Below are 72089 nucleotides of genomic sequence, written 5' to 3'. Positions count from 1 at the left end.
AGCAGCTTGATTTTTCACACTCATGATTAATCACACACTGATCCACTTCTGCAGTGGTTTTGTCTTAGGATAATCACTTAGATTTAAAAATTATTTAACATACTATAAGTTCATGCAGTCTAATGCTACAAGACAGACTCTATACTCCTTTTTTAGAGAGCAGGGGAGTAGAGTCTGGGTCATAAGACATCCCTTCCTGAAGCTGTCTTTAACCGGTAGCGAAAAGAGTAGAGTCAGCTCCTCCCTTACAATAACAATCAGTAGAGGGTGGGGTCAGACTTGTAGCTAATAGTCCAATGGTTTCCTGTTGGGGAGCAATATTCATTATTAATTTATGACACTAATCTCTTAGTGTTAGCTGCCCTTAAACATTTTAAATATAGATAATGATGTCAGAACAAAACACATGAAGACAACCCATTCTACAAATGAAACCAAGGCAACATGTCTTCTTTCAGACACTGCTCACTATCCTGTATCCTGGTGTCAACCATTGTACAAACCATGGGATCAGTATAAATAAATTTGAAATGGTATTCGTAGATGTACCATGTCTTACTTCACTGATGCAAATAGGACATGAAAAGCAATGTCATGTCATTAGAGAAAGACTTTCTAGTGATAATGATGAAAAAATAAAGTCTTTGTTTTCTGATGATGTGTTTACGATTGCTTTTACAACTTCTTTAACTCTCTCTCATCCACTTTTCAAAGCACAGCTTGTAAATCAAATGTGTTAATGGGAGCTGTCCCTCATGTTTACAATCTTACTAGGGATAAGTGGGAAACATATCTATTGCTCCAGAATTTTCTTAAACCATATGGAATGTCAGTGGAGCAACTTAGTCTTATGCCAAAGACTTACTTGATGAGTGAATTAATGCAGTCACCAATGATGTACTACATCTGAAGGACACAAAACCAAACAGTATGTGGTTAATTAAACCAAGAAGAAACTTTGGAGGCAGCGGGATTGAAGTTATTGACAATACACTTCAATTAGAACAGAAACTAGTGTTGTCAGATAGGAAAATTGTTCAAGAATATATACATAATCCTGTTTATTGCTTGGAGGCTGTAAATTTGATATAAGAGCTTTCATTTTTATAGCAAACACACAACCATATATGTTATTCCATCATGATGGATATCTACATGTATCTTTAAAAGCATATGATCCTAAAGGTACTATTGATGCTCATCTATCAAATACACACATTCAGATAGAAAACCTTGACTTCTCTCCTGAGAAGCACTACTGGTTCTATGATAGGTTACAAGCATATTTGGATCAACATCATCCTGATAAAGTAACTTTGTCATTAACAAATTAATTCCTTTTATTAAAAAGATGCTATACTTCTCTTGCAATCAGGTAATAATTCTGTCCTTGTTTGTTTAAACCTTATTAATTTAAGACTAAGTGTTATGATAGGTAATGTCCTCCATACTTATAGATTTTCATTTTTTGGAGAGAGCACCTTCCTGTTTTCAGCTAATAGGTTTAGATTTTATGATATCATCTGGCTGGAAATATTTTTTAAAAAAGAATACTGTTGGATATGATATTTTTATAAGCCAGTTAATGGTATACCTCTCCTCTCATTCACCTTATATTGAAATGGATACTTAATCACACTATATATAACAGTGATGATGTAATTACTTCAAAACAAAATGAGAATTAATAAAGAACTGACATGCACAATTGTATAGAAACCTTTTCAAAATGCTAAAAAATAAAGACATAGTTATTTGTAAAAGCCTGCAAGGTTTTTACAAAAGAAATTTGTAAACTCAATGGACAATAGATACTAATATGTTACCATTTTATATATTAAAAATGCTATGACTTAATTTATGATAAGAATGAAAAGAACACCACTGTATACATAATAAATAGTACTAGACCAGAAAAGAGAGAAATATACACCTCTAATGTCATACATCCTTATATCTAATTCCCAATTTATTCTGTGACTCAAAAATGTGTTCAAGATGTCTTTTTTGTTCCTCATTAGATTTTGTAACCCAACTATAACTAAATTTAATTTTATTCATTAAGCCATTTTTATAGGTTATACGTAAACTCTGTATGATAAGACAGTGACTCTACAAATTAAAACAAGGAAACACATCTTCCCAATGTCTACAGATATCTCCATATTTCTCTATATAATATAATATTATTACTATTTTATAAAAATGAAGCACACAAACTAATTTAACTTAATACGTACATACAGCTTTTAATAACCATCAAAAAAATTCTAAGAAAAATATTCAAACTGCTTAAAATATTGAGGATCATGTAACTTGATAAAGTCTACAACATGAGAAGGTAGTTCTTGATAAAGTATACAGTACTTCACTACAGCATTAGCTGCAGTACAATAGAGAGATAAAGGAAGGTGTGGAGAACATACAGCTTTGTACAATAAAAGCTTTGATTTAACAATGTCACTTGATTTAACTATGTCACTGAACAATGTCACGCCTTTACTATTTGTTGTGTCTACATGAGCACCATATTCCAATAATATCCTTATAACTTCCTCAATTTTTTCAATTTTGTATGCATTAACTGCCTCTTGAAGAGCTACTTGAAGTAAAGTTCTTCCATCCCATCCAACATCATTATTACAGCAATCACCTCCTACTTCAGGAGAAGACGTAGTAGTGAAGGGTATAGGTAAATGAAATCACAGTTAGACAAAAGTAATTCTGATCCTTCTGGATAATAAAGAAAGCTTAAAACAAACTCTTTTTGCTAAAGAGATTAACTCAAAAGGATAAGATGAATTAGTAGATTTACAGCTCTTTATCCACATGGAAAACACTCTTAATACTTCATGTTTGTCATTATGGTTTCAACTGGTAACTGTAGGTGATATTTGGTCTTCAGAGCTGTTAGTCCAAATTGAATGTACAATGGAAAATTAGGTGGATATCCTGTTTTGAGAAGCTACGAATAAATACATGGAAGTAGTCCAGGACACTTTTTGTAACATGAAATCGAGGAAAGGAATAGGAATTGGGTGGTTTGGAACATAACTCTTCACATATATTTGTTTCTAATAGTACACCTCTTTTAATCACAGATTCACCTTCTTTAAGATATCCTTTATCAATCATTCTATCTCCTACTTTCAAAAGGTACTCAGTACATACTCTACCTAGACATCGCTCATAAATCAATGCATGTTGAAAAAGTATTTCTAAAGTATTACCCCATATTGCATCCAGCTCTTCCTTTGTTTTCACCTCCTTACGTAGGTCATATTCATCTACTGGTAACGGATATGAGAGCTGGATATTATGTTCTTTTCATGATTTCAAGACCTTTAATCCAGACATGATAAAAAAACCAATTCTCTTTTCGGTTTCATGATCACTACAATACAAGGCCTGACGTCTCATAGCTTTTAGCAAATATGTATTTACTTTACTTTTTTATTGGACAATCTCTCTTTGAAGAAAAACCTCCACTATAGCCTCTTCACCAGTATAAGCAGCAAGATACACAGGAGATGGTATGTAATCAATATCTGTAACATGAGAAGTAGTAGTAAACATAAGAGGTGCGCCACTGTTCAGTAGAAACTGAACTACTTCTTTATATAGCAAATGAAGCATGACTAGCAATGTGTAAAGCTGTGTAGCCATCTGTTGTACATTGATAAGCATATGCCCCATTTTATCAAGCAAATATCTTAAAATCTGAATTTTTGCTTCTTTTTTCAGGAGACCATTTTCTAACAACTTGTACTAATAGGCTAATGCCCTTATTACAGGCCTTATTAATATCAGCACCACACTCCAGTAAACACTTTATAGTCTCAAGGGACTGTGCATGACGTAATGGGGTAGATCCATCAGTTGATGGTTGTTAACTTTAGCCCCTTTCAAAATCAAATATTCATTATTTTAAGAGAATCTTGGCCATGGTCATCACTACGTTCTGCCTTACAAGCTGCTATTAGTGGAGTAATTGCTGTTTTCTCGTCTAAAAATGTGGTAGCTAATGTATCTACATCAATAATATTGGGGAAAGTCTCAAGGAAGTACTGGACAATCTTAAATTTGCCCCAAAAGCAAGCAATGACAAGAGGTGATTCCAACATGTACTTTAGTGGAGGGCAAAACGTGGTTGGGTCCAAACTGAGCTCTTTCATTACGTTGTACTTTTTTTATCAATGCCTTTATCTCAGTTAGTTTGCCATGTTGGGTCCAGTAACACAATTGTTGATACTTTTCTTCACTGAATCTATAGTCTGCCATGACGTTGACCACTCCTTTTAAAAGGAGGTTCGGTCATTCTCCACTCCCATTTTTGACGACTGTGCGTAAGGAGTAGAATTGGTCTTGAGAAAGCCCTTCCTGCAATGAGTAATCAATAAAGATAAAGACTCGCTGATTCTCTGGTAAAGAAATGGCCCTTAATTTTTTACATAGTTACTGCAGTATCTTTAGGTCCAGCCCTCCCATCAATGGACAATCAATACTTGCTAATACTTGCAAGGTTGTAAGCAATAACAACCTAAACTAATTAATATTACATAATGGTTTTGTCTTAGTGTTAAGTTTCCTTAACATTTTAATATAGATAATGAAGTGAGAAGAAGACTCTGAAGACAGCCATTTTACAAGTGAAACCATGGCAACTAGTCTTCGCTCAGACACTCCTCATTATCCTGTATCCTGGTATCAACCATTATACAAATCATGGGATCAGTATAGCTATTTTGAAATGGTTTTTTATAGACAAACCTCAACGTCTATCACTGATACAAATAGGATATGAGAAGCAATGGCATGTTAGAAATAAAAAAAGATTATATCAATAATGATGAAGAAATGAAATCTTTGTTTTCAGATGATGTGTTCACAGTTTGTCTTCACTGGCTCCGGAAATCTTTCTCATCCATTTCTCGAAACACAGCTTTGTAAATCAAATGTATTAATAAGTGCTATTCCTCATGTTCACAAGATCACTATCGATAAGTGGGATATGTATTCACTTCTTCAGAATTTTCATAAACATAATGGAACATCATAGAGCAACTTAAGCTTGAACCTAATACTTATTTGATGAGTGAATTAATACAGTCACTAATATCTTACAACATTTTAAAGAAAGAAAACCAAACAATATGTGGTTAATAAAACCAAGAATAGGCTCCGGAGGCACTGGGATTGAAGTAATTGACAGTACACTTCAGTTAGAGGAGAAAATAGTATCATCAGGTTAAAACATGTTCAAGAATATATACCTAATCTGTTATTGCTTGAAGGTTGTAAATTTGATATCAGAGCTTTCATTCTTATAGCGAACACACAACCATATATGTTATTTCATCATGATGGATATCTACGTGTATCTTTGAAAGCATATCATTCTAAAGGTAGTCATGATGCTCATCTAACAAACACAAATATTCAGAGTAAACAACCTGACTTCTCTCCTGATAAGCATTTACTGGTTCTATGATAGGTTAAAAGCATATTTAGATTAACATCATCCCAATAACAGTAACTTTGTCACTAACAAATTAATTCCTTATGTCAAAAAGACTGCTATACTCTTGTTTACATTCAGGTATTGTTTGACATGTACAATTACCTTACTTCTGCTTGGCTTGTTGATGTCTAAGTAAATTTTATAGTTAGTATACCAGTTTATATATTTATAGTTTTCATTTCCTGGAGAGAGCACCCTTCCTGTTTTCATCTAATAGGTTTAGACTTTATGGTATCAATTGACTGAATATTTGGTTCATTGAAGCTAATGGCTATCCTGGAAGTCAAACATTTGGATACATGAGTGATTATCATCATAAACAGAAAGTGAGTGACAGTAAGTACACAAGCTATATAAATATTATATTTCATTTAATCATATATTAACAATGTTGTACTTATTGTGCATTGAAATACATACCTCATATAATATTAATCATAATGACATTTTCTTTATTATAGAAGGGACATGCTTGATTTAGTGATGATAATGAGACAGACACCTCAAATATTTCTGGACATGCCTATAGGAGAATGGTTTCATTCTTGGCAATTAATATGAGAGAGAAAATCCTCCAGATTGTCCACTATTAGATAAGTATAATCTTTTACTTGAATTTAATGGTTTTTAGCTAGTCAGTCTAGACTCAAGACTCTTGAAGAGAATGTTTTCTTTTAGACATTATAAAATTATGAGATTTTTAAATTATAGGTTTTAAATAAGAGTACTATTAGAAATTATGTCATATATATACCAGTTAATGGGACATACTAATAATTGTGTTCATTATTATTATTACTAGTTTATTATGTTGTTAATCCTCTGTTTTATATATTACTGTTTTGTGTTTACTGTTCACACAACTTCATTAGTAATGTTTTTTACCATACATATATAAAAAAAACCTGCTAAGAATTCCAAATTTATTTTATTTGTTAAAAATATATGATTTCACTGGTGGTCACTAAAGTTATTTTATAAGAAATATCCTGTAAGAACTGTCAGCAGCTTGATTTTTTCACACTTATGATTAATCATCACACTGACCACTTCTGCAGTGGTTTTGTCTTAGGATAATCACTTAGATTTAAAAATTATTTAACATACTATAAGTTCATGCAGTCAAATGCTACAAGACAGACTCTATACTCCTTTTTTAGAGAGCAGGGGAGTAGAGTCTGGTCATAAGACATCCCTTCCTGAAGCTGTCTTTAACTTGGGGGCGGTAGAGAAAAGAGTAGAGTCAGCTCCTCCCTAATACAATAACAATCAGTAGAGGGTGGGGTCAGACTTGTAGCTAATAGTCCAATGGTTTTCCTGTGGGGAGCAATATTCATTAATTAATTTTATGACACTAATCTCTTAGTGTTAGCTGCCCTTAACATTTTAATATAGATAATGATGTCAGAACAAAACACTGAAGACAACCATTCTACAAATGAAACCAAGGCAACATGTCTTCTTTCAGACACTGCTCACTATCCTGTATCAACTGGTGTCAACCATTGTACAAAACCATGGGATCAGTATAATAAATTTGAAATGGTATTCGTAGATGTACCATGTCTTACTTCACTGATGCAAATAGGACATGAAAAGCAATGTCATGTCATAAGAGAAAGTAGACTTTCTAGTGATAATGATGAAGAAATAAAGTCTTTGTTTTCTGATGATGTGTTTACGATTGCTTTTACAGCTTCTTTAACTCTCTCTCATCCACTTTTTCAAAGCACAGCTTTGTAAATCAAATGTTTTAATGGGAGCTGTCCCTCATGTTTACAATCTTTACTAGGGATAAGTGGGAAACATATCTATTGCTCCAGAATTTTCTTAAACTCATATGGAATGTCAGTGGAGCAACTTAGTCTTATGCCAAAGACTTACTTGATGAGTGAATTAATGCAGTCACCAAGTGATGTACTACATCTGAAGGACACAAAACCAAACAGTATGTGGTTATTAAACCAAGAAGAAACTTTGGAGGCAGTGGGATTGAAGTCATTGACAATACACTTCAATTGGAACAGAAACTAGTGTTGTCAGATAGGAAAATTGTTCAAGAATATATACATAATCTGTTATTACTTGAAGGCTGTAAATTTGATATAAGAGCTTTCATTCTTATAGCAAACACCAACCATTATATGCTATTCCATCATGATGGATATCTACGTGTATCCTTAAAAGCATATGATCCTAAAGGTACTATTGATGCTCATCTATCAAATACACACATTCAGATAGAAAACCCTGACTTCTCTCCTGAGAAGCACTACTGTTCTATGATAGGTTGCAAGCATATTTAGATCAACATCATCCTGATAACAGTACTTCGTCACTAACAAATTAATTCCTTATATGTAAAAAGACTGCTATACTTCTCTTGCAATCAGGTAATAATTTTGTCAATGTTTGTATAAAACCTTATTAACTTAAGACTAAGTGTTATGATATGTTAATGTCCTCCATAACTTATAGGTTTTCATTTCCTGGAGAGAGCACCTTCCTGTTTTCAACTAATAGTTTAGATTTTATGATATCAACTGACTGGAATATTTGGTTTCATTGAAGCTAATGGCTCTCTGGAAGTAAAATTTGGTTTAGGATATATGGTTGATTTCCATCACAACAAGAAAGTAAATGATAGCATATGTACATCATTGATATACAAGATTTCTTGTATATAAAGTGCAATATCATTCATAATGATATTTTCTTTATTACAGAAGGACATGCTTGATTTAGTGTTGACAAGCGCCAGACACCTCAAATATTTCTGGACATGGCCTGTAGGAGAATGGTTCGTCGTTCTTGGCAATTAATATGGAGGAAAAATCCTCCTAATTATCTATTAGATAAGTATGATCCTCTACATGAATTTAATGATTCAAACTAGTGTTAAGTTTATTGAACTGGTTATTTTTGCTAAGAAGACATGCAAATATGGTTTAAGCATAATAAAGTCAGGAAATTTTTATTATATAGTAATATATTCATTTATGATCCTTTTTTGCTTGTTGTTTACTGTTATCATTACTTATATTATATTATATTTCATAATATTTGTCCATCAGAATATTATCTTAAAGCTTTAAGCTTGTCTAAAACTCCATAACACTATATGGTTTGTAGTGTAAATAGGTCAGAAAGGCTAATCTTTCTACAGTATGATTATTTAATCATTTGAGGGCGGGAATGAACACGTGTAATCATGTGTTTTGTGGCATCCTGAAGAGGAGTGACGTCCGACCTCCTATACTTTTATTAGGGGCATGTGGAGAAATGTTGTACATGTTGAGACTAAACACATGTGTGGTGGTTTTAGAAAAGTATGAAAATAATTTTTATAATACTTAGATACTTTATCATAGTGCGTACATAAGTTTCTTTAACAAATGCATTGCATTCTAGATATTAATGTCCCAAGATATTCAATCCGTGAGTGAAGACGGGGCAAAATGTCTTTCCCCAGACTCTTATCATTACCCTGTATCCTGGTGTCAACCATTATACAAGCCATGGGATCAGTATGGTAGGTTTGAAATGGTTTTTATAGATACACCACGCATGACTTCATTGTTACAAATATCATATGAGAAACAATGGTACCCTCAGACCAAGAGTTGATATCAAGTGACGAAGAAGAAATGAAATCTTTATTTTCTGATGATGTTTTTAACTGTTGCTTTCACTTCATCATCAAATCCTTGGACATCCACTTCTTAAACCACAGCTTTGTAAAGCAAATGTATTAATAGGAGCTGTTCCTTACGTTCATAAACTCACTGTGGATAAGTGGAATACATATTCAATGATCAAAGATTTTCTCAAGTCTTATGATATGTCAATGGAACGACTTAATCTTATGTCGCAAAGTCTTATTTAATGAGTGAAATTAATGCAGTCGGCAAATGATTTACAATATATAAAGGAGGAAAAACCTATAATATGTGGTTAATTAAACCAAGAATAGGTTGAAAGAGGCCATGGAATTGAAGTAATTGACAGTACACTTAAACTAGAGGCAGAAACTTGTGTTATCAATGATGAAAAAATTGTACATAGACTATATAGAAAACTCTATGTTTACTTGGAGGCCGTAATTTGATGTTAGAGCTTTTGTTCTTATAGCAAACACACAAGCCAGTATTTTTGTTTTATATCGTGATGGATATCTACGTGTATCTTTGAAAGCATATGATCGTAAAGCTAGTTATGAAGCACATCTAACCTAAACACATGTATTCAGAGTAAACAACCTGACTTCTCTCCTGATAAACATTACTGGTTCGATGATAAAATTTCAAACATATCTAGATGACCATCATCCTGATAGCATAATTTTGTCACTACAAAAATTAATACCACATATCAATCTAAAACTGCTCTAGCTCCTGTTTCATTCAGGTAACATTAGTCTTAGCTTGTTTTATGACAATACAATAGCTTTACTATACACCATACTTTTATGCCTTAAATTACAGAAGCCTCACATACGGACATTCCAATTCCTATTTCCAATTTTAATATTAACGGGTTATACGGAGTTTTTAATGTCCATTCTCAACTTCTCATAATATAGAACTACAATATACAACCAAAGTCAGGGACCCAACCTAACTGGAAACATCTCGCTGACGCTCCATTATAAGAGATGGCTTGTGGTACTCGCACTTCGCGTTTTATTAAGTAACAAGAAAAACCCAGAAATGTCGCACATGCCAAAAATGGAATTAGGAATGAGAAATTGGATTTATCAACTGGATGTTTATTGAATTTTTAAATACACCAGGGTTCGCGAAAGAAATAAGAAAAAGGAATTGGAATGTCCATCTGTGACTTCCGTCCTAAATAGTTATAACTATGATTGATTTAGATATTCTATTATAGGTTTTCATTTCCTGGAGAGAGCACCTTCCTGTTTTCATCTAATAGGTTTAGATTTTATGGTATCAATTGACTGGAATGTTTTGGTTTATTGAGGCTAATGGCTACCCTGGTAGTAAAATAATTGGATTTATGAATGATTTCCATCACAAAAGAAATGTGAGTGATATTATTATCTAAAGACACTGTATTATTAATAATCATACTCTAATTATCAATGTATTTTGTAATATTACTTCTTTTAAAATTCATAATTTACTTTATTACATGTACAGGAAGATATGCTTGATTTAGTGATGACAATGCGACAGACACCTCAAATATTCTTGGACATGCCTGTAGGAGAGCAGTTCCTTTCCTGGAATTAATATGGAAGGAGAACCCTCCTGATTGTCTATCAGATAAGTATAACCCTCTACATGAATTTAGTATTTCAAGCTAGTCTTAAGGTTCTGAACAGAATATTCTTGAATTCTTGTTTATTGGTTTTTTATTGTCTGGTATACTTCATGTGTTATAATTGTTTGTGTCACATGATAAGTATGTTAATTTGCTTATATTTTTCAATTGATTTATATGACAATTTAAAGAAACAAATGAAATTAAGACTACAACATTAACTATCAATATATATATATAATATAGATATACATGTATACATAAATAGGAATACAAACAACATAATAATACAAAGTGAAACAAACAAATTAGCATATACACTAGTAGCTTAATATGGATAGAAAAAATATTGTTCACATTGTATGTGTGTGTTTATATATATATATAATAGGAGTCTCAACTGAGCACCTTGCCCTATTGAAGGGGAAGATTATTTGTGTTATTGTCATTCTTTTTATGGGATGATGAACATACCCCTATAAGGCATAACAAAATTTCAATAGGAAAAAACCATTCTGCACTTTTTCTATCTCATTTAATAAAGAAAGAACTAATGTACAGCAGGTTTACTCTCTAGTGCATGACAGATATTTCAGTGGCAAGAGCCACTTCGAATGTTCGAATGAAGTGGACAAATATCAATCAATGATACTAGAAAAGGTACATGTAATTTAATATGGTGTATTGGATTAATTTAGGGTCAGAACTGTGTATATTTTGACACCACATACCAGGTGGAGTAGGTATGATGAATACAATATAGTGTGTTAAAGTGAGGAAATATGTATTTATTGTTTGCACTTTAGGATCAAAAATTGCATGTTGACATTCTATATGGTAAAGTAGGCATCATCAATAAACAGAAGTGTTATGGTGATAACCTTTTTTGCAATTAAAATTAAGAAGACCTTGTTTTTAAATCTTCATGCAAGTGGTATTTTTGTATCTAGCTTAGATAAATGTCTATTTCTTACTGCTTCAAAGGCAAGAGAAAATTTCCTACATTTGATTAAGTTTATTTTAAGTGTGTTATTTCAAAAATTTCTCTGAAGCAGTTGTCAACAAGCACACCAGTGATGTTTGTTAGTAAGATACCTTCAACCTTCACAATCTGTACACTCTTACTCAGTATACAATCTAATGATAATCAACTTTAAAGACTAGCATGATAATTTGCACAGACCTAATTCTTGGAATAGATCATTTTATAATCATAATATATCATTACATTGATGACAAGGATTTCCCAAAAAGACCCTGAAATAAACACTGATATTTGATATGTCACTGTAAAAACTAATAACAAACTAATTTGTATGAACAAATTACTTTAGAATAACAAATTCATGTAAATTATTTATTGTATAATTTGTTGTTTAGTATAGTATAATATACTAACAAATGTACAATTAGTAATTAACATGAATTCTAGATTCCATATTAATCCACTGATATGTAAGCTACAAATTGATTGTTAAATAATACATTAATATTTACAGTCTATATATAATCAGTATTGATTAGTAATCATGCATATAATATAGATTGGTTGTCTACTATTTTGAGAACAAGTAACGCTATACATTGGACATTCAGGATATTCTCTTTCATAAACATGCCTAGGTGGACTTCTAATCCAAAATCTTCGACTTGCACCTACCTTGATATTGAAGGTCCTGCTAGGCTGCTGGACTCGTGTTTTTCTCCGTTCTCGTGACCAATGTCACTATGAAGAGTCCAGGAATGGATTTGTCATAGTGATGGTTTCTGCTATTTCTATATCAAGCATAAGATTTTCCAAAGCCTTGTGTTGGCTGTTAATGAATGATCTCCCAACTGTGGTAATGGTCTCATCCTAGCATATAGGGAATCTAGTTCTCCTGGACAGTGGTTTAAGGTTTGAGCGGGGGATTGATTGTCTCCAAGTTAACAGCAGCTCCCCCCCCCCCCCCCCCCACAATACCAGTGATTTGCTTGGAAGCAGGTCAATCTGGAGATGTGTTTTATTAATAGTGAGATAACCTCCTGGTTTCAAGCTACTGCACAACAATGGGGTACTGCTACTGCAAACTAAAAATGAGCTAAAACTCTTGTTTATTGATTTTTGTAAATATATATTTTTTATGAACATATATCGTAATATGACTGGTTGGCATGGTTGCATTGCTCTTATTGTGTTCATCAGCCTATAGGTATTAGAGTAAATCATGATTGTTGCAGAAGTGCTTATTTCTTGGCAATTAATACAGGGATAGATCCATCCAGAATGTTCATTAGTATATTCTTTGCATGATTTAATTTATAGTCTTTAGACTCTAAAAAACAATTAAATGAACAAATTGTTTATACTCTGCTTAATGTGGACTCTTGTGTAAAAAACCTTGAATTATTTATGGAGATAATATTAAAAGGTAGGTTAAGTAAGAATTGATAGTTCATTAGAAAAGAAAGCTACTCTTATTAATTTTTTGTTTTCCATTGTTAAAAAACACCAACAGACCAATACTTTAATTATTGTATAATAAAATAGACGTACAATAAACAAACATATCACGTGATCTAATCAACTGTGGCCAAATGAAAACATCATAAGTAAATTATATGCAACTTATAAGTTTAAACTCAATGTAAGCATCCGGTCAATAAATGGTAAAAGTATTAACATATCCGGATTCTGTAACCGCATGACGATTAGAACAGTTGTGTTTTGAGAGTTTCGTCTTCATTGTTAATAATGTCCGATCCTGCTATGTCCATGAGACCACAGTATGACCAGTTAATAGAGTTACTAGATACTCTAGTCAATTGGCAAAAGTTTGTACTTTCTTACCAGGAATTAAGGTGAACATATCCAAGTAATAGAACGTGACATCAGAGGAACTGACCTACAAAAAGCTGCTCTATTTTCCAAATGGCTCCGTGTTCATCCTGAGGCATCATGGACGGATGTATTGTTTGCCTAGAAAAGTCACAAAAACTACACTCTAGCTTTTCAAAAATATATCAAAAAACTTAACACAACTTCAATGACAACATTGACAACTTCTCAAGGTATTAAAACATTTTTTGTTCAAATGATATTATTACTTCATGATCATGTAGGTCCTCAAAACCTTGCCAAAACAGTAATGTTAAAAAGCAAAGAAGAGGAAAAACAAGTGAAAATTACTTTAGTAAGCCTTGACAGAAATTCAGTTTGTTAATGGTAGCTGTTCGATCATCTCTTGATCATAAACTACAACATCAACAACTAGTACTAGTGGGACTTTATTAGATGGATTGAACATCGAATGAAGTGGGTGGGCACTCAGTAGCATTGGTGACTGGGATGAAATTTTTCCTAAAACTACATCATATTTTGATTTCTTAGACTGTGGTTGATTGTAGATATGAGTGAACAGTTTCTCAATGATAAATGGTTTTAATGAAGACATAGATGTTCTGTCAGTGAACTTAAAAAACATATAGCTAATGCTGGAGTCATTTCGTTTGCTCATCTACATGAAAGAACTTAAAGATACATTAAAAATATATATTCTCCTCATTTGACAGACTTATCAAACATGCCACAAATTCAAATCGGAGTTACCAATCCATGGAATGAAGCTGCTATTGAAGGACTTTATCTACTAATTCAACATTTACTTCCTCACAGGACAAAACATCAATTTTAAAGTACATTGAAATAGAGACAGGCTCAGTTCGTATTAAATACCATTGTCCATGAATCAAATGCTGATTGTTTCATAGCTTATGATCCAAGGCAAAGTTACAGTTATGCGTTCATTGGTATCTTTGGTCTAACAATTAATGGTGACTATATCTGGAAGAAGATGAGAATATGAACTTTCACTTTTGAGTCAGCTCTTCTTAAGCTGCAAAATCTGGTCGAGTAATGAAGCTGTACAATTTCTCTCAATTTAGGAGGTGTGTAGACCATTGACAATGAAGAAGGCAGCACAGCATCTTATGATAGCTAGTCAATATGGACACGAACAAGTTGTACAATCACTTTGTATCTTTGGGAAGTAATGTTAACATTCCCAAGCTAACAAGGCTGGGACTGCCTAATGATAAATAGTCACTGTAGTTATACCCAGGTCGTTGAACAAACTACTAAAAACAGCATTCAGATCTTAATATTCAGAACAATGATGGATGGACTGCCCTAATTATAGCTAGTCAATATGGTCATACCCAGGTGTCGTTTGAACAACTACTCAAAGAACACGCAGATGTAATATTAAGAGCAATAATGGATGACTGCCCTAAGGATGATAGCTGAGTCAAATGGTCACAAAATCCAAGTAGTTGAACATCTACTCAAGGAGCATGCCGATGTTAATATTAAGACTAATAATGAATGGACTGCCCTAATGCTAGCTAGTCAAACTGGTGATACCCAGGTCATTGAACAACTACTCAAGAGCATGCAAGATGTTATATTAGGACTAATACATGGCTTGGACTGCCCTAATGCTAGCTAGTCAAAATGGTTATACCCAGGTCATTGAACAACTACTCAAAGAGCATGCAGATGTTCATATTAAGACGACAATGGATTGACCTGCCCTAATGCTAGCTAGTCAAAATGGTCATACCAAGGTCGTGAAGAGCTACTCAAAGATCATGCAGAATGTTAATATATAAACCAACAATGGATGGACTGCCCTAATGCTAGCTAAGTTCAAAATGGTCATACCAAGGTCCGTTGAAGAGCTACTCAAAGAGCATGCAGTCGTCAATATTCAGAACAAAGAAGGTGTGACTGCCCTAATGAAAATCCAGTGAAAAAGGTCATATCAATGTTGTTGGACAACTTCTCAAAAGACCATGCAGACATTAACATTCAAGATAATGAAAATTGGACTGCCCTAATGCTAGCTAGTCAAATGGTCATACCCAGGTCGTTGAACAACTACCTCAAAGAGCATGCTGATGTTAACATTAAGAACGATAATGATGGATGCCCTAATTCTAGCTAGTCAAAATGGTCATACCCAGGTCATTGAACTGCTACTCAGAAAGCTGCAGATGTTAATATTAAGACCCAAAATGGATGGACTGCCTAATGATAGCTAGTCAAATGGTAATACCCAGGTTGTTGACCAACTACTCCAAAGAGCAATGCAGATGTTAAATACAGAACAACAAGGGGCAACTGTCCTAAATGTTAGCTAGTGTAATTGGTCACACACAGGTTGTTGAACTATTAGCTAAAGAACTTGTAGACATTGATGTTTTCGAAAGAAGATGGAAGTACAGCCTTAATGTTAGCTTGTTATAATGGACAGTTGAAGTAGCTGAGTGTTTACCCTACACATCATTTGCAGATCCTCATATATTAGCATATGATGGATCAACAGCATTTTTCATTAGCAGCTTATAGTGGTAACAGAGACCTTGTTAATATGGCTGTTAGATAAAGCTGAACCAACCTACTGATGAGATTTGAAAAAGCAGTACTAATGTCATGTTTATGGTGGTCACCCTACTCTTTATTATCTTCCTCTCAAACAAACTTCAACATCTCACTAATGACCAGAGAGAACTACTAGATAAGAGACTCATGTGGTTGTGGAGATTTAGGAGCTGCAGTCATATAACGAAAACATTAGATAGTCCCAGATTTAATTTCCCACTGATACTTGGTCTTACCCTTTTTAACTCCACTCATGGTAGCTTCGTCATGTGACACATGTTTATTTTATAGTGGAGCTCCTCATACAAGCTGGAGCTGATGTCAATAAAAAAGAAAATTCATAGGGTTAAAAACTCCTTTATTTTATTCTTTGCAGTAAAAGGTGGCAAATGTCAGTCTTCAAAATAATAGAGCAACCTCTTAATGTATGGTGCTCATCCTAATTTAATTGCCAACACAACAGGTACACCATTAGATTTAGCTATTGCCATTAAAGCAGAAACATTAGTGAGTACTAATCAGCTATTGAGGTCAGACAATATCACAATTACAGGGAAAGAAGAATGTGAATTATCAGAATTTCAGTCCATCATTACCAAACATTAGGTGAACAAGCTACAACCCAAATCATTATTAAAAAAAATGATAATAACATTGTATGAAGAGTCAAGTTACCTCTCAAGAGGAAGGCAAGCAAACACTTTTAGAAATACAAAGTTTCACATCTTTAACACACTTATTGTCTTTAGACTTCTAAACTCTCAGTACTCACACATTTAGAATAACCATTGGTAAAACGAGACAACAAGAAATAAGGTCAAAAAAGTTCATCTTATTTCTAAAATAATTTCATAGTAAATGCATACAATACTGTCCATGTGAACACATTGTTTTTGTTGAAATGTGTACATACGTTTAAAAAATATCAATTTCAATCTTGATCATTGATGAAGGGGGAAGGCTATACTATATACTAAAAGAACTTAAAAGAGTCAGTCTATTATTAGTTTACCTTTTAAAAAACCATAAATTGTGTGAGACATTTTTCCATCAAAACACTAGTATTGTATATGAGAGTTTAAATGTATCAACAGTACAGCATTAGTTTGTCAACAATAAGCATCAACACTTTTTTTCAATGTTAATTTCATCATAATAGTATATAGTGTTGCTGTATTAATAACTATTACCTCCATAAGTACTGACGTAGTTAGGTCAACAAATTAGTTTATACCTAACTCACTATATACTTTCAATGATGCCCTCTTAATTTGTATTGCTAGGCAGGGTATAGTATATTATATGTAAGTGGTATATACTCAACTAAAGATTATTGATAATGTACTTTGACACTAGCTAGTTATAAAGTTAGTATGGTATACATTGTGTATATATCTATAGGGAATTGGTCCCCATATTTTTCAGAAAGTACAATCAGGTGGCTAATAGTACAACTATGAAGCGAGGTTTGCTTTGTATAACAACCACCAGAGGCCTCTCATGTAATTTAAGCCACATATATGTGTTCTTTATTTTATAATTTAAAAAATAATTATAATCAAGGAGTAGCTGTAAACCTCAGGGTTCTCAGAAATGATTAATGTAATAGAATTGTTTTGATCATTTTATGTCAGCTCTATTCCTTAATGACTATACAATTGGAACTGTGAGCAATGAACTACATGGATTACATTCATCTCATTATTAAAATTTATAGAGTTGCCTATAAGAATGTTTTGAACCGGTTCCACTTGTTGTTGTGCAGCAAACCCTTTCAGGGTCTACTACTTGATTGGATAACCCCCTTGAAATAATTCCTTGAAGTTCACCACTGTAATACATTGGAGCAGAGGTTGTTAAAGACCCCACTTTTCCATGACAATAGCAAGTAATGATGATACTATGGCGAATCCAGTTACAATTTTAACAGAATATATAGAAATTAATGGACTTGTCCATAGTGATGGTTCGGGTACTACTTCTATATCAAAGATAAGATTTTCAAAGGCTTGTGTTGGCTGTGATGAATGATCTCCCTAAACTGTGGTAATGGTCCGCATCCTAACATAGGAATGTTCTTATATTAAACATCTGCCAAAACAAACAGGAGTAGATGGCAATAGTATTAATGAATGAGAAGATCTATTAAGAGAATAACAACAAACTACTTATGTACAAAAGCTTAAGTAAGTCTGTCTTTTAATATCTTGATTTCCTTGTATAGGGGTTTCATTACAATAGTCTTCATGTTGACTTGCTAATATTATAAAACAAGTCTGTAGTATAGTACACACATAGAGATACATAATATATAGTACAATACATTTGAAATTACACTTTTTCTATATAGGGCAATTTTTGGACCCTCATACAGTATTATGGTAAAATTAAATAGTATAGAACTATACATAAACCTCATTAGTTAATGTGATATGTGTTACATGTAGTAGTTTGCTGAATCATCCTGTTACTTTTTCAACATAAAGTTTAATTTAGTAGCAAAAAACAATGCATTCATAATAGACATAATATGTCCCATTACATCAAACTGTGAAAAGTTTATACAAAAGAGATCTAGAAATATTGGTCATCATCTTGTCCTGTAATGAATAAAATTAATCCTTGTGTGTATTACTTTTAGTGATTTTAGCAACAAACAGTAGTAATTAATTTGCTAAAAACTAGTTTTTTAAAAAATAGAAAAATTTGATTTAAAAATGGCTCACTTTAAAATTATAGTATTTGCCTAAATTCTGAAGAGCTAAAATTGCAGAAATTTTTTGTCCTGTATTGTTTTGTAGATTATGATTTATCACTAGCTATATTGAACAAACAGACACTTATCCATTATAATTATAAAAGTTATCATTTGTAATTAAAAGCCGACATGAGGTCATTCTTATTATAACAACGTACAGTAGTAACTAGCCATATAGGCACCACTAGCATTATTTGGCGAATCTTCTATAAGCAACAACAAAATGAAAAGTGGAAACTGGACATCTAATCTGTTTTTGTCTGTCTATCCAGACATATAGGCATGAACCAGTCATCAAATCATTTAATCGAACCCATCTCTCCATTTGTCCAGCGATTGTTTCATCAGTCCTCAACACCAATGACATTGTTATCAGTAACATCTCCATATGTTGACAATATAAGACACCTCCAATATTAAGTAAATTTTTTGTATGTTTATATTCAAATGACAATAAATTATATTTATTGTTCCCACAGTTATATAGGTTCATCACATGATATCTGTCTATAGGCTTATAAGGAAAGCACTATGACAACTATAGTTGAAGTCACCTAGTTTGCCAGCTAGAAGTTGCTGTCAAACTAGTTCCCTACAATATAAAGTTAATATGTCAGGAGATATTGCTATGTCTGTTAGACCAAAATATGATCAGTTCCATAGATTACTAGATACTCTAGTCAATTGGCAAAAGTTTGGTACTTTCTTACCTGGACTTAAGAGTGAACATATCCACGTAATAGACATGGGACATCAGAGGAACTGACCTAAAAAAGCTGCTTTATTTTCAAAATGGCTCAGTATTCATCCCTGAGGCATCATGGCAAGATGTGTTGTTTGCACTAGAAAAGTCACAAGAATATATCTAGCTTCAAGAGTATATCAACAACTTAACACAACTCAATTGACGCCATTCACTACTTTTCAAGGTATTAAAAACATTTTTGGTTAAAATGATATTACTGTCATATAGGTCCTCAAAAGATTGTAAAACAGTAAGTGTTAGAAAGCAAAGAAGAGGAAAAACCCGTGTAAATTACTTTGTAAGTCTTGACAGAAATTTTCAGTTTGTTAATGGTAGCTGTTCGATATCTCTTTGATCATAAACTACAACATCAACAACTAGTACTAGTGGACTTTTATTAGATGATTGAACATCGAATGAAATGGTTTGGGCAATTAGCAAGCTTGTTGACTTGATGAAATTTTTCTAAACACTACATCCATATTTCGATTTCTAGACTGTTAGTTTAATTGTTGATATGAGTGAATAGTTTCTCCAATGATGAATTCTTTAATAAAGATAAGAAAAGTCTTGTCAGTGAACTTAACGAACATATAGATCAGGCTGAGTCATTTCGTTTGTCACATCTACAGTGAAAGAACTTAAAGATAAATTAAAAACTGTATATTCTCCCACATTTAACAGACTTAGCAAACATGCAACAGACTCAAATTCGGTAACACAATCCATGAATGAAGCTGCTATTGAAGGACTTTATCTACTAATCAACATTTACTTCCTCACAGGGACAAAACAATCAATTTTAGTAGTAACATTGAAATTGAGACAGGCTCCAGTTTCGTATTAAATAATTTGTTCCATGAATCAAAGCTGATGTTCTCATAGCATAGGCTCAAGACAACTACAGTTACAGTATTATGCGTTCTCATTGGTATCTTTGGTTTAATATTAATGGTGAACCTATCCTGGATGAAGATGAGAATATGAACTTTTACTTTTGAGTCAGCTCTTCTTAAAGCTGCAAATATTGGTCATAATAAGCTGTACAATTTTCGTCAAATTAAGAGGTTAGACATTAGAACCATGTGATGAAGAAGGGCATAACAGCACTTATGATAGCTAGTAACCGTGGGACAGGAAAATGTAGCATCATTGTATCAGTTGCGACTAAATGGTTAACATTCAAGATAATGAAGGTTGGACTGCCCTAATGCTATGCTAGTTATTATGGCGATACCCAGGTCATTAAAGATCTACTCAAAGAGCCTTGCAGATAACTAATATTCATCAACCAAAAGGGATGGACTGCCCTAGTGATGTCAGTCAAAATGGTCATGTCCAGGTTGTTGAACAACTACTCAAAGACGACATGCAGACCATTAATATTCAGAGCAATGATGGATGACCTGCCCTAATGATGGCAGGTCAAATGGCCGTACCCAGGAGGTTGTGAACACAACTACTAAAGGCATGCTGGACATTAATATTCAGACCCAACAAAGGGTTGAGTGCTCTAATGCGTAGCTAGTCGAAATGGATGATTTTCAGGTTGGTTGAACACAACTACTCAAAGAACATGCAGATGTTAAATGCTCAGAACAATAAAGGTGTGACCATCCTAATGATAACTAGTAACACCCAGATTTTTGAGCAACTACTCAAAGAGATTGCAATGTTAATATTCAGAGCAATGATGGATGGGACTGCCTAAATGATGGCTAATTCAAAATGGCCTTACCCAGGTGTTGTTGAACAACTACCAAAAAGAGCATGCTGACATTAATATTCAGACACAAAAAGGTGTGAGTGCTCTAATGCTAGCTAGTCGAAATGGGTGATTTCTCAGGTTGTGAAACAACTACTCAAACGAACATGCAGATGTTAATGCTCATAACAATAAAGGTTGTGACTTCCCTAATGATAACTAGGACACCCAGGTTGTTGAGCAACTACGTAAAGAAGATGCAGATGTTAATATTCAGACTAAAAATGGATGGACTGCCCTAATGATAGTAGTGCATAATGGTCACACACAAATTGTTAAACTATTAACTAAAGAGCTGGTGACCATTGATGCGCAGAAAAAAAATGAAGAACATCCTTAATGTTAGCTTGTTCGTTAGGGCATGTTGAAGTAGTGTATGTTTACTACAATCATTGTGCACCGATCCTCATATAATAAGCATATAGATGGATCAACAGCATTTTCATTAGCAGCTTATGTGTAACGAGACCTTTGTTAAATATGCTCTTAGAGAAAAATAAGCTGAACCCACTACTGATAGATTGAAAAAGCAGTAGTTTTCTATCATGTTATGGTGGACACCCCTATTTCCTCATTATCTTCCTCTCAACACAACTTCCCACCCCACACTTTATGAATCAGAGAGAACTACTAGACTCATGTATTAAAGGAGATTTAGCTATAGTCATAACAAAAAACATTAGATAGACCAGATACTCCACGGTACTTGGTCTTACTCCACTCCTGTAGCTTCATCAGGTGGACATGTTGATATAGTGGATTGCTCTCATACAGCTGGTGCTGATGTCAATAAGCAAGAAAGTCCATCTGGGGTTAACCCTCCTTTGTTCTTTGCACGTAAAAAGGAGGACATCCTCTTTAATAGTAGAAACACTCTTAATATATGTGCCAGTCCTAATGTTGTTTGCTACTACTAAATAAAACTCCATTTGGATTAAGCTATCAGTGTTAGTGAGACCATTTGAAATGGATGGCATTAGTGAGCTATTAATCACAATATGGAGGTCAAACATTACAATCACAAAGAAGAAAATGACCATCAGAGTCAAAATCATTATTTGCTAGCATTTTGATGAACTAAAAAGCCATTACTAACATTACAAACAACTGATGAAATAACAGATATAAAAACCCTTCAAAAGATAAAGATGATACTATCAAGAGAAAGCCAAGCAAGAAATATCAAGTTTTCTCATCCTTTATTGATTTTTTCACTTAAACCACATTACTCATACATTTAGAGATATCATTGTAAAACAGACAACATGTTTCGAAAAGAAGACCATGTACAAGAAGTATAACTTTTATATTGTGTGTCAATACTAAACTAACTACTTCTTTATTGTTATTATCCTATTGTCCGATGTATATATGTCCTTTGTGCTAAATCAAATGTAATAATTTACCATATTTTTAGATTATAATTAGAGTTAAATCATTTATTTCAATCTTAGTCAACCAGAAAGAAGAGCAGAGCAGGGATACTGTCATTGAAGAATGACTTTTAAATATCTGAATAGAAGAATTATTTTGATCATGTACATATATTGTACCCTGTTTACTAGTCCTTTCTATATATCACTACTATAGAAACTAATGAAAGTGTCAATATCATATGTAAACTTACACAACCAATTTTATATATTTAATGCCATATCACTAATTAGTAGTATGGTTGCTACAGAAATACAATAATTGTTAATGATACTGCTGTCTTTATAAGATAGGAGTTTTCATAGACAAACCTGTGAGAAGGTCTATGTCCAAATAGTGCGTCATATCATCAAGTGTTTTGCACTGCCACTTGCTTTTACATAAACTGTTCACTGTTTATTCAGTATGCAAGTAATACAACACAAGTTTACAAAAAAAGATCTCAACAAAATTTCAGTTTCATCAAAACTATCAAACAGGACATGTTAAGTTTACAATACATACATATATAGCTGGTATGTAAACAAGTTCTATTTAGCTGTGTAACATTACATTTATAACTTACTGTCATATAATTGAATTTAAAACAAAAATTACACTCTTTTTGACATCATTCCTGATTACGACAAATAAGAGAGAGATGGAAGTAAAACATGAGGCCAATGTTGTTATTACAAAGGCATATGCATATTAAGTATACCTTTTATCCCTCTGTATTGACTCCTATTATGTTTATGAACTATTTTAAAGCAATCTGGTTTGTTCTTATTGTACAGCAGCCAACAATACCAGTGATTTGCTTGGAAGCAGGTCCATCAGGAGATGTGTTTATATTAATAGTGAGATAACCTCTGGTTCTCAAGCTACTACACAACATGTAGCAGAAGTGCGTTAATTCTTAACAATTAATCAGGAGGATCCCTTCTGAATGTTCCTTAAATTAGATAAGTATATTCTTTACCATGTTTCAATTTATAGTCTTGAGACTCTAAAAACAATGCATGGACAAATTGTTTATACTCTAGTTTTAATGTGGATCTTGTGTAAAAGACTTCTACTTATGTTTTATGGGAAGTAATATATAAAAGTATATAAAAATAGGTTAGCGAAAAAATGATAGTTCATCAGAAAAAGAGAGAGCTAGTCTTTATTAAATTTGTTGCTCTCAATTGGTTGAAACAGCACAACAGACAATAATTTAATTATTGCATAATATTTAAGAAATGGCGTACAATAAAACGTATCACACGTGATCAAAAAATCAACTATGCCAAGTGAAAACATATATACCTATACTACTATTATTTAAATAGTAAAGGTTAAATGAGTTAACATTTCCGGATTCCATAACCCTGGACGATTAGAAACAGTTGTGTTTTAAGAGTTGCCTTACCTGATCTTCTGTGTTTATAATGTCCGATTCTGCTATGTTCTGGTTACACAACCAAAGTATGACCAGTTAGTAGAGTTACTAGATACTCTAGTCATTTGGCAAAAGTTTGGTACTTTTCTTTACCTGGAATTAAGAGTGAACAATCCAAGTAACTAGAAGTGAAACTCAGAGGAACCTGACCTACAAAAAAGCTGCTCTATTTTTCAAAATGGCTCAGTGTTCTCCTGAGACAATCATGGCAAGGATGTGTTTGTTTGCACTAGAAAAGTCACAAGAATATTCTCTAGCATCAAAAGTATAATCAAAAACTTAACACCACTTCAATGACAAAGCATTGACAACTTCTCAAGGTATTAAAACAAATTTGTTATTAAAATGATAATTTTATCACCTAATTTAGGTCCTCAGAAGCTTGTAAAAACAGTAATGATAAAAGCAAAGAGGAGAAAAGAAATGAAACTTCCTTTCGTAAGCCTTGATAGAAATTTCCGTTTCCTAATGGTAGCTTGTTCGATCATCCGTTGATCATAAACTACAACAATCAACACTAGTACTATGGACTTTATAATAGATGCTTGCCATCGAAATGAAATGGGTTGGGGAACTAAAGTGACATAACTGTATTTCAAATGACCTTTTCAAGAAAATACCATCCCATGTTTTTGACTTCTTAGACTGTGAATTAATTGTGGATATGAGTGCCCATTTCTCAATGTGAATGGCTTTTAATGAAAAGAAAAGAAACATCTTGTCAGTGAACTTAAAGAAATATGTAGCTAAGGCTGAGTCATTTCGTTGCTCATCTACAGTGAAAGAACTCAAAAGATAAATTAAAAACTATATATATTCTCCACATCTAACAGACTTATCACCTATGCCACAAATACAAGTTGAGTTACACATCCATGAATGAACTGCTATTGAAGGACCTTTATCTACTAATTCCACCATTTACTTCCTCACAGGACAAAACAATCAATTTAAAGTACATTGAAATTGAGACCGCTCCAGTTCATATTACAATATTTTGTGTCCATGAATCAAATGCTGATTGTCCATAGCTTAATGCTCAAAGCAAGTTACAATTTTATTGCGTCTTATTGGTATCTTTGGCCTAGCAATTAATGGTGAATCTATCCTGGAAGAAGATGAGAATATTGAACTTTTACATTTGAATCAGCTCTTCTTGAAGCTGCAAACGGGCTGGTCATAATGAAGCTTTACAATTTTGCTCTCCTCAAAATTAAGGAGGTGATGTAGAGCATTGCAATGAAGAAGGCAGAACAGCACTTATGATAGCTAGTCAATAACATGGACATGAAGAGGTTGTACAATCACTTATATCAGTTGGAACTAATGTTAACATTCAAGATAACAAAGGCTGGACTGCCCTAATGATAACTAGTCGAAATGGCTGTATCGAGGTTGTTGAACAACTACTCAAGAGCATGCAGAAGCTAATATTCAGAACAACAGGAGTGACTGCCCCTAATGAAAAGCTAGTGAAAATGGTGCATACCCAGGTCGTTGAACAACTACTCAAAGAGCAATGCGACGTTAATATTCAAAACAGTAATGGATGGACTGCCCTAATGATAGCTAGTCAAAATGGTCATACCCCAGGTCTTTTAAACAATACTCAAAGAAGATGCGTACATTAATATTCAAACGAAACAAGGAGTGACTGCCCCTAATGAAAGCTTGTGAAAATGGTCATACCCAGGTCCATTGAACACTGCTCAAAGAGCGATGCAAGACGTTATATTCAGAACAAAAGTGGTGTAACTGCCCTAATGATAGCTAGTCAAAATATCTTATCCAAGTTGTTAACAACTACTCAACGAGGATACAGATTTTAATATCCAGAGTAATAATGGATTTTACTGCCCTAATGAATAGCTAGTCAAATGGTCATATCCAAGTTGGTTGAACAACCTACTCAATGAGGGTACAGATGTTAATATCCGAGTAAATAATGGATTTACTGCCCTAATGATAGCAGTCAAAATGGTCCCTATCCAAGTTGTTTGAACAACTACTCAAGAGATACAGATGTTAATATCCAGAGTAATAATGGATTTACTGCCCTAATGTTTAGCTAGTCAAATGGTCAGATCCAATCCAAGTTGTTGAACCAACTACTCAAGAGGATTACAGATGTTCAATATCCAGAGTAAGTAATGATTGACCTTGCCCTAATAGGGTAGATGCTAGTCTGAAATGGTCCAATGCCCAGGTTGTTGAACAACGCTGCTCAAAGAGCAGGGCAGATGTTTTAATATTCAGAACAAAAAAGAGCAACTGCCCTAATGTTAGCTAGTCAAAAAATGGTCCATATAAAGGTTGTTGGACTATTAGTTTAAGAGACTTGTAGACATTGATGTTCAGAAAAGACATGGATAATACAGCCTTAATGTTAGCTTTGTTATAATGGACATGTTAATGTAGCTGAGTGTTTTACTACAATCCACATGCAGATCCTCACATAATAGCATACACTGGAACACAGCATTTTCATTAGCAGCTTATAGTGGTAACAGAGACCTTGTTAATATGCTCTTAGATAAAGCTGAACCAACCACTGATGAGATTGAAAAAGCAGTAGTAACTATTCATGTTATGGTGGTCACCCTACTCTCATTAACCTTCCTCTCAAACAAACTTTTCACACATTAATAATGACCAGAGAGAACTACTACATTCATGTGTTAAAGGAGATTTTATGGTGCAGTTATAATGAAAACATTAAATAGTCCAGATACTCCACTGGTACTTGGCCTGACTCCACTCATGGTAGCTTCATCATGTGGACATGTTGATATAGTGGATGCTCTCATGCAAGCTGGAGCTGATGTCCATAAACAAGAAATCATTTAGGGTTAACTCCTTTGTTTCTTTGCTATAAGAGGTGGCAAAATCGTCTTCAATAACAAGACCCTCGTAATGTATGGTGCTTCTCTGTCAAATTTGCCAACAGAACAGTACCATTGGATGTAACTATCACCATTAAAGCATGAACCATTAGTGAGCTACTAATCAGCTATGGGGTCAGACAATATCACAATTACAGAGAAAAAAGAATACAAGTTATCAGAATTTCAGTCATCTTGCTAACATTAGGTGAAAGAAACCACAATCAAATCATAAATTAACAAACAGATGATATAACAATGTATAAAGAGTCAAGTTATACTCTCAAGAAGAAGGCAAGGAAAAGACTTTAGAAATACAAAGTTTTCACATCTCTAATGAGCTCATTTACTTAAACTCTCAGTACTCACACATTTAGTAATACCAGTATAACATGGAACAAAACAAGAAGGAAGTCAAAAGAAATACATCTTACTTCTAAAATTTATTTTATTGTTATTAGATATAATACTGTCATGTTAACACATCGTGTTGTTGAAATCTGTACATACATTTAAAAATTATCAATTTTAATCTGATCATTGAATGGGAAGGCTATGTTATAAACTAAAAGAACTTTAAACTCAGTCTATTATTAGCTACCTTTAAAATCATGGCTGTAAGATATTACATTTTTCAATCAAAGAAGGCACAAGTTGTGTATATAGAAGTTTAATATATCAACAGTACAGCACTAGTTGTCCAAACAAGCAATGCAAAAACATAAAGTAATGACTTAGTTTAGTCAAACAAAGTTGGTCTAATGCCTAACTCATGCACAAACATACATACATGATGGTCCTCTTAATTGTATTACAACCAAGGTATAGTGTATTTGTGTATTTTATGTAAGTGGTGTATACTCAATAAACATTAATAATATGTACTTTGTGCTAGCTAGCTATAAAATTAGTATGGGATATACATGCGTGCTATATATATATATAATATTATATATATTATATATATATTATATATATATATATTGAACTGGTGCGGGTTTATCAGGTATAATCTTCACTAGTAGTACAACTAATGATAAACAGTGCTTGCTTTGTATAAAACCACCTGCTCTCATGTAATTTAAGTCACACTGCATATACTCCTGATTTTAAAGACAACTTGAAAAAATACCTATACTCAAGGTAGAACTGCAACCTCTGCTCCTCAGAATGGCTAATGTGTTATTTTCAAAAAAAATCATTTATTATGTCAGGTTGATTCCTTAATGACAGTTGACGATGTGTTTTTGAACTGTGAGCTGGAACTACATGACACTCACCAACCTTATTGCAAATTAATAGAGTTTGGCTATGAGAATGCTTTTGGACTTCCATTTGCTTTGGCAGCAAATCCTTTAAGCTGCTGCTGATTGGAAGTATCCACTTGAAGTTTGAACTGGAATACATTAGAACAGTAGTTGACCCCTTTCCCCACTTTCCATGGATAGTAGTAAGTAATGATCTTGCTAGGGAATCCAGTTAACGTGAATTTTAAACAGAATAGAAATTTGCTTTTGGCCAAAATAAAAAGGAAATGGATGTAATATTATTAATAAATGATAACATCTATTAAGGGATAAACAACAACTAGTTAACATTACAAAAAATTTAAGTCTGTCTTTAATAATATCTTGATAATTGTCAAACTTCTTACAATAGTCTTCATGTTGACTTGATAAATAACAGTTCTTGTACTGTAGATTTTTAGTAAGTGATATACATATAGTCTTGAATATATTATCGTTCAGTGAAGTATGTGGAGATGCAGTACTGTCAGTGATGTTGTGTTTGTATTAGGTCCGCTATTATACTGGTACTAGCTGAAGTGATCTGACGATTACCTGCAATATCCAACATAACCAGTGTTTGGTTTTTCTCATGAGTATTCACAAATACATTGGATACCATTATCGGTGATGTTACGAAGGAGAGACATAGTACTTTTAAAGTGTTATTAGTGGCTAACATGTTAGACAAGTGAGGCATATCTTCATCTGCAATAGTAACATCAGACAATACTAATATCTGAAGTGTTGTATTAGTAGAGAGAACATCACTGACTTTTTGATATCGCCAGAAAGTGGAGACGACAATAGCCGTAGTGTCTTTATTGTTTTATTAGTTTTTAGTATCTCTGATAACATGGATACACATTTACTGTCCAATGGAGTGTTCTCTATGACAAGTGTCCCTCCTGTACACTTATTAAGATTATTTATAATAACTGCAGTACTTTTCCAGGAGATGATAAACCTGAGACTAATACTCCATTCTTTTCCCTGTTTGTTGTTTAATTAGTCTACTCATAACATTTTCACATTCTACAGCCTTGGTGAGCAGAGTATAATACTATTGCCATAATCTCTCCATACAACACTTCCAATGTCACCTGTTTATAAAATAGAGTTAGTATGTAGAATAGTACACATAGTAATACATACTATAACACAATACAAACCAAAGGAAGCCATTACCGTTTATACTAACAATGATTACTATGGCAACAAATATACAGGTATAAAGCAAATTTCATGAACAGAGTAATGGGTGGGGTTTGCTACTGTTTACCAGCTAAGCCTAATTGTCTATAGGCCATCTGTTGTCTCTGAATTCAGTGAATTGGTTGTTGAACTTAGCTGGTAATTTATATACCATCATCAACTAATCATGTCAGGAATTTAGGAAGAAAATAATCGACAAAATGTATAAGTATGATTTCTGCACCAAGTGGCATTTCCATTATACAAATTTGTTGTGAAACAAACACACCTTATATACTGTGACTTTAAAACCAAATGGCTGCCTTTATTAAAATTAGAACTGCAAATACATTTGCTTTCAAAATGGTATATGTTGGATAGGAAGTGCGCAGTTCTAGTGATATCCATAACTTCTGTGCTCTATATGCACATTGAGTCAACCATAGTTATAGTATATATTTAAACATGAAAGAGACAAAATTTAAATATTTATGATTTTAAAAATGTATTTTTTTCTGATTATGGTATTATGTACCATATTTCATGTCATAACATTCAAATATGCATAAATTACATGTAGTCTTAGTTCCTCCCACTATATAAGAGGTAAAATATACTAACACTATATGATCCAGCAGCTTAATGACATACAAGTATAACTTACGATTGGTTTCTGCAATCTTCTAACAGTTAGTGCAATTTTGTTTCCCTCCTTGTTTAATGATAGAGGCAGCATCAGCAGATGACATACTTTTAGCTAAAGAACCATTATTTCTAATAATTCATCACCGACCTATAATAATTTCATAAACCACAACCTCTACTTCTTATAGATAAGTCCCTTACTCTAAGTCGTCCATCTCTGTCTGCAGCTCCATCCTTTAATATACTTGTAACATGTATAGTAGTGTTAAATTTTGCTCCTCCACAAATAGTAAATCCAAATATATCATGGTCTTTAATGAAGTCTATATGATCAGATGTACTTCCTCTAGATTGGGATAGCCCCGCCCTGGTCCAGAATAAAGAGGGATTGGATATTACAATATGTTCATTATTTCAGTGGTCAGAGTAATTAAATAAATATATTGGCACACAAGGGAATTCAATTTTATAATTAATACACTTGATTGGTTTAGTATCATAATATTAGCTATAACCTAGTTAGTCTAGTAAGTAGAATATGTATAGCTTTTTTAGTTTAAATACTAATAAAAGGATATGGATAGGGAGTAGAAGTGTGTGTGCTGATTTTTATCTGCTGTTTAAAAATTACCTGTTGATGTTCTGTACTTAAATGTTATAGTGATATCACATAAATCTCTGATGTACCTGGCTTTAGAAGGGCTAAAGTTCTATGCATTATATACTGATATCATTGCATTATGACGTGTTTATGTTGTTTCCTTTTTTCCAATCCCTCTTACCTTTATATATTTTACCAATACAGTGTTTAGTTTTCTCTGCCCATTTGTGAGTGTGATGCTATGTACAGTATACCATATGAAATTCATTGTGGGTATTGGTACAAATTATGGCATATAGTTGCTTCCAACCTCAGGTATTTCAATGCATATTAATATACATAGGATTTCCACAGTATTATGTGGCATATGACACACTCTCTTATATTACTACCTGCAGTTCACTGATAAATTGCATGGACTGTTCTTGGCTGGGCTGTGTTACTGGTTTACAAGCCTTTGATATGAACTACATGATGATAGGCGAGATAATCAGTAGCAGTGCCTGTCAAAATGATGGATCACCATGACATGCAATAGCAAAAAATGTGAAATGATCAAAACCCAATCAAATCACCATTACTTTTAATTACTAATTAACTTACAGGCATTTAAAAGAAAGTTTAAGTAGAACAGAATGACAGTCCTGAATTTCTTCCTTTTTTTTCCATTTCACTCTTAAATTTGCTGACTGTAGAAATGCCTTATACTACACTTGAAAAGAATTGTAAACAAAACTTCTTTCAACAAACTAGTGGCCAGCTTTATGTCAACTAGAAACAATGCAAAAAAGATATAATGGTAATAATTATAATAGCATCATCCTTACATAACATAAAATAATCGCTTAAAAATACTGTAAACAAAGACAAAATTGTTTAATTATTAGAATTCAAACTACAACTAAAAAAGATTTATGGCAGGCCCTGTTAACAGACTTCAAGAAGAGCACTGTATATTTCATTATTTCTTGAGCATGTGTTGTCTTGTTTCAGATGGGTATCCCGAAATGTATGAGTAGGGTTTAATATGTATGGAGAGAATAATTTAAGTATTGATATAATATTTGGTAATCGTTTTCTCTTGGTTTGTTTCTTGTTAGTTTCATTCATGCTTGTCAATTCACTGCTTATTAGTGAAGATATTGCTGTGGTTGATTTAGCCATGGTCATTGCGTCACTAGATGCTAGCAACAATGGTTTCCCCACTCAGGTCTGAATATTCTTTCTTTTTCTGTACTTGTGATGCTGTTTGACCTCCATATTTTGTTAGTAGTTTAATAATGGCTTTCAGCTCAGTCTCATTAGCTACATCTAATGGAGTTTCATTGCTAACAATTACATTAGGGTTAGCACCATTTTCCAAGAGTGTCTCTACTATTAAAGCAGATTTACCTTCTCTTACAGCAAAGAACAAAGAAGTCAATCCCCAATAACTTTCTTGTTTATTGACATTAGCTCCAGTTTGTATGAGAGCATCCACTATGTCAACATGCCCACATGATGAAGCTACCATGAGTGGAGTAAGACCAAGTACCAGTGGAGCATCTGGACTATCTAATGTTTTCATTATGACTGCACCTAAATCTCCTTTTAACACACGAGTCTAGTAGTTCTCTCTGGTCGTTAGAGAGATATGGAAGTTTGTTTGAGAGCAAGGATATGAAAGTAGGGCAACCGAAATAAAAATAACGATACTAATGCTTTTTTCAATCTCATCAATACTTGGCTCAGCTTTATCTAGTAGCAAATTAACAAGATCTCTGTTACCAGTCAGAGCTGCCATAAGAAGTACTGTTACTTCAAATCCATCAGAATATACTATTATGTGGGTATCTGCATTTGTATGTAGTAAATACTCAGCTACTTTGAGGTGTTTGCAAATGACAGCTATCAATAGAGCATGATTCCATTTGTAGCCTGCACATTAACATCTGCATTCTTTTTAAGTAGTAAATCAACAACCTGGGTATGACCGTTGCTACTAGCTACCATCAGAGCAGTTGCTCCATTTACATCCTGAGTATTAACATCTGCATTCTTTTTTAGTAGTAATTTAACAACCTGAGTATGACCATTGCAGCTAGCCACCATTAGGGCAGTTGCTCCATTTGTAGCCTGTACATTAACATCAGCATTCACTTTGAGTAGTAGTTCAACAATCTGTGTGTAAACCATCACTCGCTAGCATTAGGGCAGTCCATCCATCTTCAGACCGAATATTAACATCAGGATTTTGTTTGAGTAGTAGCTCAACAACCTTTGTATGACCACTTACAATAGCTAGCATTAGGGCAGTTTGCTCCATTTCCTTTCTGAATATTAACATCTACATTCTCTTTGAGTAGTAGTTCAACAAACCAGGATGTCACATTTTTGACTAGCTATCATTAGAGCAGTGGTTCCATTTGTATCTTGTAAGTTAACATCTGCATGCCCTTGGAGTAGTACTTCAACAACCTGGGTATGACCATTTACAATAGCTAGCATTAGTGCAGTCACTCCATTAGTAGCCTGTACATTAACATCTGCATTTTCTTCAAGTAGTAGCTTAACAACCTGAGTATGGACCATTGAAACTAGCTAGCATTAAAGCATTTGCTCCACCTTCTTTTAGAATATTGACGTCTGGATTATTTTTAAGTAGTAGTTTAACAACCTGGGTGTGACCTTTCTCACTACCTAGCATTAAGGCAGTCACTCCTTTTTCTTTTTGAATATTAACATTTGCCTTATTTTTGAGTAGTAGTTCAACAACCTGACTGTCACCCTTTTGACTAGCTATCATTAGGGCCGTTGCTCCATTTATAGCCTGTACATTAACATCTTCATACCATTTAAGTAGTATTTCAACAACCTGGGTATGTCCATATTCAGTAGCTAACATTAGAGCAGTTAATCCATTTCTCTCTTGGACACTAACATAAGATTTGTCTTTTAGTAGTAGTTCAACAACCTGGAAATGACCGTTAACACTAGCTAGCATTAGAGCAGTGTAATCATCTTGATTTTGAATATTAACATTTGGATTCTCTTTAAGTAATAGTTCAACAACCTGGATATGATTGTTCATACTAGCTAGCATTAGGGCAGTTAGTCCTTTTTGTATTCTGTACATTAAGATCTGCATTCTCTTTGAGTAGTAGATTAACAACCAAAGTATGGTCCTTTAGACAAGCTAACATTAAAGCAGTAAATCCATCTACATTCTGAATATTAATGTCTGGATTCTCTTTAAGTAGTAGCTCAACAACCTGGATATGATTATACAGACTAGCTAGCATCAGGGCAGTTGCTCCATTCATATTCTGTACATTGATATCTATATTCTCTTTTAGTAGACGTTCAACAACCGTGTATGACCTCTTAGACTAGCTAGCATTAGGGCAGTTAACCCATTATCATTCTGAGCATTAAGATCTCCACTTTTTGTGAGTAGTAGTTCAACAACCTGGGTATGACCATTTGCAACAGCTAACATTAGTGCAGTCACTCCATTAGTAGTCTGTATGTTAACATCAGCATTCTCATTCAATAGTAGTTCAGCAACCTGGGCATAACCATTTAAACTAGCTAGCATTAGGGCAGTGTAATTATCTTCATTCTGTATATTAACATCTGCATTCTCTTTGAGTAGTACTTCAACAAGATTTGTATTGCCAAGCTTTGCTGCATCAATAATAGAAATGCTGGAGTGTTGTAATGTTGCTTCTCTTCCTTTTCTTTTTGAATATTTACATATAACAGCCTACAGATATCTTCTCTTCCTTCTTCTCTTACTTTATCAACAATACTCTGGTCATTAATGAAGACATTAGGTTGAGCACCAGATTTAAGCAGTTGTTCTATAACTTGAAGTGACTTGTGTCCTGTTATAGCATATACTAGTGGACTGTATCCATCATTGTCTGTATTGTGTACATTAGCTCCTGCTTGTAGTAGGACTTGTACTGTCTCTGTATGTCCACAAGATGAGGCTACCATTAGAGGAGTAATACCATTGACTAGTGTACAATTGACATCAATATTATATTTAGTATGGCTTGCATGCTGTAGAGATGTAATCCCCATCAGCACATAATACGAAAAGTTGGAATTCTTCTGGAGTAAAATAGTCAAGCAAGTAGACTAATAAACTAATAATAAGTTGAGAGAGTCCGTATCGACATGCTGTAGTAAGGGCTGTTACTACTAAACTTGATTTCTGGCTCTCTGGCTGATTATCAAGTAACATTTCCACTATTTCAATGGAATTTACATATATAGATACACTGAATGCTGTGTCACCATTTGTTGCTGAAATAAGTGGATCAGCATTAAATTGAAGTAACAACTTCACAATATTAGAGTGATTATTTTGACATGCTATTATGATAGCTGTATTTCCATCATCTCTTTGTATGTCAGGATTAGCCCCAGTCTGGAGTAGGTAATTGACTATAGTGTAGGAGTTTGTATCACATGCTAGCATCAATGCAGTGTAGCCATTATTATCTTGAATGTTAACATTAACTCCAGCTGATACTAGTGTTTGTACAACTTGTTCATGTCCACCTTTACTAGCTATCATAAGTGCTGTTCTGCCTTTTTCGTTCTTATAGTTAATTTTAATGTCTAATTTCAGTATACATTGAATTGTTTCAATATATTTATCACCACATTCTGCTACTTTTAATAATGAACACTCAAAACTGAACATTATTGCTTTCTTCTGCAGCTGCTATTATTTTTTGCCCAGCAATATAAACTTCAGAGATTCCGAGATGATGCAAAAACTTTGTTTTTGCAGCTACCATTTGCGTAAGAAAAACTGAGATTGCAATATAGGAGCCAGGAAAGTGACTACTATTGATCCCTTCCTTATTTCAATATGATTTAGAAGATTTTCTTTACCAGAAAATAAGTAGTTTAGTAGTGTTCTGAGATGATCCAAAGTCCTTTCCTTCCAATTTTTGGCTAACACGATGACAAATTCACAAGTTGTTTCTGTGATACCTTGCTTTGGTAGGAGTGCATCCTCAATGGCTGTCTTAACATGTTGTAGTTGAGCTGACTTTTCAAATTCTTCGCGTTTAATTTTGTATTCTTCTAATTGTTTATTTAGATCCTCTCCTGGTAAAAAACACATCAACAATCTCCTCTATCAATTCAACATTTAGGAAATAATAGTATGGCTGAATTTCATTAAACAGTTCGTCAATTGATGTCTGTTTAGTGAGCCCTTTTACTTGATTGGATTCTTCAATGTGAGTTGCAATATCAATTAATTGACATTTTCTGGTTTCAATTGCTATTCTAAAGCTTTTTCTGACGTTTGACATAAGTATCACATACTTTTTGTGCAACTGTTCAAGATCCATTGCAACTTGATCTTTAGAACATAGTTCTATTGTTGTCTTTCTCAACACTTGACAAGCACTAATATGCTGCTGTATTTGAAAAACTAAGTCATTTTCTTTTGCTTTCCTTAATGCACTCATTACATCATCCCATGTTGCAGCTGGGTGAACATCTAGCCATTTGGAGTACAGAGCCTGTTTTTGACGATCATTAAATTTGTGGTCTATTTCAATTGCCTCAATGTTGTATTTACTAATGCCTGGTAGATGTGAGCCAAATAGCTGCCATTTTGTTAATGGAGAGAGCAAGCTTGTCAGTTCTGAGTAGGATGGCTTTGAGGTAGGAGTCTGCAGTTCTGATGCCATTTCTTCTTGACCAGACATGCTGGCTTTAATATGCTATGCTAGCAGCACTACATAACTGGACAAAACTCTCTAAACAATGCATGTATAACCTCCTCCCTTTTATAGTCTTTGCTATATGGTTTCCATGGATACAAAATTATAAACAAATGTATCATACACTGGCACTCATACAGTGTTTTAGCTAATAACTGTGGGAACAATAAATATCATTATAATATCATGTGAGATGTGGTCAATACTATTCATAGTTCAGCTCAGTTAAAAATCAGCTCAAAACATGAATATGACATATTATAAATAATAAGTAAATAAGCACGATCAATTAGTTAGCATATCGGATGACAACAAATTCAGTCTTAAACTAAATGTTTATAATACACCAATGAAGAGTAAACTATACATTAATAGGTAACAACAGAGTTATTGTAAATAAGACCAGAGTAGAAATAATTATGACAGAATTTAGATTATCTTAATAGAGCTATCAAATAATAAGGAGCATTAAATTTACAATACCAGAAGTATTTGTATTATCACGTTAGATCAATGAAAACATCAATAACATGCAAGTGAAGATTTTGCACTCCTACTTTGATAAGATTCCATTGATACTATATCATTTGAGGTATGATCAATATATAACAACAATTTATAAAGTGAATAATTATCATGAGCTTTCGATTCCATAGTAATCCACTGATGTAAACTAAAATTAATTTATTAAAATAACTGAGTAGTCTTCACAGTGTAGTCAAATATCCTGTTCAACCATAGATATTAGAGTACTAATATCTATGGTGCAACCAAACTGTGCACATCATTGCAAAGAACACATGTACAAAATACAACTTTAACAATAAGTTGAGTAATCGAAGAGTTCAAATGGTGTCAACAAATACTTTACCCTAGAAAAGAGAGGTAGTCTTAATCAATTGGTTGTTTTTCCATCATTGAAAATAACAACAGACAATAATATAATTATTGTATAATAATTTTGAGAAAATGGATGTACAATAAATAAACATATCTCGTGGTCTAAATCAAGTGTGCCAAATGAAAACATCATAAGTAGATTATCTAGACAGTTAAAACTGAATGTAAATATCTAAAGCGTTAAATAACTAACACTTCCACATTCCATAACCATGACAATAGATAACAATTGTTGCCTTAGCTCATCTTCAGTGTTAATAATGTCTGATCCTGCTATGTCCATTAGACCACATTATGACCAGTTAATAGAATTACTAGATACTCTAGTCACAGTTGTCATAGTCACAGTCCATAAAATCATTTATCCACCCATCTGTCCATTTGTCAGCTTGTTCATTCATCCATCAACACAATGACATCTGTTATCAATAACAGTCCATATGTTAATGATACAAGATACTCCATATTTGGTCAATATTTGTATGTTATACATCACTTGACATTATGATATATAATAATGATATTTATTGTTCCCAAAATTATTATAAGGTCATCACATGATATCTGTCTATGCCTTATAAGGGCAGATGCTATGACAAACTAGCTGAAGTCACCTTGGTTGCCAGGTAGACTTGCTGTCAGTTGCCTACAATATAAAGTTAATATGTCAGGAGATCTTGCTTTGTCTGTTAGACCACAGTATGACCAGTTAATAGAATTACTAGATACTCTAGTCAATTGGCAAAAGTTTGGTACTTTCTTACCTGGAATTAAGAGTGAACATATCCAAGTAATAGAACGTGACATCAGAGGAACTGACCTACAAAAAGCTGCTCTATTTTCAAAATGGCTGAGTATTTATCCTGAGGCATCATGGCAAGATGTGTTGTTTGCACTAGAAAAGTCACAAGAATATACTCTAACTTCAAAAGTCTATCAAAAACTTAATACAACTTCATTGACAACATTAACCACTTCTCAAGGTATTAAAACATTTTTTGTTAAAATGATATTATCACTTCATGTAGGTCCTCAGAAGCTTGTAAAAAACAGTAATGTTAGAAAGCAAAGAAGAAGAAAAAACAAGTGAAAATTACTTTAGTAAGTCTTGATAGAAATTTCAGTTTGTTAATGGTAGCTGTTCGATCATCTCTTGATCATAAGCTACAACATCAACAACTAGTACTAGTGGACTTTGTTAGATGGATTGAACATCGAATGAAATGGGTTGGGCAACTGAGTGATGTGACTGATTTAAATGAACTTTTCAAGAAACTACATCCATATTTTGACTTCTTAGACTGTAGTTTGATTGTTGATATGAGTGAAGAGTTTCTCAATGATGAATACCTTAGTGAAGACAAGAAAGCTATTGTCATTGAACTAAAAGAACATGCGGAAAAGGCAGAGACTCTTCGTTGCTCATCTACAGTGAAAGAACTTAAAGATAAATTAAAAAAAACTATATACTCTCCACATCTAATAGACTTATCAAATATGCCACAAATACAACTTGAGTTACACAATCCATGGAATGAAACTGCTATTGAAGGACTTTATCTACTAATTCAACATTTACTTCCTCACAGGACAAAACAATCAATTTTAAAGTACATTGAAATTGATACAGGCTCAGTTCACATTAAATACATTGTCCATGAATCAAATGCTGATTGTCTCATAGCTTATGCTCAAGGCAAGTTACAGTTTATGCGTCTCATTGGTGTCTTTGGTCTAACAATTAATGGTGAACCTATCCTGGAAGAAGATGAAAATATGAACTTCACTTTTGGGTTAGCTCTTCTTAAAGCTACGCATGCTTGTCATAATGAAGCTGTACAATTTCTCCTCAAATTAAGAGGTGACGTAGACCATTGCAATGAAGATGGCATAACAGCACTTATGATAGCTAGTAACAGTGGACATGAACAAGTAGTACAAATGCTAGTATCAGCTGGAGCTAATGTTAACATTCAAGATAATGAAGGCTGGACTGCCCTAATGCTAGCTAGTCATAATGGTCATCCCCAGGTCATTGAACAACTACTCAAAGAGCATGCAGATATTAATATTCAGAACAATGATGGATGGACTGCCATAATGCTAGCTAGTCAAAATGGATATATCCAGGTTATTAAACAACTACTAAAAGAGCATGCAGATGTTAATATTGAGAACAATGACGGAATGACTGCCCTAATGAAATCTAGTGAAAAAGGTCATATCAAAGTTGTTGAACAACTACTCAAAGAGAATGCAGACATTAACATTCAAGATAATGAATGCTGGTCTGCCCTAATGCTAGCTAGTCAAAATGGTCATACCCAGGTCGTTGAACAACTACTCAAAGAGCGTGCAGATGTTAATATTCAGAACAAAAAAGGCGTGACTGCCCTAATGAAAGCTAGTCAAAATGGTCATACCCAGGTCGTTGAACAATTACTCAAAGAGCATGCAGACATTAACATTCAAGATAATGAATGCTGGACTGCCCTAATGATAGCTAGTCAAAATGGTCATACCCAGGTCGTTGAACAAATACTCAAAGAGCGTGCAGATGTTAATATTCAGAACAAAGAAGGCGTGACTGCCTTAATGAAAGCTAGTCAAAATGGTCATACCCAGGTTGTTGAACAACTACTCAAAGAGCATGCAGATGTTAATATTCAGAACAAAGAAGGCGTGACTGCCCTAATGAAAGCTAGTCAAAACGGTCATACCCAGGTCGTTGAACAATCACTCAAAGAGCATGCAGATGTTAATATTAAGAGCAATAATGGATGGACTGCTCTAATGATAGCTAGTCGAAATGGTCATACCCATGTCGTTGAACAACTACTCAAAGAGTGTCCAGATGTTAACATTAAGACCGATAATGGATGGACTGCCCTAATGAAAGCTAGTCAAAATGGTCATACCCAGGTCGTTGAACAACTACTCAAAGAGCGTGCAGATGTTAATATTCAGAACAAAAAAGGCGTGACTGCCCTAATGAAAGCTAGTCAAAATGGTCATACCCAGGTCGTTGAACAACTACTCAAAGAGCGTGCAGATGTTAATATTCAGAACAAAGAAGGCGTGACTGCCCTAATGAAAGCTAGTCAAAATGGTCATACCCAGGTTGTTGAACAACTACTCAAAGAGCATGCAGATGTTAATATTCAGAACAAAGAAGGCGTGACTGCCCTAATGAAAGCTAGTCAAAATGGTCATACCCAGGTTGTTGAACAACTACTCAAAGAGCATGCAGATGTTAATATTCAGAACAAAGAAGGCGTGACTGCCCTAATGAAAGCTAGTCAAAACGGTCATACCCAGGTCATTGAACAATCACTCAAAGAGCATGCAGATGTTAACATTAAGACCGATAATGGATGGACTGCTCTAATGATAGCTAGTCGAAATGGTCATACCCATGTCGTTGAACAACTACTCAAAGAGTGTCCAGATGTTAACATTAAGACCGATAATGGATGGACTGCCCTAATGAAAGCTAGTCAAAATGGTCATACCCAGGTCGTTGAACAACTACTCAAAGAGCGTGCAGATGTTAATATTCAGAACAAAAAAGGCGTGACTGCCCTAATGAAAGCTAGTCAAAATGGTCATACCCAGGTCGTTGAACAACTACTCAAAGAGCGTGCAGATGTTAATATTCAGAACAAAGAAGGCGTGACTGCCCTAATGAAAGCTAGTCAAAATGGTCATACCCAGGTTGTTGAACAACTACTCAAAGAGCATGCAGATGTTAATATTCAGAACAAAGAAGGCGTGACTGCCCTAATGAAAGCTAGTCAAAATGGTCATACCCAGGTTGTTGAACAACTACTCAAAGAGCATGCAGATGTTAATATTCAGAACAAAGAAGGCGTGACTGCCCTAATGAAAGCTAGTCAAAACGGTCATACCCAGGTCATTGAACAATCACTCAAAGAGCATGCAGATGTTAACATTAAGACCGATAATGGATGGACTGCCCTAATGAAAGCTAGTCAAAATGGTCATACACAGATTGTTGAACAACTACTCAAAGAGGATGCAGACGTTAATATTCAGAACAAAAAAAGGAGTAACTGCCCTAATGATAGCTAGTGCAAATGGTCACACACAGGTTGTTGAACTATTGACTAAAGAGCTTGTAGACATTGATGTTCAGATGGTAGATGGAAATACAGCCTTAATGTTAGCTTGTCATTATGGACATGTTGAAGTAGCTGAGTGTTTACTACAATCATTTGCAGATCCTCATATAATAGCATACACTGGAACAACAGCATTTTCATTAGCAGCTTATAGTGGTAACAGAGACCTTGTTAATATGCTCTTAGATAAGCTGAACCCACTACTGATGAGATTGAAAAAGCAGTAGTAACATCATGTTATGGTGGTCACCCTACTATTATTACCTTCCTCTCAAACAAAATTCCATACCTCACTAATGATCAGAGAGAACTAATAGACTCATGTGTTAAAGGAGATTTAGGTGCAGTTATAATGAAAACGTTAGACCATCCAGATACTCCACTGGTACTTGGTCTTACTCCACTCATGGTAGCTTCATCATGTGGACATGTTGATATAGTGGATGCTCTCATACAAGCTGGAGCTGATGTAAATAAACTAGAAAAGATTTTAGGGTTAACTCCTTTGTTCTTTGCAGTAAGAGGTGGCAAATCGTCTTCAATAACAGAGACACTCTTAATGTATGGTGCTCATCCTAATGTTGTTGCTGGTAATAGTACACCATTGGATGTAGCTATTGCCATTAAAGCAGAAACCATTAGTGAGCTACTAATCAACTGTGGAGGTCATACAATATTAGCGTTACAGGGAAAGAAAGAATACAAATTATCAGAATTTCACTCATTTTTACCAACATTTGGTGAAGAAGCCATAGCAAAATCGTTATTAACAACAGACGATATAACGATGTATGAAGAGTCAAGTTACACTCTTAAGAGGAAGACAAAGGAAAAGACTTTAGAAATACAACGGTTCACATTTCAAACAACTTCATTCACATAAAACTCAAAGTACTCACGCACCAGTGTAAAACAAGACAAAAAGAAAGAAGTCATAGAAGTACGTCTAGTACTGAAAATTAAGTTTATATTTATTTATTAGGTATAATACTGTCATGTTAACACATTTTTTAAATTAAAATAATATGCGTTTTTATAAAAGAATTTTCAATTTTAATCTGATTATTGAGAGGGAGGTTTATCCTATAAATCAAAGGAACTTTAATAACTCAGTCTATTATTAATTTGTATTGCAACCAAAGTATAGTATATTATATGTAAGCAATGATATCTTATTGAAATGGATGATTTCCAGCTAATAACAAATATACATATAATTGTATATGGTTAGTGTGAGTGTGTCATAAGTCTATATGTTACTCACTTAATGAGCTTAACAACCTGTACATATATTGTACCTGTTTACTAGTCCTTTATATATCACTACATATAGAAACTAATGAGTGTCAATATCATATAAACTTATACAATTTTTATATATTAAATGCCACATCACTATTAGTAGTATGGTTGCTACAGAAGTACAATAATTGTTAATAATACTGCTGTCTTCATAAGGTAGGAGTTGTCATAGACAAACTGTGAGAAAGTCTATGTCTAAATAGTGTTTCTTATCATCAAGTGTTAACACAGCCACTTGGTTTACATAAACTTGTTCACTGTTTATTCAGTATGCAGTAATACACACACAAAGTTTACAAAAATATCTCAACAAAATTTCAGTTTCAACAAACTATCAAAAACAGGACATGTGTAGTTTACAGTACATGCATATATAGCTAGTATGTAAACAAGTTCTATTGAAGCTGTGTAACAATACATTCATACTTAACTGTCATATAATTGAAGTTAAACAAAATTTACACTCTTTTTGACATCAGATATTACATATTTCCAATCAAAGCACTAGTAGTGTATATAGAAGTTTAATGTATCAACAATACGGCATTAGTTGTCACAACAATCATGCAAAATCTTTTCATGTTAATTACATCATGATAGTATATAGTTGCTGTTTACATAACCATATAAGGAAACTAATGAGCGTCATATACTAATATGTGACTCACACATAACAATTTTATACATTAAAATTACACATCAGTTTTAGCAATGATATACATACATACATACATACATATTATATATATATATATATATATATATATATATATATATATATATATATATATTTTCAAAAACAGCTTGGTGGTATGAACATATATTCCAAACAAAACTAGCATCAGCTGTAGGTAATAATGTTAAGATTCAAGATAATGAACTAGTATTACCCTATTCATAGCTAGTCAAAATTGTCATACATATAGTTCATTGAAAAAGTACTCAAAGAGCATGCAGATATTAAATGTTCAGAACAGGAAGGAGTGACTGCCCTAATGAGAGCTGTGGACATGGTCATAGCCAGGTTGTTGAACTACTACTCAAAGAGTGTGCAGATGTTACTATTCAGTTAAAAATGGACAAACTGCCATAATGATAGCTAGTGCAAATGGTCCAAACTTCATACCCAGGTTTGTTGTACTATTAAGTAAAGAACTAGTAGATATTGATGTTCAGAAAAAAAGTTGGAATTACAGCCTTAACATTAACTTGTGGACATGTTGACTTACATAGCTGAGTATCTACTACAATTATATGCAGATTCAACAGAGACATTGTTAATATGGTCTTAGAGTAAGACTATAGGGGTTACAGCAAGTATGAAAATATTCATTGTTTTATATTAATTTAGGGTAAAATCTGCATATTTTGACACTATACTAAAAGTGGAGTATTCATTTAAAAATTTAATACAGGTAGATGGATGGATGGCCCAAGGAAACAAAGTATTATAGATAAATTTTCAATTGCTTCAACCAAAATTAGTAATTTCAAGCATATTATTAACACTGCAATTCATATAAAGAGTTTCATGGACACATAGACACTATATTATTAAACCAAATGTACAATGTTGCGTATAGTTAATGTTTAAATGGGTAAGGATCAGTATCACGATACACCATGTAGTATGCACTTCTGTCTGACAAGTAGCTACTGCTAATATTAATTGCTTTATTGATTGAGAGTAAGTGTATGTTACCACTACTAGATAGAGTACATATTAATGATAATAATTAAGGATATATCTTATAATTGCCGACAGCCTATGTACCAACAATATGTATTATTCAGTTACTGAGTAGTCAATATGACATATAGGTGGAAATATCTATTGTTAGTACTTTATTAAGACAAGAAAAGTGTTTCGGATGTATGTTATAAAATTATGTATATAAACTTTCCTTGTAATATTAAAGTAGTGGTGAGTTTTATTCTAGCTTAGCTGCATGTGCAAGTCCTTCAAAAGTCTACATAAGTTAACTAAATAACAGCAAAACTAGCATCCTCAAATTTAATTCCTTCATAATTCTAAGTGCCTATAGGTATGGAAGGACTTCATTGTTAACTGATTCCATCACAGCCTCTAAAAGCCTTAAACAGCAACTACATGTAACAAAGTATGACTTTCTATATATATGGGCACTATACCTAATCCTAAATGGTTTAATATTTTCTACATACATATAAGACTACTTGGTATTCAATGCATGCCAGTCTATATAAACTGCATGCCGTGACTCAGATGGAATTGGCAGGCTCCATTGTCATTAAAAGTTGCATCAGACCACTTTCTGTGTTGTGTTAGTATATTAATGTGTACACTACATTGCATTGAGTCTTGCTAGAGAGCAATGATTCCATTAATTGTTATTACTTTAGTATAATATCATGATTAATTGCATGTATATTGACACTATACCAGCATTGATATCAGTGATTACAGATAAGTGTTATGTTAAGGTAACGACTATTTGTCCTTCAACAAGTCCATACTTTGTTGTGTATATTTAACTGGGTGGGGATCAGTATCACAATACACAACAAAGTATGCACTTCTGCCTGACAAATAGCTACTGCCAATATTAATTGCTTGATTTGATTGAGAGTAAGTGTATGTTGACACTATTAGGTGGAGTAGGTATTAATTGTGACAATTAAGTGTTAGAGTGAGAATATATCTTATAATTGCCGATAGTCTATGTATATATGCAGTATTTAGTTACTGAGTAGTCAATAATGACAAATAGGTGGAAATATCTATTGTTAATTCTTTATTAAGACGAGGAAATGTTGGACACTATACCAGGTGTATGAGGATTAATGATAACAAATAGGTGTTAGAGTGAAGATATATTGTGCAATATATATGATGTCATCCTAATTACCATCAGTGGTATATAAAATAAGCTACCTATCATTTTGAAAAAAACAACTAATTCTACTTGTGTACTCAATGTGTGTGGTCATTAATCACCACACCTATCTGACTACACCCATCCTTAAAGAAAAAATGGATCAGTTCCCTCTACCTAGCCTCCAGCTTTACACATCTGGTGTGCTACAGTAAGTCATTACAAGTCAGTAAATACTTGAACAGATGACTTCATGTACTATACTTATAAAAAAAGATGGTAATACACTTTTTACAACCGAGTTCTTCAAAGATTTACATTATTTATTAGTTTTGCATTGCATCTCATTTGCCTTATATCTAATGGCTTTGTTATGTATAGTTACTTAATATTAGATGTTATATACTTGGTTATGTTGCTAACACTAAACCATATACTGAAAAACTATATGTAAATGTACCGCAGTAATTTATTAGTTGATAACTCACTGTTAACTATTTAGCTATTGCATATGATATACATATTATGCTGAGTTTGTGCTAGAGATGACATCACTAAGTGTTGACTTCCTTCATCATCTTCGTATGCTAGTATGTATAATGTGTGTCCTATAATGATTCTCTCTCTCCCTCCTCCCTCCCTCCCTTCCTCTCTCTCTCTCTCTCTCTCTCTCTCTCACTTGCTCACTCACTCATAGCTCTGGGCTAATATGTTCCTTAGTGTAGCCAGTCCTATTCTACTAATGAAATTACATTTCCTCTATCAAGAAATACAAAGGAAAATGAAACGACATCATAATTATGTCATAGTCAAACACACCCTTGAAAAGAGGTAAAATATATGAACTGCAGGCATAAGGACTCTTAAATGCCTGCCCATGAAAATTAATTGGTTCAGTTAATTGTTAGAGTTAAACATTCTTTCTATTTTTAAAGGTTTGAGTTAATGGGGTCCAGAAACAACTCAATGGTGGAGAAGAGATCTGTGCTATATGTTGGCAGAAATGAACACAGCAAGACAACTACCATGTGGACATAATTTTCACTTGTAAGATAAAAAATGGACAAATGAATGGATGGAAGGATAGATAGACTTGATTGAATACATTGAATGGATAAATGATTAGATGTACTAATAGTCAGATACGTTTGAGGATGTGCATACCACATTCTAGTTGATGTTATGTATTTCTTGTTTTCTCTAGTGGTTGTCTACGTTCTTGGTTAGAACAAGATCCAGTCTGTCCAACATGTCGTCAGTCACTTAGTTCATCTTTAAGTAAGTGTATTTTGACACTATTAGGTGGAGTAGGTATTAATGGTGACAATTAAGTGTTTAGAGTGAGGATATATTTTTTAATTGCTGATAGTCTATGTACCAACAATATGCAGTATTTATAGTTACTGAGTAGTCAATCTATTTTTAATACTTTATTAAGACAAGAGGAAATGTTGACACTATACCAGGATTAATGATAACAAATAGGTGTTAGAGTGAAGATATATTGTGCAATATATATGATGTCATCCTAATTAACATTAGTGGTATATAAATGAGCTATCTATCAGTTTGAAAATATAAACTAATTCTACTTGTGTACTCAATTTGGAAGAAGTCTGTTACTCAAGTAAGACAATTTTAGTAGTAAAAAACAGGCACGCTTGAAGAGATGCATATAAACAATGTATTATCAGACATGTCATCAGATTTATTTTTTCATTCTAGTTCATATTAGCAGACAACTTATTGTAAAGTGACGTGCATGTGTATAGACTATGGCTAATACACAAGTCCTGTTTCATCGTTTTATGTCAGCTCGGTTCCTTAATGACAGTCGAGATATCCAATGGAATTGTGAACATGAGTACAAGATGACACTCATCTCCTTATTAAAAAGGACGGTGTTGACTACGAGCGAGTTTTTCGATTTCCACTTGTTCGGAAACTAGCAGCTCTAAAATATCCTCAATTGGAAGACCTTGAAGTATCACTTGAAGTTGGACTGGAATACACTGGAACACGTGTTAGAAGGGAGACCCACTTTCGTGGACGGTATCAGATAATGATCATGCTATAGGGATCCAGTTACGTGATTTAGCAGAATATAGAACCTCGGGACCCTATATAGGTGTTGAAGGAACACCTGGTCGTGTCTTGAATAACTATGGTTTAGTTGGATCATCAGAAGAAAAGGCAACCAATCAACATTGGCCACGATACTTCCGTATCACTATCAAACCTCTGGAGAAACTTGCAGTCTGCCGCACTCAATTGATGATGGCCATCTCTTTACTGTTGAGTATGACAGATATAATCCCATTATTGATATAACTCAAAGTGATTTGTGGTTAGATGTGTACCGCTTTGATGATGCTGAGAGCTACATTATCAACTATGTAGATGTGACTGTTACTATAATTACATCATAAACAGTGCAATAGTAATAACCAAAGACGTTTTGGTTACTAACTAAATTGGCCTGATTTATTTTTTCATTACAGTTGGTTTTTTTCTTAATTTTCAAGTATAATTAATAGGCAAATAATTAATGAACTTAGAAGATAGCAGCGTAGCAATGCTTAAGCCAAAGCAATGTACAAATGGCTATCTAAGAATATTTTTGTACAAATAAACAACAGTCACAAATAACAATGCTTTCAGTAAACTAGTTACTGCTACACTCTTACACTGTAGCAGCAACTATAACTGATCAGAACGTCTTGTATTAGATATTGATTTCTTAATATGAGAACTTAACGGTAAAGGACTATTGTGTCTTATTCCTTAATCTACCATTATGACTATGAGTTATATATCCTGTTATCACTATCAAGTTATTGGATTTAAGTTTGACACCTGACTGATATTTATACGAGCCTTGCAAAATAGCATGTTTTGAGACCACACCAACATAGATTGGTAATGATCTTCAATACTGAATTTCTACAAAACTGCTGCTAAACTCAAATGACCATAATATAGTGATAACAACATGTATACTGTGTAGTATATCAATACAGCACTGACATGTGTACTGTATAATATATCAATACTGTACTGACATCTATGCTGTATAATGTGTCAATACAGCACTGACATGTGTACTGTATAATATATCAATACTGTACTGACATCTATGCTGTATAATGTGTCAATACAGTACTGACATGTATACTGTATAATATATCAATACATTACTGACATTTACACATGTGGACATTAAACTGGTATAACTAAGTATAAAATTGTACAGTCAGTAGTCTCCTACTTGTCATACTTTGACAAATTGAAATATTAGTGACCACTGACAGTAAATCATACATTTACAAGGTTTCATTTAAATAATGTTTCAAGTAGGACAACTTCAACTATAGTTTACTGAACGGGCTTTTCGCTCGGGGGCGTGGCCGTCAGTTACGAGACTATGCGCTCGTAACTTAAAAAGGACGCAATGGTTAGGTAGGTGTGGTCACTAATCACCACACCTATCTGACTACACCCATCCTTAAAGAAAAATGGATCAGTTCCCTCTACCTAGCCTCCAGCTTTACACTGTCTTCAGTGGACTAGCTGTCTTTTATGCAGTTACATATGCTCTCACAGCCTCCACAGGTTTCTTTCATACGTTGTGGGATGACATCTGGTGTGCTACAGTAAGTCAATCACAAGTCAGTAAATACTTGAAACAGATGATTCATGTACTATACCTATAAAAGAAGATGGTAATACACTTTTTTTACAACCGAGTTCTTCAAAGATTTAAATCTATTTATTAGTTTGCATTGCATTCCATTTGCCTTATATCTAATAGCTTTGTTATGTATAGTTACTTAATATTAGATGTTATATACTTGGTCATGTTGCTAACACTAAACATATACTGAAAACTATATGTAAATGTACCTGCAGTAAATTTATTAGTTGATAACTCACTGTTAACTATTTAGCTATTGCATATGATATACATATTACCAAAAATACTTCTTAGCTCAACAGAGAATTGAAAGTCATGATGATCCTTACATATTATAACTAAAGACATTTAATCTGATTTTGTGTTTTTGACATAAAACTTAATTAACTGTCATCAAGACATAGCACTGTTGACCTTTTAATAATCTTTAATTTTTATATAATATTACATATTACTACAGTTAAATAGATTCCATACTTATGACCTCCTGTAGTAACTAATGCCTTAAGGAAAATAATGTTTGCTAGTTTTTTTTAATAATTTTATGATTTGTCTTTTTTTGTAGGCAATGGTCAATTTTGGATGTTGTTTGTACTTTCAATTGATGAGTGCTTTACATAAAATTGTATTTGGTGTTTATCACAACAATGAGAAAAGGGTAAACTCCTTTAATTATCATGTCATGGAAATAGCTGAAGATATTACCGTATAATTTCCTTTAATTTAATGTACCAACACATGTTATTAAATGTTAACATAACATGTGATAACATCAACAGATATTGTACTATATAAATTGTTGCTATATAATAAGAGAAGTGATCTGGTAAATAGGACTTCTTTACACAGACATAATAGAGCTAGAGTTTGTGAGTTTGGTAAGCTGGCTACAATAATGAGGTCATCCTTAAGTTGAAATATCACAGTAATTTAAAATTTAAACCATAAATATTTTCTCAAATGCTTTAGTGGTATTGGGTGTGATTTTTGAAGTAACTAGTTTATATGATAACAGTTATTTGTTACACTAAATAATTTTCTTTAACTTGTTTCTATTTTAGCATATGCAAGACAAATTTTGGAATTTTGTTTTTTATAAGTTTATCTTTTTATTTGGAGTAATGAATGTACAAGATATGAGAGAAATGTTAGTGTGGTGTGGATGGTTCTCTCTCATTGGGTGTCTTCTACTCACATCTCAACTCTGTAAAGACAGATTCCTCTATGTAAGTAACTGTACTTGATTATTTAGGTAGTGTTGAATTATAATACTTAGATGTGGTAAGTTCTAATTTTAGTATTTTTCTAAGCTACCTCTGATGTCATAACTATGTCAGTAACTAAAATTAGTGTCATATACTGGGAAAATTTTTTGAGGAGAAATACTTTCACCAAGTTTTGAGAACATATAAAGCCATTTGTGAAAATATAATATACCAATTCACTGTTAATACATAGAGATGGTTTGTGTCTAACAAGATTTAAAATTCACAAATGTCCAAATTTGGCATTGTACTTTAAAAAAGTTTCTATTAACTAAATGATTCATAGTTGTACAAAGACTCTCAATATTATTAAGACAACTATCACTATGGTTGAACGGATTTCTCTTTTTATAGTTGTCCTTCTCTCCCGTGACTCCACCCTCTTCTCATGCTAAGATCATTGTATTTTTATCTGGATTACTAATATGTTGTGCTGGTCTCTTTATGGTCTGTGCTATTGTTGGGATGGCAGTTTGGATTTAACCCACTTTGCTTTTCTTTTCTCTGAAGTAAATATATACAGTATATAGATGGATGGACTATAGGCTGACAAGTTGGTTAAGCTGATAGATGACCAATATATGGCATCTTTCTTTCATTTAGGTGTATCTACTGTTTACTATGAATCTACATACTCTTATCAGGTAAACTGGAGTATCTTTATTTACTATTACTCTCTACTCTCTTCTTGTTAGATATATTATACATTTATGGGATATGCATCATGAAGGTCTCTGGGAGAACAGAAATACATATACATATTATGCTGAGTTTGTGCTAGAGATGACATCACTAAGTGTTGACTTCCTTCATCATCTTCATATGCTAGTATGTATAATGTGTGTTCTCTAATGATTCTCTTCTCTCTCTCTGTGTTCTGTCTCTCTCGTCTCTCTCTTGTTTCTCTCTGTCTCTTCTTTCTGTCTGTCTCTCTCTCTTTCTCTGTCTGTCTGTGTTCTTTCTCTCTCTCTCTCTCTTTCTCTCTCTCTCTTCTCTCTCTGTCTGTCTCTCTCTCTCTCACTTGCTCACTCACTCATAGCTCTGGGCTAATATGTTCCTTAGTGTAGCCAGTCTTATTCTACTAATGAAATTACGTTTCCTCTATCAAGAAATACAAAGGAAAAATGAAACGACATCATAATTATGTCATAGTCAAACACACCCTTGAAAAGAGGTAAAAAATACAGAACTGCAGGCATAAGGACTCTTAAATGCCTGCCATGCAAATTAATTGGTTCGGTTAATTGTTAGAGTTAAACATTCCTTCTATTTTAAATAGGTTTGAGTTAATGGGTCCAGAACAACTCGATGGTGGAGAAGAGATCTGTGCTATATGTTGGGAGAAAATGAACACAGCAAGACAACTACCATGTGGACATAATTTTCACTTGTAAGATAAAATGGACAAATGAATGGATGGAAGGATAGATAGACTTGATTGAATACATTGAATGGATAAATGATTAGATGTACTAATAGTCAGATAGGTTTGAGGATGTGCCATACCACATTCTATAGATGTTATGTATTTCTTGTTTTCTCTAGTGGTTGTCTACGTTCTTGGTTAGAACAAGATCCAGTCTGTCCAACATGTCGTCAGTCACTTAGTTCATCTTTACATCAAGGTACCAATAATGGAGATAGAACTGATAGACAAGAAGCCACACCCAACAATAGAAGGTAGGTTACCATTATTTAAGTAAAAAAGTAATTGGTTATTAATTGTTATAAATAATTAAAAAGTTTTAAAAGTTATTGTTTTAGTCTGGTACATTAACAAATGTATACAAGCTACTGTAGTGTTCACAAACCATAAAAAAATTTTATTACTAATTTTTCTGTTTTATTTGTTTTTTCTTAGGAACTCCTTACTTTATTTCAATGGAGCATCTATTGCTAGTTGGATACCTACATTCTCTCTTGAGGTTCATCAACCATCATCTACTAATGCTAGCAACAGTCAAGAGTTCCACAGAGGGGTAATCAAACTTAATAAAAATTGTATTAAAGAATTGTGTAAACTATACAGTCACAGATATTTGTAATAGAATTTCTACATAACTTGTATACTAGGAGTGGATACAACTAATTTTTGCAATGATGTTAGAGTATGCTTGCTTTGAATTAGAGGGTTATATCTGCATACTACATGGAGGGGACATCTGTACTTATCCCTTAAAACTTAAACCTGTAAGCTTTGTGATACTGTGAAAAGTCCTTCATTAAACAAAGACGATACAAATGTCTTAATTTTGCAACTAAATGGTTTCTTTATATATGAGCTTTATAATAAGTTCATTACCTTTGTATATAACAAGTTGTCATTTCCTTCTTTTATCTGTATTATCTTATTGTCTAGGTCCAACAGGTCCATACATGTTTCCTCATATACCATTACATGCAATAACTTTAGACTTAACTAATACACAGTCTATACCACAAACAGTCGATAACATCTTATCTGGTACCATCTTAATCCCGCCCAACATCCACCCACACAACATGATCATGTAACTCCATCAGTAACACCCTCTCAGTACCAAAAAAATGATCCTGATAATGCATCTATAATTAATAACAATACCTTATTAACGGGACTTACCACTAATGACAATACTATATCAGAAACAATCTTGAACAGTGATAGCACTATTGTACAAAATACTGGACTACGTCATCGTGGAGACAGACAAAACATCGACAGTGAGGACAAGGACAGTCATGTAAATAATCCTCCCAATTTATCTATTAATGAGTCTCTTAATAATGAGATTGTGGCATCAAGTCCATCATTGAATGATAATTCACAAAATCATTTCTCTTCAAAGTCAAAGGCTATATCTGATTTGCCGTCATTACAACAGAGAAAAGAACAGTTAATGGAGAATGCTAGAAGTTATACTATTTAGATGTTAGTGAGAAGTATATAGCAGATGTTAGTAAAGTGTTGTGTGTGATGTTAGTTTTATATATATATGTATGTATATATATATATATATATTATACAAATCCATCTCTGGCTTTAAGGTCACTTCTGTAATCACTAAAGTCCTTCCTTAGTTATTAATTAATTTAATTTACATTTAATAATTCAGAGACTACTATTGCTCAAATATCTGTCAAAATTATAAAAAAACTAAGATTATTGATATTGTCTTTTCTACAAAATGTAGGAATTATCTTACAAAGAATCCTCATTTAAAGGCACATTGATGTACTTATAGATGTATCTCCTTGTATATAAACTCTTTCCCTTCTCATGATTTATTGAATTGCCTCATTGACTCCACAATGTAATTTTTGTTTTAAATCAAATTTTTGCTACATTTTAAATTTTGGAAATCACAAAATTGTGTTCCTCAACATAAATAAATTTTGTGTCATTTTTGAGCAGGTGCACTACCTCCACCCCCTGATGATGTATCCTCTTTTTGAATCTACTTGTTGCATCAGGTCAGAGATGTTCTTCTCTAAATCATCTACTCTTTGACCCATCTCGTCCAGTAATCACATAATCAGTTAAGGAAGTCATATGATAAAATTGATAATAGAGAACTAGTCTTGAGTGTACCATGTAATGGTAGCTATCCTGATATTAAATAGTCTAGAGCTTACTAATGGTAGCTATCTGATATCCCAGGTAGAGCACTAATGGTAGCTATCCTGATATTAAATAGTCTAGAGCTTACTAATGGTAGCTATCCTATGTCACTGTGGTAAGTACTGATGTTCACTAGTCTAGAGCTTAGTAATGGTAGCTATCCTAGGTCACTGTGGTAAGTACTGATGTTCACTAGTCTAAAGCTTACTAATGGTATCTATCCTATGAGTGGTAAAGTATTGTTCACTAGTCTAAACTTATGCAAGCTATCTGTATCTTCTAATGAAGCCCAATAGCCCTCAATGGTGGAGGTTTAGGTCATTCCACTACATGTAACTACAACATAAGTATTACAAAGGATATGTCTTCCTATAATCTGCTCACTCATTTGTTGAAATTTACTTTGCTATACAATAAATTATGTAAAAACAATATAAAATATATTATAGTACTCACCATGTCTCCAAGTAATGTTTCAACCTATAAAATATATAAGCTATAATTTAGTTTATTAGTCATAAATAACTCACAAATTTAGCTAACTCATCAGGTGTTTGCTGAGGAGCATCCTGGCTTTGTTGGGCACCTCTTGGTCAGTTTGTTCTCCAGAAGACATGGTCAATTCACTGATCACACTCCTTATTTTAAGTGGGTGTGACTCAACTAAGACCACGCCCACTTGTTGGATGGCTGAAAGTGCGGTTCCTCTTTCATTATGTAGTAGTTGGGTGGAGGGATAGCTGGAGTAATGTGCTGAACAGGTCACTAATTCATATGTAATTGAATTTAAGTCTTTTCATTTCATTAGCTTTCTGCTCTAGACCCCTCAGCAAGCATTACTGTAGTCAGTGCCTCAAAATTGATCAAAGCTGTTACAAATTTTAAAAAGGTAATTCTCTCTGTTCTTACAATATTATACTGTAAGCACTATTCTACACAATATGTCTATTAATACTGCTGCTGTGAGGTAGGTGTGGTATATATAAACTTGTACACATTAGGGATTTTGGTGTGCTAGACCAAGTTTGTCCATTATTTTAATAATTAGGCCATTTACTACATGACCAGTTCTTGAATGAAAGTCTTAAACAATAGTTGAATGTATGGAAATAGTTATGTTTACAATTAATCTCACCTACCCTATTAATTTGATGCAAAAATATACTAAATTAAATTATTAAAGTTCTTTTTTTGTACTTTATTTGTTATAATAATTATTATAACTATTAATAATCAATTAATATTGTTTTAAATTTTATTTTACTATAGGTATCTCGTACATTAGAGTCCTTTGATGTTGAGGAGACAATCATTAGTCATTTTAACACATATGGTCCTAATGTCACTGTACTTCATGCTACACTAGAAACTATTGACCCAGAACAACATGTATGTATTATATTATACAATATATGCTTATAATAAGTTATTGTAGGATAGATACTATTCTACATAAAAAACTCTATTGTTTTTCTCTCTTTTTCTTTGCCTCCATTAGTTAGTTTACTTAAATACTGGAGAGACATTATCATATCATAAGTTATGTTTGTGTATGGGAGCATCTCCTAAAGTAAGGATTTGATATGAAGGGATATTTTTATTACTCATTATCTCTTATCCTAGTTAATTACCAGGGACTGTCCCTATGTGATAGGTATACGAGACACAGAAAGTGTTAAAGTAAGGAGAGGTAACCCCTATTATTATAGTGTATAATGATACTATTTTATATAGACACTTCAATATAAAATCCAATCAGCTCGTCGTGTTATTGTAATTGGTAATGGAGGAATTGCCACTGAGCTTGTGTAAGTCTTTTAATTAAAATGTAATTAATTACTATTTTGTGGAGCTTGCCTCGTTATCAATGGCAAACTTCATTTAATGTCTTTTCTATTTCTAAAGAGTAAAAAAAATGCCCCTGCCCTTTTATTATGACAATTAATTTGATGTTAATAAGCTTCATTGCTTGCAGTACATGTAGATCATTTTAAATGTCCCTCCTTCGTTATTAAATTGTAAACATTAAGGACGCCCCTTTAATTAGAACAATAATTTGTACCCAAATGATATCAAGATAAACTCTATTAATGCAATACACATAAGCATATCTCATGAAATACAACAACAATTACTGTTATAATAATATATATGTACATGTATATCAGGTAATCTTTCTTTAAAGACTCTTTTATATATTTGGTTTACTTATACATGTAACATTAAACAATTATAACTTTTTCTATAATACTATAGTATGAGTTATGTGGATGTGAGGTAATTTGGGCTATTAAAGACTCCCAGTATTGGTAATACCTTCTTTGATGAAGGAGCTTTAAGTTTTTTCTTCCTCACCTCACCACTCCACATCACACTGGCAACCATTTTGTGAGGGAGAGGGAGAAGGTGGAGATGACGAAATGATAAAAACTAAACTATGAAGAGAATGAGATATATGTTAGACCCTAAGTATTGAGAAATTATTACTTTGATTAATTTATTGAATGGTTTATAGGGTCTGGGTCTGAAGAAGATATGGGTCTGGTTACTAGTGATATTACAGGACCCCCTTGGCAGTGCACTGGGACCTGACTGGAGTTCAGGTCTAGCTATTAGAGGGAATGATGATGATATGGTATGAAGGATAGATGGATGAATGGGAAGATAAACAGATGGATAGATAGATACATTAATAGATGAATAGATTTATGAGAGATAATATTTAATTACAATATTTCATTTCTAGTATTATAGACATGTACATGTAGAAATATAATGTGAGATTGATATATTATTAACACCTGAGGAGATGTCTTCTCAAGGATTAAACAGAAAACTGAACTAAAAACCACCAGAAAAATACCACTACCTCAATAAACTCTCCTACTGAAACAAGTACCACCTTTATCTCAAACAAACCCTCAATGGAAACAATGCACCACCTCTATGAGTACTGCCTCAGTGAACCGTTCTATTGAAAGAAGCCACCACTATGAGTACTACCTCAATAACCCTTCTATTGAAAGACAAGCACCGCCTCTGTGAGTACTACCTCAATAAACCTTTCTATTGAAACAAGCACCATTGGCTACTCCAAGTGCTGGTAGTATTACTGATATTTCAATGGAGAGACATACATGGCCTGTCTTTGTTAAACTGACTAATGGTAAAGTGTAGGATGTGATTTTTATAGTATCAGCTACTGGTGTAATACCTAATACTACACCTCTTATGGGTATTAAAGATAAAGTGAGTACATCATGTGTGTGCGTGTGACGAGTGTTCACTGTTCTCTCTCTCTCCCTCCTTCTCTCTTAGCTCTATTTCTCTGATGAAGATGGTGGTGTTATAGTAGGACACGAGATGAAAAACTAATGTTCCTGATATATATGCTGCTGGTGATATCTGTTCAGTTAAACTGGCCTGATGTTTCAAGAACATGGTTCCAAGTAATTCCATTTCTATAACATATCTTTTAATAAATCCATCTATTAAAGATGAGATTGTGGAGTCAAGAAGACAATGGGAGCATTTGCTGCTAAATGTATGACTGGACACAAGGTATGTTAGAATGAGTTTCTATCAAATGGTGTCCATGACTTGTTCCTCTCTCTCACAGCTGGAGAATCTGTGACTTTAGATTTCTGTTTTGAGTTATTGCTCATGTGACAAGTTCTTGGTTACAAAGGTATTTTTTTTTTGGTACCCCCTCACATAATTACATAATACATGTAAATGTAGGTAGTACTGTTAGGACGTTACAATGCTCAAGGACTAGGAATAAGACTATGAACACTATTATAAGAGTTTACAAAAGGTACATATCCTCACATTGTTAGTACATGGACATGCATTAAATGTTTACTCTAAATGTAATATAGCATGTTATTGTTAAGTGAGAAGAATGTTTTGTTCTAAGGTAGTCATTTGAGTAAATATTGTGATTTGTGTTAAGTCAACTACATTTACTATATGATATATGTGTTTATTTATTTGTAGACGTAATATGTATTTACTTTCTCTAAATGCTCTAGGTGTTGCAATATGTCAAGGTGATTTTACAACATGGTAGAATGATAGGAGCTATCCTTATTGGGGACACAGACCTTGAGGTAATGACCATTCTTATGTTAATTATGAAATTGTGTATGTGCATGTGTGTGCGACCACTTTGTGTACGATGTGCATTATATTTGGAAATCTAAAAATCTAATGGCTCCCACCTGTGATGTATATTTAGTAACAGATAGATCATCCATTTATATTGATCACTCCTAAAATTATTAACCTGATAAGATTACCATCATTTACTAGATGGATAGGTGTGATGCTATTAATTAGTAACATCGACTATGAGTTCTCCATTTTTTATATTGACCACCCCTATAATTTTTTAGAATTTGTAATAATCTATCGAACAATATAACTGGTCAATACTTTAATATAACTGCGGCTATAAACTCTTCACGACGGCTAACTAACTACATCTAAAGACTTAAGGACATTGTTATAACTGTATTGAGGGATTGGGGGGGGGGGGGGGGGGGGGGGGGGGGGTACTGTTATTAGAGATTGTCAAAAATGTTTTGTAGGAAACATTTGAGAAATCTTATTCTAAATCAAATGGATCTTATAGATATGGTGAGTCCTTGTTAAGATCCTGATATTGATATTGAAGATTACTTTGACTGAATACAGTCTATGAAAATCTGAAACTTCATAGAAAAAAGATTAACATTTAAAAATTTATGGAAACAGTTTTTTACCAAAGACTAAACCATTTGTACAATATAAATAATTTATTTTAGAACAAAGAAATCCAACAAAAATTGATCAGAATGTCTGAGAAAATTAAATAGATGTGAACATCTGGTAAGTACAGATGGAAAGAAGAAGAAAAAACACTTGATTGTTAATGATAATGATACATCACTGCTAAGCTACCCTATAAAATAAAACAACCAGTTATGACAATATCATAATAGCCATATTCTTTTTGCAGGACTGTGTTCCCTACAGAGGGAACAAGTGCTATTCAATATAATTACATATACTAGTTATAGTATTAAAACTACCATATACTGGTACTACTCACGTATCAACTAAAGATTCTATCATGTCGGAGACAATGGGGCTGACGGCTGTGGTCACCAAGTTTAAAGACACTTTCTATTACTGATAGTTCAGTACTTGTAGTATCTAGACCCAAAATGCACTCCAATCATTACTACCATACCATACCAGAACTATAACATCACTGCCCACGATTTATAGTACAGCCTATATAGAAAGATAGAGATAAAAGTACGTACAGTACATAGGATAGTACTATGACAACATTGATGATGCATAAACAAATGCTACTTTTTGTAAATATAAACAATTCAAATAGTATGTATTAATTAGAATAGGGGGGAGTTTGGGTGTGGTCACAGCTTTTATAATTGTACTAATACTAGAGGGATACTTACAACTAGTGGGACTTGAAGAAGTGATGATAAATCATCCTGATCTTGAATCTTGGTCTTTGGATGAACCTAATTACACAGCATAGCATGGGACCAATATAACTAGTACATGTACATATAATGGTATTGACAAGGTGTACATGTAATAATGTAGTGGTTAGTGGTATATGTACATGTATATATAATACATAGTGCTTACTGTACATATAATATATGTGGGTATATGTACATGTATATTAGTGGTTAGCGGTACATGTAATATTGGCTTTGATGCGTTAATGGTACACACCAGTCCTCCTCTATTGCTAAGCTACAGTATGTTCCTACTAACACATTGCCTGCTACAGTCTGACGGAAACACCTCCACTTTAGAGTATCTGCCATATTTCCTCTGTCTCCTATAAAAAAAAGAGGATAAGGTGATCTCGTATGATATCATATAAATAAACTAATGTCCATTTATCAGTCCATCCATCACACTATCCATTACTTACTCTATCAAGATCAGGATGTACTAAAGCCACATAATCATTACATGATATTACATTACCCAAAGCAGATAATCTTCTTCTACTCTTTGTACTTGACTTCATTAGGTAGAGCATTACGTAAATGTTGTAATTCCTAAAGACAATATAATACATCTACTATCATTACTATTAAGGGTTAATATTGGTATAGTATACCTGATCTGTTTGTTTATTAGGAACAAGTAGACCATGACGATTACCTAAATAATAAAGAGTTAAATAAATAATCTAAATTAACTTAAATTAGATTAACACAGCTGAGTATAGTGAAAGGTCTACTCTTGTTATTAAGTTCAATATGTAATTGTTATTATTGTACATCTTTTATTTGTCATTCTAGCTTCATTGATAAATTTGCTTCATTAATGAAACCAATAGTTATTACTCCCATTCTTCAGTTAAATCAGACACATCAGAGATAACTATACACGTCATATAATCATATATAAGGGTAATTAATCCATCTCTACATGTCCTATAGTAGAGATATCTAGTGATCTTACCCAACACAAAGACGTCCAACAATTCGACATCCTGCAATGGATGCATGAACAACAGTATTGCTTCTGCTAATTCTCCTTCAAAAACACTATCAATTAATACTAAATGTACGAGCATAAATATCTCTTATCTTACCTGTAAAAGTTTGAGAGCCACCAATGGCTACTAAACAATAAGTATTAGTTAACGTGGAAAATACTCCAACTTCATTGTTTCCTTCAAAAATGGGGACTCTCACAGCCATCTTGTTCTTGTTGTATCTTGATAGATCTGTCTGTTGTCTCTCTTATTGCTCTACTAATCAATCAGAATTACGCTGATATCAACTGTTTTAAAGCACTTAAGTTTAAACCATGTGTTTTACAGACCTTGATGCAATAGTATAATACGTCATCACAAAATAGTTGTATTTATAGAGTACGTAAACCTCCGTATACTAATAATATTAATAGTAACAATCCAACATTATATTTACTTTAAATGTTCATGTTTTCCTTTCTGTTTATGTATCTGGAGAATTCATTCAAGATACATACTGCCTGGGAACTCAGTAAGTTGTGGGAATACTGACATTACCTTGTTTGAACAGAATAAACTATCTGCTGAACAGTGCATTAATACTTACCAATCACTTGATATCTTGATTATTTTTAATCTTAACACTGAGACACATATTGGATTTCAACTAGGTCAACCCTTTTTTGGGAGATCCCCAAAATCCATGGTGTTAGTGTCCTACTTTTCAGCTGCATTTTTATTGAGCTGACACTGTCTAGGTAGTCTGGGTCAGCTTAGAATACCTTACTCTAATAAGTTGAATTTATACATAATCTTCCGACTCTAACCCTGAACTTCAGAACCTAACTATATTGTTTTTGCATTAATATATAGCCTTTCATTAATGGCTACCATAGACACTTTGTTTATAGAATATATAATATATAAATTTACAATCTATTTATAGTAATACTCAATCAATTGTTGTATTATAATAGAACATATACATCATCATATGAAGTAATCTATTAATAGTAGCACTCAGTCACTAAGTCATTAACAGTTCTATTTATAATACTAACTAATCTATTAATAGTAACACTCAAGTTATTGCATGGTAGTATATTCTTGTTCGTCAATAATGTCATTAAAAGCGCTCATTTTCTATTTTGGTTTTGATATCAGGAATAGACACATAATATACTTCCTGTTTATTGCTAGTATCTTCAGGTAGTTTTAAATTGAATTCTTCAGCAGGAAAACGATGTGAAATATTATTGCTACATAAATAGAATAACCAAAAAATATCATAGTAATTTTAAATTCACAAAACAAGACAAAGTAGTTTTTGATTGACATACTTTGATTTCTTCTTCTTTACCAAGACACATATGACCAGTATTAATACTGCTATAATAATAAGACTTATACCCATGTACCAGCTAGTGCAAACATTAATATATCATCAATTGACAATGCTGATGAGGTTTGGCTAATTGTTGTTTGTGGTACTTGCTCTGAAACAACAAACACTAATAATTTCTGGTTGTGGACATTTGTCCTAAACAATTTTCAGTATTAATATTGATATAAGTAAGGCATTATTGACAAATGTACCTATTAAAGTAGCATCTACTCTTTCTCCTTCATACTCCATTCCACAGAGTAATATAGTCATTGCTATTCTAAACTTATACTTTAAGAACAGAATCTAGTCCATTAATGACAATGTTGCTAGTAGATGCTGAAAAAGAAGTCCAGCATGTACCATTTTGATTTGAGTAATAGATAATGTAGGAATGATTTGTGCCTGAAATATTAATGGGTTGCCATATAACTTGTACTGCAGTGTCATTTAACTTGGCAACAAAGAAGTAAGATACAGTTGGCTATCATCAAAAGACATAATTTAAATGTGGTTATTAAAGATTGGTTCTACGTATGTTACTGGTAGTAGTAGATATATTGCTCCTTCTCCTGGGCTTGTTAAGTTATATGCTCTCACTCCAATGGTATAGTTTAGTATGAGGCAATAAGTCCTCTATGATGTACTGGGTTTTGTTGGTATTTATATATTTGGAAGGCCATTAAGATGTTTTTGTAGTATATCTCATATGTTGTAAATGATGCCATTGGTTTCTGTGGTTCTACTCCATGTATAGCAATAGTAGATACACTTGTATACATTTGGCATAAGACCAGTTACTACCCCAGGCTCTGTTTATTTTCAATAAATTAATGAGTCATTTTTAACTGAAATGTACCTGATTCAATTGTCTGCTGCATTACTTCATTACTTGCTGGTCCAGTCCCACCATCATTGTATGCTGTTATTTATTGTATAGTTAGTATAAGGTGTGAGTTGTGTAAGTATAAACTCTCTTTTTCTTCTCCCCGTGATGTTAACAGTCTCACTATATGTTGAGTTTTTGATATTGGAGCAAGTAACCAGTGATGAGCCCATTCTGTCCTGAGCAAGGGACGTCATGCCACGATACTCTCATTGATCTTGCCTCTATCGATGACAATGTAACATTACTGACAGATGAGGTAGGTGCTGCAATAAAATAATATAATTGAATATGTATAGAGTTATTATGATATAGTAATTTACCAATTGAAGGGAGTATTCATATTTTTAGAAGTAAGGTTTACACTATCATTTACCATACAGACCATATATAGTAATGTTGCAGTAACTACCAGGATTAATGTTTGTTAAGTTGTAATGTGGATTTGATGTTATGTTTGAGAGAGGAAGTGTTGTTCCTTCACACTGTGTATGACATTGATATGAAACTTCATAAATGGGTGGAGAAAAAGATGGTGGAATCCACAATAATTCTATGCCAAAATTTGTTGGAATAGCTGTGAAGTTATGACACAGAGGGATTAGCTAAAAATATAGATTTTAGAAAAATTTATATGACAATAATGGAGCACTTACTCAATGATAACATGTAGTGTTGCTTCTTTCACTAGGTAGTGTCACAAATATCACCATGCATATGCTACTATAAAGAACTTGTAGGTTTGATTAAAAAATAATCCCAGATGTTATATTAAATTGGGTCATTAGTAGTAGTTCCTGCACTCTTAATAGTTTGAGTATCATAAAGATGATAGAATATTTCAAAATCCATTGTCTTCTGATATACTTGACCAAGAAAGTTTTACATGAGTAAGACCTTGTTTATCTTGTGGCAGACAGGTTTTTAGAAGCATTTGTAAACTGGAAAAAAATTGAAAAAATTGCAACACATTCACAACTCCTAGCTAACTTGTATAAACAGTGTTGAGTGCTATTTCATAGCAGTTACACTATCCAATTGTACCAGCATCAACTCTGGCATTAGAAACAGTACACTGGTAGGTACCAGCTTGTCTCGTCTTTAATGTTACTGTCACTGTGTAACAGATCCTGATCCATTTACACTGAACGAAAGAGATCACAATTAATTGAATTGAGGTCAATCATGCAAGTGACATCAGTAGGAGGTCCATCAGTAACAATTAAAGGTAAGAGCAAATACAGGAGGATCAGAATCTCTTTGCAGAAATTAATGTGAACTTCATTGAGGAATCTGCATCAGGACCATCTACAGTGTTTAAATAATCAAAATTGTGAGATTGTTCATTTTACTAACCATTACTTCCATAGTTTGAATCAGTATATGCACCAACCACTAATGTCTGGTTTACCCCATCTCATCAGGAATAAGGCAAATATATAATCCCTCATTCTTAGATAGTCCATCTTTCTAGCTAGTGCTATCTGACCCATCTGATCTATTAGAAAACACAGGTTTTGGTGCAGAGTTATCACCAAGTTTCCTGGAAGCACTTGAGTACCATTAGGATAAAACCACCATCCAATGTCAGAGTCTTACTAGCCCTCTGGCACCACAAGGCATCATTAATGTCAATCGCCCATTTTTATCAACATCATAGAATTGACTTCCATTTATCATTGAATAGTTTGATATGATTTTTGACTCATAGGCCATATACAGTTGGACACCTGCTCCACAAATTTGTCAAAGATAATAGCAGTATGCATGCATATTGATATTAGCATACTACCTTTACTAGGTCTGCTATTTGGTATAGTTCCATGTCCTCCATGTCTTGTTGTAAACAATAGTAACAATAGCAAGCAGTACATTGCTATCGTTTGATTTTTGTCACAGCTACCTAGTGTGTGTTGGTAAAATGCAACTCAAGATATGATATATACTTTGTGAATAAAAGTAATTTTTGTTTTGATTGTGGGTATAATATATTATGTAGGCATAAAAATTACAAATTTACAAACTTTTTGGTGGGGCTTTATTCTATTAAAAGCATTTGTTTACATTATGGATGGACATATGATGATATAAATTTTGAACTGAAAGTATGATTTCCAAGATATTCAATTGCTTATGTAATTGCTGTATGTAATTAAATTAAATTTATGTTAGTAAAGATCTATAGAATTGTATATAACAATCTCACATGTATAAACTCTATGTTAATAAAGTCTATAGAAGAGTAATATAACTATATGTAATAAACTCTTATGTTAAAAGATCTATAGGAAGTGTAATACAACATATCAATGTAATCAACTCTATTTAATAAGATCTTAGAAGTGTATATAGCTATCCACATTAATACAACTCTATGTTAATAAAGATCTATAGAAGTGTATATACATATCATTATAGAAAACTCTATGTATAAAGTCTATAGACGTGTATCAGCATATCACATTTAGTTGTATTATGTATAAAAATCTATGTCTATAAGTCTATAGAACATATGTCATGTACATAAAAAACTCTATGGTTAAGAAGATCTATAGAAGTGTAATAGCTTCACCTTCAATAAAATTCTATGTAATAAAGATGTATAGCGAAGTTGTATATAGCATATCAAAGTAATAACTCCATGTTAAAATAAAGATCTATTGAATTGTCTAAGCATATCATGTAATAAACCACTGTTAATAAAGATCTATAGAAGTGTGTACAGTTTATTCTTGAAACACGTAATTATGTATTGTACACCATACCTATGAATTCCATTATAAGTTGGAATCGCTGAGATTTAGTTAAATATACAACATTGTGTGTATCGGTTTGTCTGACTGGATGTATGTGAAACTTTGCTTGCAAATTCAGTATCATATTGTAATTGACACTCATTGCTGTAATTGTCATCAATAATTGAAATTTAAACCATTTGTATGAGTAATTTGAAATTTAAGCATGATTTTGATCAAACTAAACTGTTTGTAATACCAGACTCTTTTAATTGTAGTGTTAACAACACAACGCCATCTATTTGTCATTTCTGATGGACCTCTTACTTGCGCTTTTCCAGTCTTTCATTTGTATATTGTCTGTATTTTTAGGATATTGTTGCTATGTTTTTGCTGTGATAACACCAATCTCAATGAATTTTGAGTACGTATATAGTAAAGTAAGTGTATGGAAATAGTCTATTCCTTTTGGAAGGGACCAATACTGTGGTTTAATTCTGAGACTCTGGTTATATCATTTCAAGTAATTGGTTACTTTTTGTCTTTTGTAATCTATGTTCTATAATCTAGTGTGTATAACTGAGTCCATACTCACTTCCTCAAGAATCAAGTATATAGTAATATATGCTAACTGTCAATAGTCTTATGACTCATTGTAATGTATATGGACTATTTTTTCTATAATCTAACATATATTTAGTTGTTGAATAGACGTTTTACTTATTTTATGTTCAGTTTGGGAGTAAACAGTTGTTTTATAATAAGTAATGCAATAAAACTAACTGTATTGATTGTTAAAAGAAGCTTGCAGTTTCAAAACAACACTGACTGTGTTATATTTGTCAGCTTCATAAGATAAAGTATTGAAAGATGTCAAGTTTTAAGAGAAAGATTCAATGCCTACTTCTCGTGGTGTCATGTTAGTTATTCTCTGGCAAGCATTAATATATGCTAATTTTGTAATGATTCGAAACTTTGCTGCAAGCTACTTTGATAGTCATGTTAAACATAACAGTATTTTCTTAAATATTGGGTATTGTTTAATATTTTTGTCATTCCCTCTCTTTGGTCTACTTGCTGATGTAAAGACAGTTAATATAAGACTATCATTACTGGTGTGTACCTTTATTTGCATCATGGATACTTAGTGGCTTAGCAGTCATTGTAAGGACATCTTTAAAGTTATTTCAGTTTTTATAGCACTATTGAGTGCTGGTTACATCTTCTAGTAATTGGTTTATTCTAGTGTTCGTTCGTCTAATATTGCCCAATTCAATATTGATCAATCAGTGGGATCTTCAGCAGATGAACTAAGTGCTATTATTCATTGGCACCTACTGACTGTACCTGTAGTGTATATTGCTGCACAAATTGTCTCAATGTTTATAATTGAACAGTTTTATCATTGTGTCTATGTTGTATCGGAGTAGCTGTATCTAGTGTCATAATAAGTAAATTCTCTTCAAACACTGGCTAGATACTACACCTCACAATATCAATCTTCAAACTGATTGCTAATGTACTTAACTATGCTAGGAAAGAACAAATATTCTAGAAATCGTAGTGCCTTAACCTACTGGGAGAAGGACTACCCTCAAGATTAGACTTGGGTAAGGATAAATATGATGGACCTTTCTTGGAGGAACAGGTAGAGAATGTCAAGACATTTTTTCGGTTGTCACCATTATTGATTTGTATAGTTGGCTTGTGTTGTGTGTGGGAAATAAGATGGGAGATATCTGATTCAACATAGTAACAAAATTTCAGTTGATCTCTTGGTTGTATTTACCAATTACTAAACCTTTTGTTATTTAGTTTACAATATTTACTCTATCAGTGGATCATATATCCATGTTTCTATAAGTATATTCCTAGTATGCTTAAGAGAATTGGTCTGGGAATGTTTTTTTCTTTATTCATTATGCTTTACTATTATTATGATAGCTTGTAAGAACATTTTCCTTTGGATACAAACTCATACAAAGCTATTATTGTTCCTCAAATTTTGTTTGGATTTTCATTAGCTTTGATTTTTCCAACATCTTTGGAATTTACAATAGCTCAGTCTCCACTTGAAATGAGAGGTCTTATGATTGGGTTATGGTTTGCAGCATATGCACTGGGTTATGCTATTAACATCAGTGGAAAGTATTCTTTAAATGTGAAAGTGATGTAATCTGTCAAAATCTACTATTATGTATTTAAGAGTGTTGGTTTTCTTATCATAATGATAGTGTTCCTGGTATTAGCTAACGTTACAAGTTCCGAGTGAGAGAGAATGAGTCAATATACATTTGATAGCTGAGGAACCATTATGAGAGATATATTGAACCAGAAGTTGAATACAGGAAGGAAATGGGACTATTCAATGAGTCCACAGACTGAAACTGAATATACTGTTTTTAGTCAACACTATATTGAGAACATATAAAGCTAATAATAACATTGTAACATACAAAGTTTATGTTAATACTGATGTATTGGAAACAGATATATATAATTGATTTTTTATAAGACAGTTAATTCATATTACTAATATAAGTTAATTAACTTGTTTAAATTGCAGAGTGAGTGTTTTATTAAGTGTTGTCATGTGTCTTATGAAATTTATTCTTTATTTTGTTTACTGATAATCACCATATTTGTCATTATTCAATTAATTTAATGAGACATTTATAGACAAAGTGTTAATATTTCATACATAGTATGTCCATGTACATATACATGTGTATGTGTGTTGTATATATGTGTGTGTTATGTGAGTGTGTATACATATATCACAGTTTATATAAACAGGTGTCAATGAAGACATTTGTAAAACATGGAAGGCTTGGAAGCCCAGTGGGACAAGATTAGCACTGATCCCAAACCCCTAAGCATTAAATATTAAATCATGCATGTGACCTCATGTTCAGATTTTCTCATTGGGCTCCATAGTATAATATGTCTTCTGAGCACGCTATAGGACTGATGATGATATATTTTACAAAATGTTTGAATAGGTTAGTTTACATAACTCAGCTCTCCATCAATGATCACGTTACATATGACTATATGTTTTTGAATGGACTTGATAACTTATGCTGTCTATGTTCCGTCATCTTTCTATATTATTATTTTACTGTATTGTGAGTAATCAGTGTGTTATCTCTACGATTATGTACCAAAGAATGTTAAGTAAATTTATCAGATATGATGTGTCCTGTAATTATGAGAAACTTTGTCTCTTTTTTCTAGAGATCTTGAGTCCAACACTTTGACATAAGGAACATTTTGTCAATATTGCTAAGGAATGTCAATAAGGACTTAGGACTTGTTGTCATGGATTATGCTTAATACTTGTAAGATTCGAGTATATGGTTACTATTTCAATGACCCCCCCCCCCCCTTTTATATAGTGTGTTTCATTTGAAAGTAAAATATTGTATTATGAGAAGTATTTCCATATTTTTATGAAAGACAATTGGAACTGTTATAAATATTCACACATATATAAAATGTATAGTTAATGGATGTAAGTAAGTTGTATGTATGTATTATTAATCATTGCAATAAATTATTTATAGTAGTGTTGATCAGTCAACCTATAATTGAAATTTTAAACCCCTTTTAAACCTTTAATACATACAGATCACTGTCATCCAAAGTAATAGTATAAGCTAATAAATTAAACGATTAGCAGTATGCTTAATAGTCTATAGTCCAAATTGACATGGTGAACCAAATACTATTATATGCAATAATGGAAGGAGGAGTAATCTGAATAAAAATGTAAAGTTGAAAAGAATGTATACATTGATGATAGGAAACCTGGAACTGTACTACTTTTGTTTTTGTCTAATTATTTCTATTACTATATTGCCCAACTACTTTATCTATATTAACCATATTAACTATAACTGTAATGACTAAATACTTGCTGCTATAAATAACTAATAGAACTTAATTATCAGGAGCAAAATTGACTAATACTAGTACATAAATACCAAAGAGTTCTAAGGCTCTTTGTCTGTGTTACTAAAATCTAATGTGTAAATGAGTCCACTACTTTACAAAAGAAACTAATACTAACTATAAGAAAAAATTTAAAAACTAAATTTGCAATTACCTTCTAGTATATTTAACGAAGCATTACAATTTGAAATTTAACACCTAGCTATGTTATTTTCATGGATTCTCAAGTACTATTATGATTCATATAATATATATTTTTTCAAGTATCCTATATACATATATTTACTAATTCAATAGAACAAAGGAAAGTTATATTACATTCAGTTTGAAAGACTGTTTTTAAACTAATATTGTTTAAAAGAAGTTTTGTTGCAAATTGAAAACAGCACCTGAGCTATTGTCTTTATGAAATTTATACAATCTCCTTTGAGTAGATGAAGTATATGAGATGTCAAGTTTTAAGAGAAAGATCCAACGCCATCCTTCTCGTGGTGTCATGTTACTTATATTCTGGCATGCCTTAATATATGCTAATGTTGTAATGATGACAAATTTTGCTGCAAGCTACTTTTGACAGTCATGTTAAACATAACAGTATTTTCTTAAATATTGGGTATTGTCCTAATATTTTTGTCATTCCCTCTCTTGGGTCTACTTGCTGATGTAAAGATTAGGTAGATATAAGACTATCATTACTGGTGTGTATTTTGTATTTGCATCATGGATACTTAGTGGCTTGGCTGTTATTGTAAAGACATCTTTAAACTTGTTCCAGTTTTATAACACTATTTATGCTGGTTAATCTTTCAAGTAATTGGTTATTCTAGTGTTTTGTCTAATATTGTCCAATTCAATATTGATCAATCTGTGGGATCTTCAGCAGATGAACTAAGTGCTATTATTCATTGGCACTACTGACTGTACCTGTAGTGTATATTACTGCACAAATTGTACAACAGTTTAATCCAACATTTATCATTGTGTCCTATGTTTGTATCAGGAGTAGCTGTATCTAGTGTCCTAATAAGTAACATTCCTCTTCAAACACTGGCTAGATACTACATTTCATAATATCAATCCTGTCAAAATGATTGCTTACTGTATTTAACTATGCTAGGAAGAACAAAATCCTCGAAATCGCAGTGCCTTAACTACTGGGAGGAGGACTACCCTTCAAGATTAGACTTAGGTAAGGATAAATATGGTGAGCTTTCTTGGAGGAACAGGTAGAGAATGTCAAGACATTTTTTCGGTTATCACCATTATTGATTTGTGTAGTTGGCTTATGTTGTGTGTGGAAATAAGATGGGAGATATCTGATTCACAAGTAACAAATTTGCAGTTGATCTTTTGGTTTGTATTCACCAAATTACTAAACCTTTGTACTTTATTCAGTTTACATTTTACTCTATCAGTGGATAATATATCCATGTTTCTATAATACATTCCTAGTATGCTTAAGAGAATTGGTTTGGGAATGTTTTTTCTTTATTCACTCTAATTTACTATATTATTATGATAGCTTGTATAAGAACATTTTCCTTTGGATACAAACTCATATAAAGCTATTGTCATTCCTCAAATTTTGTTTGGATTTTCATTAGCTTTGATTGTTTCAACATCTTTGGAGTTCACAATAGCTCAGTCTCCACTTGAAATGAGAGGTCTTATGATTGGGTTGTAGTTTGCAGCATATGCACTGGGTTTATGGCTATTAACATCAGTGGAAAGTATTCTTTTAAATGTGAAAAGTGATGTAATCTGTCAAAATCTCTACTATTATATTTAAGAGTGTAATTTTTCTTATCATAATGATAGTGTTCCTGGTATTAGCTAAACGTTACAAGTTCCGAGTGAGAGAGAATGAAGTCAATATACATTTGATAGTTGAGGAAACATTATGAGAGATATATTGAACAGGAAGGAAAACAGGAAGGAATTGGGACTATCAAAGAATTCACAGACTGAAACTGAATATTACTGTTTGAATCAACATTATATTTGAGTACATATAAAGTTTAATGATAACATGTAACATACAAAATTCATGTTAATACTGATGTATTGAAAACAGTTATATATACAATTGATTTATGCATAAGACAGTTAAATTTATACTACTATTAAGTAAATCATTTACCTTATAAAAAAGGGTAG

The 72089-nt window shown here is 33.0% G+C and overlaps 2 protein-coding genes and 2 pseudogenes across 2 annotated transcripts; 2 read left to right on the top strand and 2 right to left on the bottom strand.

Annotated features, from left to right (window-relative positions):
* Window positions 1-32139: 32139 nt before the first annotated feature.
* Window positions 32140-36682, bottom strand: LOC121391323 (ankyrin repeat domain-containing protein 50-like). The gene is made up of 4 exons (XM_041522989.1): window positions 36443-36682; window positions 35421-35553; window positions 34323-34628; window positions 32140-32516 (listed from the first exon to the last, which is right to left on the bottom strand). The coding sequence occupies exons 1-4, from the start codon at window positions 36680-36682 to the stop codon at window positions 32140-32142; spliced, it is 1056 nt and encodes a 351-aa protein (XP_041378923.1).
* A 2235-nt stretch (window positions 36683-38917) lies between these two features.
* Window positions 38918-41966, top strand: LOC121391321 (ankyrin-3-like). Its single transcript, XM_041522988.1, is given in 2 exon segments — window positions 38918-41656; window positions 41658-41966. Coding segments are annotated over 2 exon segments (3048 nt in total).
* A 10523-nt stretch (window positions 41967-52489) lies between these two features.
* LOC121391320 lies at window positions 52490-59112 on the top strand (annotated as a pseudogene).
* Window positions 59113-59135: 23 nt separating this feature from the next.
* LOC121391324 lies at window positions 59136-61199 on the bottom strand (annotated as a pseudogene).
* Window positions 61200-72089: the final 10890 nt, after the last annotated feature.

Source organism: Gigantopelta aegis, unplaced genomic scaffold (genome assembly GCF_016097555.1).
Source record: "Gigantopelta aegis isolate Gae_Host unplaced genomic scaffold, Gae_host_genome ctg2102_pilon_pilon, whole genome shotgun sequence".
Classification (NCBI taxonomy): domain Eukaryota; kingdom Metazoa; phylum Mollusca; class Gastropoda; order Neomphalida; family Peltospiridae; genus Gigantopelta; species Gigantopelta aegis.
Note: the sequence above shows the minus strand (reverse complement) of the source record. Positions and strands in the feature narration are given on the sequence as shown.

Coding starts and splice junctions, on each gene's coding strand:
- LOC121391323 (XM_041522989.1), bottom strand. CDS start 36,682: ATGTCTGGTCAAGAAGAAATGGCATCAGAACTGCAGACTCCTACCTCA. Junction 35,554..36,442: donor CAGCTGCAACATGGGATGAT/GTAATGAGTGCA, acceptor ATTAACTATAAG/AACGAAAAAGGCAGAACAGC. Junction 32,517..34,322: donor AATGCTAGCTAGTCTAAGAG/GTCATACACGGT, acceptor TGAAAACATTAG/ATAGTCCAGATGCTCCACTG.